At 30.1% G+C, this 72089-nt stretch overlaps 3 protein-coding genes and 1 pseudogene across 3 annotated transcripts; 1 reads left to right on the top strand and 3 right to left on the bottom strand.

Annotated features, from left to right (window-relative positions):
• Positions 1-24971: 24971 nt before the first annotated feature.
• LOC124918912 (classical arabinogalactan protein 4-like) lies at positions 24972-27034 on the bottom strand. The gene is made up of 2 exons (XM_047459019.1): positions 26560-27034; positions 24972-25228 (listed from the first exon to the last, which is right to left on the bottom strand). The coding sequence occupies exons 1-2, from the start codon at positions 26926-26928 to the stop codon at positions 25160-25162; spliced, it is 438 nt and encodes a 145-aa protein (XP_047314975.1). The 5' UTR covers positions 26929-27034; the 3' UTR covers positions 24972-25159.
• Positions 27035-42778: 15744 nt separating this feature from the next.
• LOC124940590 lies at positions 42779-44897 on the bottom strand (annotated as a pseudogene).
• Positions 44898-54857: 9960 nt separating this feature from the next.
• Positions 54858-55815, top strand: LOC124919001 (upstream activation factor subunit spp27-like). Its single transcript, XM_047459137.1, has 2 exons — positions 54858-55286; positions 55506-55815. The coding sequence occupies exons 1-2, from the start codon at positions 54972-54974 to the stop codon at positions 55623-55625; spliced, it is 435 nt and encodes a 144-aa protein (XP_047315093.1). The 5' UTR covers positions 54858-54971; the 3' UTR covers positions 55626-55815.
• Positions 55816-58505: 2690 nt separating this feature from the next.
• On the bottom strand, positions 58506-60249 carry LOC124919076 (probable protein phosphatase 2C 63). The gene is made up of 4 exons (XM_047459255.1): positions 59891-60249; positions 59420-59796; positions 59097-59336; positions 58506-59014 (listed from the first exon to the last, which is right to left on the bottom strand). The coding sequence occupies exons 1-4, from the start codon at positions 60144-60146 to the stop codon at positions 58736-58738; spliced, it is 1152 nt and encodes a 383-aa protein (XP_047315211.1). The 5' UTR covers positions 60147-60249; the 3' UTR covers positions 58506-58735.
• Between the last annotated feature and the right edge of the window lie 11840 nt (positions 60250-72089).

The raw sequence follows: 72089 nt of genomic DNA on the forward strand, positions 1-72089 counted from the left end.
GATTTGTTCCATTTCCAGCGTCATCTTTCTGACCTCTTCTTCACGTGCCGCAATTTCTGATTGTGTTATCAGATTCTGGTAACACGGATGTAGTTTCTCCGGTGTACGCCGAAGTCTCTTCCATGTCGAATCATCCATTTCCTAAATGCATTTCAGATATATGTATATATATATATATTAATCAAACAAAATAACGTAAACTAACATAAATCTAGATCTATAATATATATATAAACTTAAGAAATCTAAATCTTACAATAAACAAAACAAAAAAAACCAAATCAAACAAATTACCTGAAGGGAGGAGAAGAACCGGCGGCTTGGAGGAGGCAGGCGGCGGCGGCGGAAGAGAGAGAAAGGAGGGATGAGCGGAATGAAAAAGAGAAGGGTTAGGGTTTGTATTTATAGAGGTTGAGGCCGAAGGTTTTGATAAAACCCTCGGTTTTGATATTAGTCAAAACCGAGGGTTCATCGAATAACCTTCGGAAAAAACAATTTCAAAATTTAGAATTTTTTTAATTGAGCAAAACCGAAGGTTCTTTGTAAAACTTTCGGAAATGAAATTTTCAAAAAAGGAAAAACCGAAGGTTCTTTAATAACCTACGTAATTAAAAAACCAAGGGATTTCAAAACCGAAGGTTTTTCCAAAAACCTTCGCAAATAACCCACATCCAACACTTAGAATTTTTTTGGGTTTTTTGGGAAGGTAAAAACCGAAAGTTCTTTGTAAAACTTTCGGTAATAATGAAAAAACCCGAAGGTTTTACACCCCTCTCGGAATCTATTTTTAATAGCGAAAGATTTGTTCCTCTCGGGAGTATTTAGGAGAGTTTTATAAAACCTTCGGGAAAAACCGTCGGTAAAGACCCTTTTTTTACCAGTGTCAATTTCTCCCTTTATGATTATTTTATTTAAAATATTCAAAACCATGTGTGAAGTAAGATATAAGCCGGTTTTTCAAAAATACTTTATGTATATAGAAAATATTATAAGGTGAACATATGATAAACTAAGAATAGACATAAAGATAAATAGGTGGAAATTTATTCCATCTTCTTATCATTCTTCTTGTTGTCCCTGTGTATGATTTCCCAGAGATATTCATACATCAATCCTTTTTCTAGATTGCACGGATCGTAGCCCGGTCTTGAAGAGGATGCTCGTGTGCCCGAGTGACCGGTTACCGATGAGGGCCGTGTTGGTGGAGCAGGATGCGCTTGATAAGTCGGAGAGCGGTAAGGAAAGGGGTCTGGAGGAATTGACTGTAGTGGCATTATATTGATTGTAGCAACTCGCGGTCTTTTCTGCAGCGGTCGAACATTTTCCACATTTTCATCGGAATCCGATTGTTCCAAGTTGACTGGTGATACACCTATTGGATCCGCACAATCGTCCAACAACTATTGAGCCTTTTTCGCTACTACCTTTCTCTTTTTCGTATCGGCTCATGTTGTGTGGATAGCCGGAGTAGAGAATGTATTATGTTCCGTTAAGTCTGGATTGACATTTTATTCTTCATTAACCTGTCGGGCCATTTCTGTGTCCGCATGTTCTCTTTCCTTCAAAACCCGCAATCTTTTATTTTCTTCTTCTTGGATTTTTAAGGCTGCCAATTCATTATCTTTGATTCGTGCTTAGTCGGCTGCTATCTTAGCCGCTATCAACTTTTCAAGTTGTGCCGAAAACGCTTTTAATAAGGAGTCGGTTTGAGCATGTCCCTCTTCAAGTGTTGCAATCTTTTGATCTGTCGAGTCAAGCCGCTGGGTCGTAGACTCGATCAACCAGTGAGATGATGTTTGTGCTTGTTCTTCCATCTTCGCCTGTCATGGTGCAATAGTATCTCGGAAGAATTCCTCGAAGCATGCCTTGATCATTTCTCTAGACATGGCAGACTCCATCGGTGGATCGTTGCGTGTAGGCTCATTTTGACCGGATACCAGATCATCTTTCTCGATGTTAATGTGTTGTCGGTCAGAAGACTTACTTGATGAAGTCCTGGCCGGGGACTTTGGTGGAGAGGAAGCGCTGACTTTCTTTCTTGAAGGTTGACCGTCGTCAGACTCTGATCTTTGCGCTCTGTTCTCATCATTAAGTTCTGGCCGAGAGGGCAGGGGAGCGTCATTTTCCTGACCGGTTTCTGATTCCAGCCGCGTTATTGTTTCTTCCAATTCTTGAGCCGATTTCTTTAGTGCCTCCAGCACCATCTGATCAATGATAGTCTTATCATTTGGTGGTTGTTGTTATATGCCGAGGATGGACTCGGTGACTTCTATTAACCTAGCGTGTGTCTCCACAAACGGTCCTCTCTTAAGAGCAACCGCAACTTTCATTGTTTTCACCAGATCAAAAACTGACTTTTTAAGTTCCTAGTGTTTCCCACTTCAGATGGGCAGGGCATTCTAGAATTATATCGGCGAATCCGATTTCCGCTCTCATAGAAGCCCATTCATAAAAGATGTTACTTCGTTCGTGTGCCTTCATAGTGAGTTGCTTTAGGACTTGGGTTATAACAGTATTCCCCATAACCTTTAGTACGTCTTCTGCAGTTTCCGGTTGTTCGTCCGGACCGGTTTCGTTTTCAGCATTCACTGCTTGATGTCCTTCATCGTCATCCACTTGATCAACTAGTTTCTCTTTCCCTTTGTTACTTGCCTTATCAGCATTGTCTGACCGATCTTTCTCGGTTTCATTGTTAGGAGACTTAGGAGAAGTATTTACTTGATGTGCTAAGCCGTCCTTGGAGCGGCTAGAAATGCTGGCCGTGGAGACAACCGGGTTTGGAACATTTGCTTGAACATCCATCGAGTCGGCTGCACGAGGAGCGAATTTCGTCCTTTCGCTTCCGATTTCTTCTGCCACCGGAGCCTTCTTCTTCTTAGGTTAGGTTTTCTTGACTTGAGTCCTCGGCTGTTTAACTACTGAGACTTTCGTCTTGCCGGTTTTCGTAAAGTGGACGGATCTTATTATCATGCTACTTGGAAGGAAAATCCATGGACCAGTTTGGACGTTAAGATGAAGTAGCAGTTTGCCTAGGGGTATGGTGTATCCCTGAGATCGGTTCAAATTAGGATCCACCATCTCGCATAGGTTGGAAAAGATCACCTCGGCCCAGTTGATCTTTTCTCCTTTGACGATTGCGGCCATTATTTCAATCTTTAGACTTGTGAGGTTGTTAAAATTACCTCCCCTTGACTGAATTGACTTTGATATGATGTCAGAGAACAGCCTGTATTCTGATTTCAGGTCTCCTTTCTTACCGGAAACTGCTATCGGTTCGCTAGTGCAGGATATGTCAAAGCAAACCATCAGGGTTTCATCTGCATTTCCATCCTCGGTGAAATCACGACCCTCTGTTGGTAATTGAAAAACCTCAGTAAGTGTATCCTTTGTGACATCAAAGGTATATCCACAGATCGTCATAAAGATGGTTTCATCGTTTAGAGTGACGTTCGTGAAGAATTCCGTCACCGCATCCTGGTAGATGACGAACAGACCGTTTAGGAAGTTCTCCAGACCCGAGGCTGAGATTAATCCTATGACGTGTCAAGCTTCTTCCGAACCATTGCTTCGAATATCTTCGAAGTCGACTTGTACGATGTGGACAAAAAGAGCGGAATCTCAACCCATTTTAGATTTTAGGAAATTGACCGAAAGCTTGGATTTGAGAGTGATTTCAAGAGAGAGAGAGAGGAAAAGGCGTAAAAATGAATTTGTGAAATGCGTTAAGTATTTATAAACCGCGTGGGACGCGTCTTAGAATGCAAACCGGCGCATTGAAAAGATGTGAGCTGTCAAATCAAGGAAAAGGCGCCAAAGTTTCACTTCAAAACTGTTGGCGGTAACTTTGAGCGGTAAATTTTTGATAGGTGAAAGATTTTAATTGGCAAGGATATTTAATTATAATAACGGAAATACACTGATATATTGGAAATAAAACCGATGTTACAGCGGTTGGAAAAGCATGAACGGTAAGATAAAGAAACCGATCTAGAAAGATCCTAATGAAACAACCTATTAACCATCCTAGTCATCTTGTCTTCCACCGATTCTTTGGTTAGAACATTTGTCGAATTTACCGATGATCCCGGTCCAAGATCTAGGGCGGTTGATCGAATGATTCGGCTCAACTGAGGAGCGTAGCCGAGCTTCCTCTTGGTTTTAACTATTGTTTTTAGGTTATCAAAGATAACTGAGGCCCAATTGATAGGAGTTGTACTTACGATGTAAGTCATCATATCGAAAGTCTTTTTGGTATAGTTATGATTCAGAACTTGACATAAAATAGATCGGTTGACGATCTCATTAAGTATTTGAATGTAGGGGGCAAGATCGACTTTAAGGCCGTTGTGTTGAACCGGTGTTTCGGAGATGGATAACAGGTCAGCATATTCGTCAAGCGTGCCGTTCACTCGAGGTGGAAAGTCCGAAAATCCCTCAGTCGGGAGGTTGAAAATTTCAGCGATTGTTTCTTCCGAGATTTGAATGATAGTGTCATCGTTTATGATGGAGACGATGAGATCGTAAAGCATGGAAGCATTGGTAAAGAACTCTAATACCTCAGGAAGAAGAATGAGTTCGGATTCTTCCAGAAATCCTCGAAGATCGGTGTCGATGATTGATTCAAACACGATCTCTTTTGTCTCAATGTCATCGGAAGAAAGTATTGAATCAAAGTTAACACATAGAAAGTTTCTAAGTGTTGGGTGAGATATTTTTCAGAAAGTGTTTAGAGAGAAGGAGGTTGTGTTCTTTGCAAGATGTATTGTGATTTTTGAAAGATAGTGTGAAGCTCCTTAAATAGGATGTAGAGGAGGGAAGGATAGCATAAGGACATTAATTATAGGATTTTGTCATTTATGAGATGTCTTATCAATGCTTTAAGGTAAGAGGAATATTTATGTTTTCAAAACAAGATTCTTGGAAAGTGGTAGATTTTGACTGGTCCGAGGTAGAAAATCTAGTTGGAAACTAAATTTAATGTTTTGTAGTTTCCATGCAATCAGAAATTAATATTCCAAAAGTAGATAAAAATAAAAATAGTTAATATTAAGCCGATGTGGAGTAGTGTCATAGGAAACAAGAGAAGTACAAAAGAAATCAACATCATTAAATATACAACCGGTGCATGCAATAAAATGATCGGTTGTCCGAAAAGATGGTTCCTTAGCGGCTGGAGGAGGAGCTGCCTCTCTGCTTCTTCTTCCAAGATTTCTCGAAGCGGTCGAAGAATGAGTCGGCTGAATCTCCTGTCATGATTTGAAGTGGGCTTAATCCCACGCCCGGACAGAGAGGAACACCGAGATCGAAAAGGAGAGTGCTTATCTAGGGAATGAAGCCGTTGTGGCGAGTGGAGATCATCCGGATTAGGTTGTCAAAGAGCAACCTTGACTAGTTGACCGAAACCTCATTTGTGACTGTGGTCATGATGTCAAAAGACTTGGAGCAGAAGACGTTGGTAACATCCTTTCCAAGGATGTATTTACCAACGATATCGTTGAGCAGCTGATATTCAGCCCTCAACGAGGATCTTGCCCCGTGATCATCAACAAGAAGAGGAGAGCGAGAGAAGTGCTGGAACATTGCAACCTTCTGTTCAGCCGAAGGGGTTAGGTCGGTAAGACCTTCTCTTGGTAGGTCATAGCACCGAGCAAAGTCTTTCTCGGTGAACTCAAAGACAGTGCCTCTCACCTTGGACTGGATGAGAGTGTCGTAGAAAGGAGTACCGCAGAAGATTCTTGCGTTGTGGAAGAATTACGTAATGGTATCAGGAAATATGATGTGTCGGTCGTCAAGGAAATTCCGTAGGCCAGAATTTTCAATCGATTTGAACATTTTGTATATTTCAAAGTGGTTTGTCCCTAGAGCAGAATCAAACTCGATTTGAAGGATGTTTTGGAATGAGATTTGAGACATTTTGCTCTAGTAAGACGAGAGAGATTTCTGAGAGGTGTAGAGTATTTTAGATGTGTGATTATGTGTTGATGTTCATCTATCTTATATATTAAGCAGTTGATGGTATTATATAGTGGATGATGCACGTTGTATTCTATTAACCGTCGGATAAAAGATCTTTCCAAGATTTGGGGCGATAATACCCTATGGATGTAAGTCATAGGCCTATACGGTGAGAGATATCATATATTCACGTCTTTTGAGGCATGACTGCTTTGTTTTGAAAAGGAATCTTTTCAGAACAGATATGTCCAAACACAATCAGTTATTCCCTTTTGTTGGAAAGCCAAATATTCCAAGGTAAAGTATATCCAAACCGGTTGGTTTTCAGTTATTAGTCCCGATGCAGTTATTTGGTAAAGTACTAAATAACCGGTCGATTTACTGCAACTGATAAGCAATGTGGTTTTTCAATAAATTTAGTGATAATTTAATTTTCCAATATTTTATGAAGAACTGCTGGTTTTTGTCTGTCCGAGCCGATGTTTCTTTTTAAAGGAATGACATTTCGGTTTAAGAAATAAGTTGATTTATATCGGCAAGACCAAGGATATTTCTGAAGAAAGAAAACTTAGCTTCCTATAGAGGTTTTGTGAAAATGTCAGCAACTTGTTGGTCAGTTGATACATATTCTAACCGGATGTGTGCTTCTGCTAGACATGTTCTCGGATGAAATGATGCCTTATATCGATATGCTTAGTTCTTGAGTGTAAAACCAGATTGTATGTGATTGCTATAGCACTTGTATTATCGCAGAATATTGGAGATTCTTCGGCGTTGATATCGAAATCTCTCAGTTGCTGTTGAATCCACAGAAGTTGAGCACAACAGCTTCCGGCTGCCAGGTATTCAGCTTCTGCAGTTGACGTAGCAACCGATGTTTGCTTCTTACTGTACCATGAAACGAGCCGATCTCCTAAAAATTGACATGTTCCATTGGTACTTTTTCTATCAACTTTACAACCTGCATAGTCTGCATCAGAGTAGCTAGTTAGATTAAAATTGGAGTCCTTTGGATACCACAGTCCGACTTCAGGGGTTCTCTTTAGATATTTTAGAATTCATTTGGCGACTGTGTAGTGAGATTATTTGGGATTGGCCTGGAATCTTCCACATACTCCGACCGTAAATAATATATCCGGTCGACTTGCTGTCAGGTAGAGAAGTGAACCGATAATTCCACGATAGGCTGTCAGGTCTACTCCATGGCCGTCATCATCTTTATCCAACTTGATTGATGAACTCATTGGAGTGGAAGCAGGAGAACATGTTTTCATCCCAAATTTCTTTAGTAATTACTTCGTGTATTTAAACTGGTTAATGAATGTTCCTCCTTCAATTTGTCGAACCTGAAGACTTAGGAAGAAGCTTAATTCTCCCATCATACTCATTTCAAACTTGTTAGTCATTAATGTTGAAAATTTATCACATAGCTTAGGATCAGTTGAACCGAAAATAATGTCATCCACATATATTTCAACAAGTAAGATATGTTCCTTCTTTTCGAATTTGAATAGGGTTTTATCTACTGAACCTATAGTGAAGTTATGCTTGATCAGGAATTTTGTTAAGGTATAATACCAAGCTCTAGGAACTTGTTTTAAACCGTAAAGAACTTTGTTTAGTCGATACACATGATTAATCAGGTCAGCATTTTTAAAACCAGGTGGTTATTCAACATATACTTCTTCGCGTAATTCACCATTTAAGAATGCACTTTTAACATCCATTTGAAATACCTTAAAATTTTTGAAAGCAATAAATGTAAAAAAATTCTAATGGCTTCAATTCTAGCTATAGGAGCAAATGATTATTCAAAATCAATGCCTTATTCCTGTTTGTATCCTTGTGCCACCAATCTAGGTTTGTTTCTCGTAACTAAACCGTTTTCATTGAGCTTATTTCTGAATACCCATCTTGTTCCGATAATCGGTTGATCTTTCAGTTTAGGGACTAAGTACCAGACCTTATTACTCTCAAACTGGTTTAACTCTTCTTGTATTGCCAAAATCCAATCTGGATCCAACAATGCTTCATCCACCTTTTTCGGCTCAATCTGGGATATGAAAGCGGAATTTTCATACTGTTCCAGTATTTGTTGCCTAGTTCAGTTGGGTAGTGAAGGGCTACCTATAACAAGCTTAGGAGGATGATTTCTGTTCCTTTTGAAATTCGGTTTAGAGATGTCTACCAAATTACCGGTTATTTGATCAAGGCTAGACGTATCAGTAGGCTGAACAATAATGTCAGACCGACCGATTTCCTCAGTTGAAACTGAGGTGTCAACTTCCTGCTGTTTGGCAGCTTGATCCGGTTGGGTTTCAACAATACCTATTTGGTCATGGAAAAACCGTCTAAAGACTAGAATTTCATCTTCACTATTAGAATGAATATTTTGATTTTCCAATTTGTTGTGTAAATCAAAGGATGATGTAGTATTACTTTCAACTGATTCATCAAATACAACATGAAGAGATTCTTCTACGGTTAAAGTTCTAGTATTGTATACTCTATATGCTTTACTAACTGCTGAGTATCCTAGCATTATCCCAACATCAGATTTTACATCAAAAGTATTTAAGTAGGTTTTCCCATTCATGTGAATGTAACATTTACAACCGAAAATCCTAAAGTACCGAATGTTAGGAACTCTATCAAAGTATACTTCGTATGGTGTTTTATTGCGATGTTTGTTAATCATAGACCGGTTTTGTGTATAACATGTAGTACTGATAGCTTCGTCCCAAAAATTTTGAGCGACACCCGAATCGGCTATCATAGACCTCGCGGCTTCTTTGAGATTTCGGTTTCTTCTCTCAGCTAGGCCGTTCTGTTGAGGGGTTCTAGCACTGGACAACTCGTGTCTAATGCCGGATTCCTCAAGAAATGCATTCAAGGTACTATTTGTAAATTCGGTTCCTCTATCACTTCTAATGGTATTTATGCGTGTTAATTTCTCATTGTGTAGACGTTTAAGCAGTGTAATTAAATTAAATACGGTGTCACCTTTGGAGGCCAGAAATATAACACATGTATATCTGAGTAATCATCAATAACAACCAAATTGTGATGCATACCACCTAAGCTTGTGACCCTAATCGGTCCAAATAGATCCATGTGAAGTAGTTCCAAACATCGATTAGATTGAATATTTCCTTTGCTCTTAAAGAATGACTTAGTCTGTTTACCCATTTGACAAGCTGAACATACTTTTTCTTTATTAAATCTTATGTCAGGAATTCCTTCAACTAACTTTTTAGTGCGAATATAGTTTATAGTTTTGAAGTTTAGATGATTTAATCTCTTATGCCACAACCAGGTTTGATCATTTCTAGCTACCATACAAACATGATATCCAATATCATTTTTCCAGTCTACTTTGTAGATATTTCCTAGCCTATTTCCGGTTAGTAATGTGCTGCCCTGAGAAATCTTAACTAAGCATGCATGTTTATGAAATTCTACAATATATCCAGCGTCACACATTTGACTGATACTTAGCAGATTGAAATGTAGATTTTCAACAAGAAGTACCTTGTTAATTGTTAAATTTCCATGGACAATCTTACCCTTTCCCACAGTTTTACCTCTTGAATTATAACCAAAAACAATCATTGAACCAACTTCTATTTGGATGTTAGTCAGAAGATTGCTGTTTCCAGTCATATGTCTGGAGCAACCGCTGTCCAGATACCACTTAGAATTTCCTAGCGGTTTCATTATAACCTGTAAAATACATATATTTACAACTATTTGGTACCCACATTTACTTGGGTCCGTGGTTGATTAGTCCCTTGGGTATCCATACTTTAATTATTCGCATAATTTTCCCAAAGATGGTTTTGATGGTTCTATATGCGCTAGGTTTGGTGTGTTTCTGTCTATTTATCGATACCTTGTGATGTTGAGGTGAGATTTGAACGGTGTAGTGTAGGTACTTGTTGTTTAGTTGAGTAGATTTTCTTCTCTCAGGATGAAACAATTTGCGTGTATCGGTTGGACCTACATAAGTTATCTCCTTAGCTAGTTTTGAATCATGAGATGACTCGGTATTGGTTAAAGAGCTCTTGACGAAGCTTATGAATGGAAGCTTGTCTTTGGTGAGATTAAATCCGTTGGAGGGTTTGTATTGGATGGGTGTTTTACTATCATAATCGAGACCAAACTTACACTTATAGGGTCTTCTATAGCTTGTCATTTTACTAACTGCTTCACTAGATTTCTTCCATGCTGCCATTAAATACTCAGTTCATTCATCTTTTTCTTCGGTCAACTCTTGAACTGATTCCTTGAGTTGTTCATTCTCAGAGGATAGTTCAGGTGTTACCTCGAATTCTATGATCTCATCGAATCGAACGCTGTCGGTTTCAAGGTTAGGCCAAACTGGTATTATGGGATCGGTTTCAAGGTTAAGCCGGGTTGGTACTATAGTTGATAGATGTTTATACTCTACTACCATGGCATTTAGTGTTGTAACTAGGTCATCTTTAGTAAATTCATCACATGAGAAATCAAATACATGTTCTTCATTTTCCATGAGGCAAGAGATTTCATCATCGTTGTCACTGTGAGCCCATAGACTTCCTCCATCATCGACTATCATTGCTTTCTGAATTTCCTTTCCTTCACCGGTTTGTGAGTAGTTTCTTTGGTTTAGATCATCCGGTTTCCGGTCATCCCGTTGTGGCTTTCTGCATTCCCACCTGTAATATCCCAAACCATCACAATTATAACACCTAACGTTAGATTTATCACCGTAGTTATAGTTGTAGTTGATTGTCGGTTGGCTTTTCTTCATGTTTCTGCCAAATTTCTTTGCGAGCATCGCCACTGCATCCTCAGAAAATTGTTCTGCGGATTTGATTGGTACGACAGTCGCTGGTACTATTGATGTAACTAGTGCCTTAGTAGCGGTTGATGTTGATGCTTCATTTTCGATCCTGGATCTCATTTCGAACTCATATGCCTTTAGATCTTCAAATACATCATGTAGCTTCATCTTGTCTAGGCAGTTTGATTCTATCATCACCATCGTCTTTATATCCCATGCACTAGGAAGAGATCTCAGAGCTTTGATGATTGTTTCCTTGTTATCAAATTTCTTTCCAAGAACAGACAGTTCATTTACCACATTTGTTAAACGATCACTAAACTCCTTTATGGTTTCTCCTGGCCTCATTTTGATGTTTTCAAACTTCTGGGTAGCCACCATTATCTTGTTTTCCTTGGTTCTTTCATTTATTTCATGGAGTTGAATCACTGTTTCCCATGCCTCCTTTGTAGTTTGCATTCTCTGACCTTACTAAAAGTGTTTCTGTCCAGAGATTTGAAGATGTGACTTCTGCAGTGATTATCTAGATTGTTTCTCCTTTTATCATCGGTTGTCCATTCCTTTTTGTCTTTCTCAATCTTTATCGGTCCATCAGATATAATGAATGTCATCTCATCATCCATAGTGACTAGGTGCAGATGCATGCATATTTTCTATTTGGCGAAGTCATCTCCTTCTAGCATCGGAGGTTTCTCATCGAAAGTCATGCTTGCTTGCTCCGTATTGCTTGAGTATTGAAATTAACTGCTCTGATACCAATTGTTAGGATCTAGATCGCCGATAGTGGACCGGGGTCCGGCTAAAGGATAATCTCTTACAACACTCAACGGTTAGCGCTAATCCGGTTAAGAATTAACACCGGTTTCAATACTGCACAAGTTGTCACAAACCTTTGAACCGAGTTCAAGTGCAGAAGTGGTTTGTTTTAGATTGAAGCAACACACACATAGAAGGAAATACACACACAGGATGAATAAAAATGAGATTTGGAGGATATCGGTTTAAAGACTAGTGAGGCAGTTAGAATAATAGGAGTCAGTTAGAATATGGAACCAGTAGAAAGTAAAGCACGAGACACAAGTTTTTATGGATGTTCGGAGATAAAACTCCTACGTCACCCCTTCTTCTCAAACCACTAGAAGGATATTCACTAAGGAATACAAACACAATACACGATCGAGTCTTATTTACTTCTCGATAATCACTCTTATAATTCTCACAGTAATTGTAATACACTTCACAAACACACTTAAGATTTGAATCTTAGAGAGATATTGGCTTTTTATCACTTAACTTGTTTTCTATGTATTTCACACTTGTGTCTTCAGCTTCTCCAGCTTCTCCTTTTATAGGTAAAATGTGCCAACGGTCACATTTCTTCAACGGATACCTTCAGGGTAATCCTTGAATCTTATTGGTTGAGCAGATGATCAGCATAGCATTAAATGCGGTTTAAACTTCCAAGACATGGAGCAGACCAGATTTGATTTGTCTTTGCTTGATTATGGCAACTGTCGGTTTGATAGTTTCCTGCACCTGGGAGTTGATCCTTTGACTTGTACCAGAATGGTAACTTTTCTTCAAGCGATCTTCTGCAGCCTGCAGCATATCATCAGACTTGTATGAAAATGGCAATGTTACAGTCTGATCCTTTGATGTCATCTTGTGCATATACTCAAAGTGTCTATTTGCACCAATTTGTAAGTTGTTCTTTATTTGATATCATTGACTTCTTTCTCTAAATAGTCTTTTCGTTGGATTTGTTCTTTGGATTTAGATTGAATACTTCATTCCAACTGATCATGTTAACCGGTTGTTTAGTTCAACCGGACAGCTTCAGGTTTTGGATTTGTCACTTGCTTCTTCTAGCCGGCTTGATTATTTGACCGGTTGTAGTTCTTGACCGTTCCTGCACAATATGTTTGTTTTGTTAAAATCTAATTAACCGGTCAATTTTATCTAACACTTTCACGTAACGAAGAATGTGTTTTACTTCCTATTGGTGTAGAGTGGTAGGCTTCTCCATGTATCGACTCGCTATGTCAACTACATAAGAGGTATCATGTAGAGTGTGCGTTAAGTACCTAAGACACCCGATGATACACCTATACTCCTTCGGATCCGCTAAGCTTCCTTCCACATTCTTTCTGAGCTGCAACTTTGCTTCCATAGGATACTTGCTCGAGTTACAATCCTCCATTGCAAACTGTTTCAACACGTTCTTCGCATAAGCTTCCAACTTTACCTCAATGCTATCTTTCTTCTGGTCCACCTCGATACCAAGAATTAACCAGACTGTGTAATGTTTCTCCACCAGTGCAAAGTTCTCCTCAAAATCATTGCCTTGCTTTTGCACATAGCCTTTTGCTACCAATCTCGCTTTGTGCTTGAGGATGTTACCTTCGTTGTCTCTTTTCAACTTGAAAACCCACTTTAACTCGATGGTCTTGTGACTGGGTGGTAAATCGGTGAGCTCTCATGTCTTATTTTTCCTGATAGACTCGAACTTTTTGTTCATGGCCTCATTCTATGACTCTTCAACTACTGCCTCGTGATATGTTATTGGCTCGTCGGTGGTGAGCAACAATAATTCATCAGGATCCATGCCTCCACATAGACATCTCGTAGGATTCCGAACTCCACGAGATTTTGTACGAGCTTGTTGTTATTGTTGCACCACGCCCACTTCTTCTCCTCCTCGAATATGGAATCTCTTCTCACATAGATTTCCTTGTAAGATGAATTAGGAAACTTGTGCGCCTTGCTTCCGTCTTTGAACATCACATTTCCGGTAATTTTCTCGTCGACCTCATTTAGCTTCTCTCGATGGCCCGTCATATGGTTTCTTTCTCCATTGTCAAGGTACCACACATCGGTGTGATTACACTCATCGCCACTTGCGAGGAGTTTCTCTATGACTTTCTCTTCATTGAACAACACCCCCTCTAGTTCCTACTTGGACGATTCTTGTATGAACTCTTCAAAGTTTGTCTTCTCGTCTCCCTCAGCAAACATTAATACTGGCTCCTTGTCATAGAAGCTAGCGAGGTTTGCATCATTGTCTTTGGGCAAAACTTTCGTCACTACCTTAACAAACACTAATGCTGGCTCCTCGTCATAGAAGCTAGTGAGGTTTGCCTCATCGTCAGACTTATTGTTAGGGCACTTAGATGCGTAGTGCCCATACTTTTGACAAGCGTAACATTTCACTGTGCTCTTGTCTTTGCGGGGCTTGATATCTTCTTGTCGAGGTGAGCTTTCTGCACAACCTCGCCCTTGACCTTGCCCTTTTCCACGAACTCGGTTATCTCCACTGTTTCTACTGTGACTCGACGATCCAGAAGAAAAATTGGCTTCTCCATTTTTCTTCATTCGTGACATCCATTCATCACGCGTGAGCTATAGGTGCTCCTCCTCTTGGTCTTCATAGCCGCGAACTCTCTCCTCGTGGACTTTGAGACGACCAACAATCTCCTCGACGATCATATTCTTGAGGTCACCAAATTGCTCGATCGCTGTAACGATCTGCATGTATGTTTGTGGTAAGGCTCTAAGGAACTTCTTGACGACGAAGATCTCCTCCACCTTCTCTCCTAACGAGCGGATACCAGTCACGATGGATGTCAATTTCATGGCAAAATCATCCACCGATTCCCCATTCTTCATACGAATCGCCTCGAATTGTGTCTTCAAGGTTTGCACTTTTACCTCCTTGACTCTCTCCACTCCAACATGCATTGTCTTTAGCGTCTCCCATGCTAGCTTGGCGGAATCCTTCTCAGCCACCATGAGAAGGACGTCCTCAAGGAGTTCTTGATAGATGGCGGCGAGAGCCATTCTATCCATCCGTTCGTCGACATCTTCAAGCATCACAGATTTCCACACTCCTTGTGCTTGTAAGTTTATTCACATCTTCAATGCCAAAACCGAGTAGTTACTCTTCGTGAGTAACGGATAGGAGAGCATCATGTTCCCTTCTCTTCCAATCTTCATTGCCGCCGCATCTCTAGTTGATCTTGTCGACGACATGTTCTTCAATCTAGCTCTGATACCAAATGTTGGCTTTGACTATTGCATCTTTCTAAGAACAGCTATGAAGATATGAAACTCTGGAAAATAGATATTTGCTAAAGAGAAAAATATCTTAAGAATCTTAAGTGTTGTATATTCAACTTTTACAAATCACCCTTATATAAGAGTAATTAGCCTAGAAACCCTAAATTACTTATACATACATGTCCAAGACCATTAATAATTAAATAAACCTTAATTGTATAAAAGACAATAAAGGCCTACAATTTTCAATTTTTTGACAATCAATGCTTAAACATGTGGCCCCATGTCTGCGTTATGAAAGTGAGGAAATGAAGGCGGGTTGCTCGAGTATGGCATGCCATTCTGTGGGAAATTAGATGGTAGAGGCTGAAATTCCATGTTGGGATCAAAGTATGGCATGTTATTTTTCAAGAAATCAAATGGAATGCAAAGGTTAAAATTCCATGTTTACAGGCTGAAATTCCAAGTTGGGAGGTTGGAAATTCATATAATTGGTCTCAAATCCAATGTTAGGAAGTTCAAACCCCATGATAGGAGGCGTAAACTCCATGACCTGAGGAGAACATTTTATGATGGGCGCCATGTAAGAGCCAAATTCCCCATGAGTCGGAGGCATAAAATCATTTTGGCTTAAAATTAGTTGTTGGCTACAACCAACTTCACTCCCTTTGAAATCAATTTGGAGAGGAGGAGGGTTGAAAGAGGAGGAGTCCATCATGCTCTTAACCTCCATCAAGTTCTCACCGATAATTCTAGCTAGCTCCTTGAAATCTTTCATATTCAGGCTTAACATAACTTTTTGTGGATTTATCATGGATTGAAACATGATATGCCTCATCTCGTTACGATGGTTCTATCTGTCTTGTTTTCTTAATTTCTCTAGTATCTTTTGGAGCCTTTGCCTCGTAATAGTTTCTTGGTTGACCTTTCGTTTTCCTTGACCAGCCTTTGAAAAACCCTAATACTTCGTGATGAGTATCCGTACTTCATCCCTGGATGACCAAACAAAATGTTGGGAATCAATGGTACTATAGATGATGGTACACACTTCAATGTCGCACAAAGTGGTGAGTTCATCTAGTTGCTTCACAACACTAAGTTTTCTTTTATTGAATGTATTTTTTGTCACGATGATTCTCCAAAGAATTGAGATTTGTTCATGACTAAAACTCTCCTTATATAGATTTTTATAAAAAAAAAAAAATTGATAAAAATAGTTTGAAAGACTCCGTCCAGCTAGATACATTGTAATCAATATTTTCAACCAAAACATTAACAAATATTTTTTTAGATTTTGTATTAATGGTGGTAAAATTTATTACCATATAAATTAGTTTCCTATCTTATAAATAGTTGTAGATTAAATAAGTAATTATGTTATAAAAAGTTTTTTATTTAAAATATTTATTCTTTTGAACTATAATAGTAATAATCCACAAATACAATATTTTTATTTTAAAATATTTAAATGAAATATATTTATATGGATTCCTCACCACACCCAAACATAATTATAGAAAAACATAATTTGTCAATGTCATTTAGAATTTAAAAGGAAATCTGTGTTTGATATTTGATTTATATATATATATATATATATATATATATATATATATATATATATAAATGCATTAAAATTTTAAATAGATGTACTTTGAATGAATATTATGTCAAAAATGATTTATTTTTAATTTGAATTTAAATTTATTTATAAGATCGAAAAAGTATAGTATCACTTTATAACCATTGTATTGGTTATCCATGCACCTCAAGTCCCCCTAAATGATGAATGTGGTAGATCTTATGTGGTAGCCAAAGACTATCTAATAAAAAAAATTCCATTATAGTCAAGCCAATTGACCAAATATCTCTCTTTTGTAATTGTGTCCAATTGCTTTTTTTTTTTTTGGTAGCCATGATGAAAAAAAAAAACTTTTTAAATAAATTAACCCCTTATTAGTCAAAGACCCTATGTGATCAAAAATCTGTTTTTGTAACATATTTATCAAATAACTCTAAATTAAAGTCGTATTAAATCTCCTTCTAGTCTACCGACAATAAAAGGTGGATAATAACCCTAAGTTTCTGGGTTCGAGTCCGTCAGACGACAAATATTGCGCCTAATTAAATGTTTAAATGTGTTTGCGGCTACGTACTTAATCTATTGTTCTATTTTTTTTTAAAAAAATTGTATCAATTATTTCTTTCGTAACCATGTATACAAGAAGAGCCTTTCTAACCCATAAACATGTACTCAACTAACATTTCTCAATTAACATAACACTTCTATATTCGAACACCCTTGTAATAGAAAATAAATTAGACTAAAATTAAAAATAAATTCAGTCAAAATTAATTAACAAAAAAAGACTCATCTGAATTAATCAACATACTGATTTCAAAGAAATAAGTGTTATGGGTTCTTTCACCCTGAACACCAAATTGAATCAACCATCACCACATAAACATAAATATAAATATAAATATATATATATATATATATATATATATATATATATATATATAAATATATAAATAGAGGTCGGTCATTACGATATACCTTAATTTTGATCTATATTTTATATCTTACCAAAAATTTTGGTATAGAAAAATTCATACTGCAAACACTAAAAATCTACATACCAATTTATAAAATTAAAATAATTATTTTGATTAATTTTTGAATAAATAAAATAAAATTAATTAACCCATGACCAAAACCCAATTAAAACAATTAATTAGACTAATTATTATAATAATTAAAGCCTAATTAATTAAAGAAAATTATCAAAATAATAAAAATAAAATTATTTAAGATAAATTCTGTATTCATTTATCCTAAAATAATTTTGGAAAAAATCAAAGTATTAAAATAAATAATTTATAATGAAATGAGTTACCCATTTCATTCCCCAAAATTATTTATTTAACCATAAAATATGCAAAAGAAATAAAATAAATTGATAAAATATTTGTCATGTTTATTTTAATATTTTGTGTATTTAAAAAAAATAAAAATTAAAGTCAACATACTGATTTCAAAGAAACAAGTGTTATGTGTTCTTTCACCCTGAACACCAAATTGAATCAACCATCACCACATAAATATAAATATATATATATATATATATATATATATATATATATATATATATATATATATATATATATATATATATATATATATATATATATATATAAATAGAGGTCGGTCATCAAAATATATCTTAATTTTGATCTATACTTTATATCTTACCAAAAATTTTGGTATAGAAAAATTCATACTGCAAACACTAAAAATCTACATACCAATTTATAAAATTAAAATAATTATTTTGATTTATTTTTGAATAAATAAAATAAAATTAATTAACTCATGACCAAAACCCAATTAAAACAATTAATTAGACTAATTATTATAATAATTAAAGCCTAATTAATTAAAGAAAATTGTCAAAATAGTAAAAATAAAATTATTTAAGATAAATTCTGTATTCATTTATCCTAAAATAATTTTGGAAAAAATCAAAGTATTAAAATAAATAATTTATAATGAAATGAGTTACCCATTTCATTCCCCAAAATTATTTATTTAACCCTAAAATATGCAAAAGAAATAAAATAAATTGGTAAAATATTTGTCATGTTTATTTTAATATTTTGTGTATTTAAAAAAACAAAAATTAAAGTCAAAAGGGTGAAAGAAAAATCAATTTAAAACAAACCCTTAAAGTTTTTAAAATAAAAAAAAAAATTTGCAATCCAATGTGGCCAAAACTAAGAATATCGGCTGCAGTAAGTACCGTGTCCATCGAATGAGCACTGAATTTTCATCCAATACTCTAGACACACCCACATAGCCGGTTGTAACCGAGGAAGCGCGTGCGCACATTGCACTAGATCAGCTAACCGAGCGTCAACTATGTTAGCTAGGACGCTGGTGGAACGACAGATCGCCAACGGACCGCTCACAGAATGCCAAAACGCGCATGAAACGACATTGTTTTATGCGTCAACTTCCTCTTCATCGCTATCGCCAGAGGGATAAACATCAAAGACTCGTCTTTGATTTTTCAAACTTGGAAAAGTCCACCTTTTCAGCTGACCTTTTGATTTGCATTTAGAGAAAGGGACCGGACTAGAAGAAAGAACAACAACAACTCTGAAATGATCACCCTTCTTCGGTGATCATTTTTGCTATTTCCATAGGGGTGATTCATCCCTATTCCGGCCAAGTTGAGGAAGAACAACCAAAACACCACAAATGGATTTTGATATATTCAATCCACTTCAAGCCTCTACTGACTCATGGATGCTATAAATACACTCCTTGAGTCATTCTAAAGCCAAGGAATCCACTCCTCATCTTCAAATCAAAGTTGTTTACGGTGTTTTATGGCTGAAAATCGATCATAGGATAACTTACAAACTTTTTGGATAGGTTAGAAGAATCAATCAACCTAAAACAGAAAAAACTAAATTTGTATTTTAAAAATCAAACAAACGGGTTTACTGTTCTTAAGCTATTTCTCTTGAGTCACAGTCCAAAAATCATTCCAACATGATTGTAATCATGTTAGGAAACTATTTGAATCATGTTTGATCTATCCCGATCATGTTTAAACAAAAAATTTAAAATAATTAAAAATTTTGAGTTCTTGATTTTGTCAAAACGAACAGTTAGTATTCTTATTTTGGTACCAATCAAGTATATCTAATTCATCTTCCCCACTCTCACTAACAACATTTACATTCTGACGTTCATTTCTCCTTCCCCCGTAAAATATCAAAAACCATAATTTTGTCTTTTTCCGAATACAATTAGATGAGTTCTAACGACAGTCTTATTATTATATACTCGATTTGCACACTTTACACAAGGACATGCAATCGAAGATCTATCCGTAGACTTTCAGCAAATTCTATGAAATCGTCAACCCCCTCGATATATTTTGGATCAGTCCGACATAAAGTCATCCATGTTTTGTCAAAAACTTCCATTGGGCTAGAAAAAATATTAATATGTCAAATAAAGTATATCCTTTCTAAATCATTCATATAGTTAGTCCAATGATCTAACATATAATCCAAAAATTTACAATCAACATATCTAATTTATCCAATAATCTAACATATCTAAAATGCAAATAACATACAATCCAATAATCTATCATAATCTAATTAACATACAATCCAATAATCTAACCGACAATCTAATAATCTAACATACAAATAATCTAATATTGAAATAATCTAACATATCTAACCTACAATCAAATAATCTAACATATCTAACCTATAATCCAATAATCTAACATATTTAACCTAAACAGATCACAATCTAACAAATTCAAATAATCCAATAATCTACCTATTTTAATATCAAGGAAACAATAACTGATAAAGAGCTTCATCGAATAACCAAATTTGTATATAGATTAGTTTCCGAAATATATAATATATATAGATCTTGTTCTAACATAACCTAACATAGAAAGAAAGAAGCATAGCGAAATGAATAATTAACATAATGAACGATGGCGTTGGACGGAAGCGGCAAGGCGACAGCGGAGCAGGAACGGCAGCGGAGAAGAAGAAAGAAGAAAAGAAAAGGGCGCTCAGGTTAATTAGACGAGTATTAGTAACGGTTCTATTGTGAGCCGTTATAGATGCTCATTTCATGCGTATCAGCAAAGACATTGACATAAAGTCGTTTAAAGAAACGTCTTTACTATTTGTAACGACACTCTCAAAAGCCATTACAAATACTCAAGTTAGAAAATGAACCGAAAGACGTCGTATCTGTAACGGCTTTTTAAAGTGTCATTACATATAGTAAAGAAGGTTATGTAACGCATCACTTAGTGTCGTTACTGATACCTTGTGTCGTAAAACGTACAGAAAACTATGGTATTCGTAACGACCGTATAACATCATTACAGATACTACATACGACTTTATAAGGCCCGTTACTATAGACTACCCTTTTCTAATTAGTACAATACGATCTCCATAACCTATCACCAATTATTATTAATTAGATTAACAATCATATACAAAATAAAATTTATAATTAATAAATATATAGTTTGTATAAGAGATAAAAAAATATATATATATAATTTCAACATATAAAAGATAAAGAGAGGGATGCAATATTTTTAAAGGTATTATTGAATTTAATCTCTATTTAGGATCGTTCATAAAATAACACAACATATACATCATCATATGGTCAATTATATAGTAATACTACTTAAAAAAAATATTTATTTTAATATTTGAACTCATTAACTACACCACAAATTTAACATCTTTATGCATATAACCTATTAAACTAAAATAATATTTGTAGTATGTTTTTGGAAAATAAATTCAACTTTTAGATAGCCCATTTTGAAGTTTATTATAACTAATTTATCCTTCTAACTTGTTTGAAAATTTAAAAAAATAAATTTATTTTAATTAATTATTAAGAACTGATATATGTATTGGATGATCTGAAATTAAAATATTGTGGTATTGTTTTTTTTAATTTAATTAATTAGATTTTTTAAAACAGGGTGAATAATATAGATATCAAATTAATAAAAAAAAAAGAATTACAAAGAAAATAAAGAATAATAAGATTATAAGAAATAAATAGTTATATATATATATATATATAAATATATAGAGAGAGAAAACAATAAAAAAATGTTTAATTTTAAATGTATTAATGTTTTAAGTATTTATGTATAATTTAAAATATATTAATAGTTATATTTAAAAATAATAAAGAAAATAAATATAAAAACTAATTTTGTAAACATTGTTTGACGGATTATAATAACACTCTATAACATTACCTCTTCAATTATATATACAAAATCAATAAACATGGATATTATACAATACAACACAAATGATCTATAAATTGTGTTGATGTGTCTAATAATAAAGCACAACTTTGAAAAAATATCTACTTTATATATATTATTTAATTTATAATAATTGAAAAAATAAAGTTATATGAAACAAGATATTAATTTCAAATAAAAATAAAATATGTAAGATTTAGTGATTGTATATTAAAATTAAAAGTGTAAGATTTAGTGATTGTATATTGAATTTTATAAAATGTGTAATATTTAGTAATGGTATATATTTTAAATTTTGTATTTAGAAAAAAAATATATATAATTTTACAAAAATATTAATAATATTCCGTCGTCATCTCATTTATATTCTCTAAACTTAATTTCTTAACCGTATATCTCACATATATATTCTCTAAACATAATTCTTCAGCCGTCAACCTCATCTATATTGATATATCTTAATTTTTTCTTTGTTAAAACTTTTAAGTCTTGATCTACCTCCGTCGTTCAACATATATCTCGAATTCAAAATTTATCGCACTATTAACATTTATCTCCGTCTTTTAACATCTTATTTCAAATTTTGTTTTAAATTAGAATAATTTAAATTCAATATTTGTAATAAAAAAAATTAATTCAGTTCGAATTCGAATTATTTGAAATTCTAACCGAATATCTAATTTGGTTCAGTTTTATTAGAATTTATTTAAATTCGGTTCGGTTTTCAAATTAACTAAAAAATAATAATTTAAAAAAATCGAACAACATAATTCGAATAACCCGAAAATCAAACTTTAAGTGAAAGAATTCAATATTCTAAAATAAATCTCTATTCAGGATCGGTCATAAAATAATGATTTAAAAAAATAAAAAAATATATTTATTTTAATATTTGAATTCATTTACTGCAGTCACTACCACAAAACTTCTTATATGCATATAATCAATTAAACTAAATTTTTCTTTTTTGTTTTTCTTTTTTGACAGAATAAATTCCACATTTAGATAGCCCATTTTGAAGTTTTCTTATAGATAATTTCTCTTTCTAACTTGTTTGAAAATATGTTAAAAATAAATCAATTTTAACTAATTATTAAGAACGATATATGTATTGGTTAAAATATTGTGGTATTGTTTTATAAAATTTAATTTTTCTAAATAGGGTATATTAACAAATTAATAAAAGAGAATTACTAATTAATAAAGAATAATAGGATAATAAAAAGTAAAGAGTTATACTTATTTTGAAAAATAAATTATATATATATTTATAAAAATCAAAAACATATTTTAAAAAATGTTTAATTATAAATGTATTAGTTTTTTAAGTATTTAAGTATAATTTGAAATATATTAGTAGTTATATTTATGAAAAAAACAAAAATTAAAGAAAACAATTTGGTATAACATTATTTGGCTATTTGGCTATAGTGACACTACCTCTAACATTACCGTTTCATTCATATATACAAAAAAAAAATTATAAATATGAATATTACACAACACAAATGATTAGATAATGTATTAATTTGTGTTGTGTAATTGTGTAATATATATGATGTATAATTTGTGTTGAAATTTACACAACACATATTAACTTTGAATTATTTTAAAATTTACAAAATAATATATATATTAAAATGTTTAAAAATAAGAGATTGGTGATAATATTTGAATTGGTATTATTGAAATTAATCTCAGTTTAGGATCTGTTCTAAAATAATAAAACATACGAGCATCATGGTCAATTACATCATAATCATACTTAAAAAAATATATATTTATTTTAATAATTGAACTCATTCACTACACCACAAAACTTCGTTATACATTAAATTAAATTCCACATTTAAAAGGCCCACTTCAAAATTTATTTAAATAAATAATTGTCAGCCCACCCGGAATCATAAAAATAAAATACCATTATAGCCCGAATAGATTGTCCAAATTTTTGGTTTATTCATCCTATATATTCTTAACATCAAGTCTACTTATTATCATGATCCCCAACTTTTATTTAATTAAAAAAAGTTAATATTTTTTTTTTTTACAATTTGAATAATATACTTGACAATTATTTAAAATTTTATTTTGATTAGAATTCAGTAAATCTTAAGCATTATTAGAAAGATTAATCTTGATGATTAGAAAAGGAATATTTTTATTTTGTAGCAAATTGGAAAAAAAAATCAAACTATTATCTTTATGATGATTTATGATATAATTTAGATCATATTTTTCCACTCAACCAAAAATTAAACTTTGACTATGGAACGGATTATGTTAAAATTATAACAAATCTTTTTTCTGAAAAAGCTATATTTTGTTGTTTTATTTTTGCACTTAAATAGAATTAAGTTAGGTAACCTATTTTATTTCTAGAATCTCAATCTAAATACAATTTTAAATTTCTACCTATAAATATTTTATTTTGTGTTGGATAAAATTATTATTTTGAACAAAAAAATGAAATCTAACATCAAAAGAGTTTAGATATATATATATATATATATATATATATATATATATATATATATATAGCTTTGTGTTATTTATACGAGTTTAAAGAGTTATATTAAAAGATTAATTAACTAAGTAATTTATTATCTCCTAAAATAAAATTAATTGAAAAACTTATGCAAAATCAATAAAATTTACCAGGGTTTAAAAAGTCACAAATCCTCTTAAAAATCATATGGTAAAATGATCTCTGTTACAAATAACATGGCTCAATCCGGAGTATCAATATGAGCACAAATGGTAAGAGTTGTGAGTTGTAAATCAATTTATTTTATATTTTTTTTATTGAAAAAAATGACTTATTATGCTTTAATTCAAAATGTTATAAAGTATGTAGATATGATCGTTATTATGGGACAAAACAAATATTTGTCTCAACATTTTTAAAAATTTCATACGAAATTAAGCAATTAATCGGAATCTTAAAAAAATGATGAAACAAATATAACTATCACGTTTAAACGTGTATTAAAAGATAAATTATATATATTATTAGTGTTTAGTCGAAATATAAAATGATTATTAATTTTATAATTGATGATTTGTTGATTATATAAAAATGTAGTCTAAAAAAATAAGATTTTATTTTTATTCTTTATGATTATTTTTAGATTTGTTGATTATTTTTAGTCTAAATATATATATTCAATTTAAAACATTTTTAATTTCAATTATTTTTCACTTATATATATCTTTTTAAATTAGTCTTATTATGTGATATAAACACATAATTAAACAAATACAAACATGGGTAAAGAAAAATTCAAAGTTCACATAATAAACAACTAATAATCAACTCGGTACAAAGATCTGTTCATGTAAATAAAGAAGAAGACAAAAAATTCTCAAAAAAAGAATTCATCAAAATCTCAAAGTCCAATGATAATAAAATAATAATGACGATAATTAACTTAAAAGTGGAAATTCTTCTTTTTCTCTTCTAGAGCAGTAAACATGGTAACAAAATGAACCCCATCATCAAGCTTCTACCAATCTTCTCAGCCCCATTCTACATCATTTATAATACAATTAATAATTTTTGTAAATGATCAATGAAAACACAATTTTATGACTTGTGGAGATAAATGAATTATTCAGCTCTATCATTAAATTATGAGTCTCAATTCATAATTTTGAACCTTAATTGAATTTATTTTATCAAATTTATTGATAGTTGTACTATTTATTTTTATTTTTTTTTTTATCAATTTGGTAATAAAATATAGTTAGATTAACAAATACATATTTAACTTGCTTTGATCATCAAAATGTCTTCTTCTTTTTAATACAAAGTGTTATTAATAACATATCATAAAGAAGAAGAAAAAACAATGCTAGTCATTGTGAATCATGTCATAAGAATGAAAATTTCACTTCTCATATTATGTAAAATTGTTTGTACAAGATATATGAAGATTTTTCTTGATCATGCTATTTGAATAGAAATATAGACTTTTTATATGTGAAATATATTTTCAAATAACTTTTTATTCAATAAACTATTCATTTAAACTAATTAAAATGTCATAATACTTTCTATTAAAACAAAAAAAAAAAAATCAGAATTTTGAAAACTTGAATGTCTTTTTAACACTGCGGTTAGTTTGATTTAGTTTAAACATTTCAAATACTTATATAATATTTAACTTATTCAAATGATTTATTAGGTAATTAAATCAAATTAGTATTAACTTAATTATTTATAATATAAAATAAAATTATTTCAATAAAATTATATAATTATTTAAATAGACCAAAATCAAACAAAGCCTAGAGATATAAATATATATATAATTTAAAACCACTCATATCAAACAATATTAGTAAGACTTCATTATATAAATAACTAAATTCACCCAAATATTATTTTATTTCACTTCCAAAATTAAATCATTTAATTTATTACTTAAAATATTAAAATTTCTTTTATTTTAAATTATTATTTATAATTTTAATATTATATATCAAATATCTTTAAATAATTTTATCAAAAATATTCTCATATACTAATTATGACCCATCATTATTTATTTTTACTCATTTAGGTAATTATGATAAATTAATCCTGAAGAATTACTTATAAATTATATATTTTTGTCTGATTAAGAAAAAAACAGAAATCAGAACCCTCTCTAGGAAGCTACTTACAAATGTCATTACTACTAGCAGTTTAAGACTATGTAAGCACAAGGATGTAAATTGTAATGACAATTACACCCTTTAAATTCTAAACAAAATAAAATTCTCATGCTTTTTAATGTTTGTAAAACAATAACGAAAACTAACTTTAATAAATTATTCAGATCTGATATATATAGAGTATATGGATCTGAAGATTACCTGATCAGAAGCAGCCAAAATAGGTGACGGTGCTACATTAGGTCCTGGAGCTCCTACAGGAGTAGAAAGTAGAGGTGATGGCGCCGGTGATGTTTCCTCCTGACTTGGTGCCAGTGTTGGAACCTCAGCCGGTGGAGATGCAAGTGGTGCCGGAGGAGAAACGGATGGTGGCGGGGAAGCAACCGGAGGAGGAGTGATTGGTGGTGGTGTAGCCACAGGTGGAGGAATGGCTGGTGGTGGAGTAGCAATAGGCGGTGGAGTTGCGGTCGGAGTCACAGCGGAAGTAGGAGCAGATGCCGGAGACTGGCCGCCTACAGTAGCAACAATAATGCAGATGAATGCAATGGAGAATGTAGAGTTTCTATCCATCTTTTTAAGATTAATGGTCGCTGAACTGAATTGGTTTGTAGAAAGAGAATAGAAGGTGAGGACTGGTTAGGGAAAGAAGGAGGAAGAATTCATAAATAAAGAACAAGACAGGTTTTTTTTTAATTTTTGTTTAGATGCTGGTAAAAAACTGAAAATAGGGTGGGTCTCACAACACAACCATACAATTTTGTAACGTCTCCTTTACAGGCTGGAGGCTGGCTGGTGGAAGGTGGTCCCTATTGGAAAACATTCATAAAACGACATAAGTACAGCCCATTAATTTTTTTTAAGAACGTTTTCAAAATAAAAAGTAATGCTAGTAATAAAAAAAAGAAGGAAAATTAATTTTAATAACATTAATTATATTTGAAATGATCAATATAAAAATCAAAATCAAAATCAATTTTTTTTATATTTAATATAAAAAATGTGAATGAATCAAATAAAAATTTGTTTGATATGAATATTTTTATTATTTTATTTTTCATATATTTATTATTTATTTTTGAGTGATGGTATTTTGGATTTTATTATTATTATTATTTGGATTTTAGACTTGGAACATTTTCTCAACATTCAAAATTTTAGTATGATTAAGAATTTTGGTTAGATTGCAATTATTATTTTTTAGTTTTATTTGCATTAGGACAAAATTCAGTATAAAAAAATCTCAATAAGTGGATCCTATACATTAATGATGTTAAAGATATTTTTTTATTATTTAAAAACAATGTGTGTAAAGATTTTTGACTCATTCCTATCAGTTTTACATAAAGAACATCATCTCATGTGAAAATGATACAATATACGAAAATTTTGTGAATTCTCTCCAACTTTATTATCTAACTAAAAATAATAAGGATATAATCTCATTGTTTGAGACTAGCAAATTTAGCGACCTCAATCCACATTTTCCAACACGCATAAATGGTTCTCAACTCAATCTATTAGTTTCACGTATAGAATCTCGTATCATGTGAAAATGATAGTATTGTGAAAGATTCATAATATACAATTGAAATTGTTAAAATTTTTACGATTTCTCTTGAACCAAATTATCCAACTAAAAATAATAGGGATATAGTCTCATTGTTTGAGACCCGCAAATTTAGCGACCTCAATCAACATTTCTCAACACGCACCAATGATTCTCTACATAACCTAATGGATACTAGTAAATGCTCTAAAGAATACTTCAAATGTCAACAACATCCTTATAATGCAAAATTATATGATGGACCTTCTCCATTTCCTTGAAGAGACAATTAATATGACCAAGATAAATTCTTTACGCATCGATTTATCATCAATTAGAATTTTTGTATATCGCACTTCATACGAAAATATATATCTTAGTGAGAACTAATTTAGACTTTCATAATTTCTCACACATAAAATATAGTTGAAACTAACTTTATAAAAAGAAAAATGGGAAAAAGAATAACATTGTCTTGCATTAAAACTTATACTAATAAATTTTTTATTTGTTAAAGCTGTTATATCCCTACAAAAGTTAAAGCAAATGAGATTCGGGCTGGATTGGGTCCTGCTAATCAAATACTTTTTGTTTGATTGTTAATACTTTATTATAAAGGAACCCATTTTCTTAATTCATAATTCTATAATTGATGTTCACCAAAGCAAAATGCACATAATTATCCCCACCCATCCCCCCACCCCAAAAAAAAAACAAAAAAAAAAAACAAAAACAAAAAAAACACATCAAATATGAAGGTTATCTTAAAGACACACAAAAAGAAACTAAAATTCTCTAGACAAGCAATTAGACAACTTCGAAAAGTTGGTTCAAATACAAATTAATCAACTATATTACAATTGTTGACGTGATTAAGACTTAAACAAAAAAACATTTTGACATATCAATAGAGAAAATCTCTAAGTAATGAGAATTGTAATATATCAAATCAAATAGTTCAAATAGAAAAAAAAAAGTATTCTCTAAAAGATCGTATACATTTATCTCATTTTCAATATTTGGATAATTAATTTTTTTTTCTTTATTATTATTAAATTTAGAAAGTTAGCACAATCTTCACAATTGATCATACCTTCAAATTTAAGTTAAGTCATCTTATTGATAATTGAAATTGTGATATTTGATCTCTTAAATAAAACTTTTGTGACTTGATCAATTAATCATGTAAATGTAAGATCTTTACAATGTGTATCATCCTACCCACTCAAAAAAAAAACTTTGATTGCAAAATTAAATTTTAAGAAATGTTTAAATAAAGAAAATAATTTAAATTAAAGAAAAAAAATCATCAATATTAATCACATAAACCTTTCATTTAATTAAGATCATCAGAAGAAGTGCTTGACTTTTAGAAACAAGGAATGAATTTTGAAACTCACTTCAAACTTACAATGCAATTGTTTTAGTTAGAAGTTAGAACAATTCCTGAACAAAAACAAGTTTTTTTTTTCAAATATACACATTAATATGAATAATAAGTGTGGGTTAAAATTTTATTCTAAGTAAAAATAATTAGGATTCATGATTGATTGAGAAAATCAAGGGACTTGCTTTCATAACAATCCAAAGTCTCCCACTCTCTCTTCATAAGTTTAAATGAACATCATGAGATCACGCAAACCCATTATTAGTTCCAACTAACTTGATCAATTAGTTAAAGGAAACCATGAATTCTTTAAAAAAAACTATTATTTCTAAGATTTTTCATATGAATGTTTATTATATTAAACTAATTTAGATACAAAATTTAGGGATACTTTCTCGTTTAGATCAGAATTTGAATCAAGATTCAGAAGTACAAGTACTTCCAAATTTGAATTGTTCATTGCATGTTATAGCCTAATATGGAATTTTTCTTCCTTGTTAGTCACAAGGAAATGCTTACATTTGAGATTTCTTATGTTATTATTGGACGTCGGTTAGGTTATTTGTTAGGTTATTTGTTTGGGCTCCCAAGTTTAAGAAGCCAGAAGTTTAGAATCTCAGAAGTCTAGAAGTTTAGAAACTCAAGAGTCCTTTTTATTAATTAGGGACATGATTGTCTTATTGGAAAAAGACTCTAAGTTGTCCTAATTCTATTAAAAGGTGGAGTAAATGGCCTTATCAAAACACATCTGAAAGTCATTTAGCATACACTTGTTGTAGAGAGATAGTGAGATCTCTTATTTGTTTAGCTCTTATTTTCATTTGTTTCGTGTTTAATATTTGATTATAGTGAAACTTCTTTTGGACAAAAGACCCGTGGTTTTTACTCATTGATTTGAAGATTTTTTTCACGTTAAATTCTTGTTGTTCTTGTTTCATTTATATTTCCTTTTATATTTTTTTTTGTTTCTCGCTCCTAAAGATCCAATCAGGTGGAGAATAGTTTATTATCACAAGTGTGGTGATTATTCCGCTTTATTCACAACATATTGGTATCAGAGTTTGGTTATAGGCATTTTTATTTTTGATTAGTTTATGGAGATTAACACAAACATAATGATTTTATTGAATGGTTCAAACTATCATATCTGGAAGGGTAAAATGAAAAATCTTCTATTTGTGAAGTCTTTGCATTTACCTATTTTTGGTAGTGAGAAACCCATCTCCAAATCTGATGAGGAATGAGTTTTTAAGCATGAACAAGTATGTGGTTTCATTCATCAATTTGTTGAAGAGAATGTTTATAACCACATACAACATGAGACAAATGCACCTACTTTGTGAAGTAAACTTAAGAATTTGTATGCTTCAAAGACAGGAAGTAACAAATTATTTTTGCTTCAAAAGATTATTTATTTGAGATATAATGATAATGCTTCTATGGCTGATCACTTGAATGAGTTTCATAGTGTTCTTGATCAGATGTCAGGAATTGGTATAAACTTTGAAGATGATGTTCAAGGGCTTTGGTTATTGACTACTCTGCCTGATTAATGGGAGAATTTTAAAGTTTCTCTTTTTAACTCTGTTTTTAATGGTGCGGTGACATTGGACATGGCCAAAAGTGGTGTCTTAAATGAAAAATTGAGACAAAAATTTCAAGGCTTTTCATCACAATCAAATGTGTTTGTTGCTGAAAACCGGGGAAAACAAGATAGTAGAGGTGAGAAAGATAAGAAGAGACGTAAGAGTCGGATCAAGTCTGAGTCAAAATACAAGCCAACTGAATGTTACCATTGTGGTAAAAGTGGAAACATGAATAAGAACTTTTACAAGCTCAAAAATAAATTGAACGGATCTAAGTAAAAGAAAGATGATTGTGAAGATCGCGCCTTAGAAACTACTTATGATCTCTTCACTCTTCACGATGAGAATGCAATTAACCTTATATGCGATGAGTCAACTTGAGTGTTTGACATAGAAGATGTCATACATGTTACGCCAAAGAAAGTTTACTTTAAATCTTATACTTTTGGTAATTTTGGAGTATTGAAGATGGATAATAATGTCGTAAGTAATGTTATTGGTATTGGCGATGTTTGCCTAGAATCTAGAAATGGGTATAAGTTGTTGCTTAAAGATGTTTGACGTGCTCCAGAAATGAGGTTGAATTTGATTTCAACTGGAAAGTTTGATGATGATGGTTTCTTAAGCTCTTTTAGTTCTAAAAAATGGAAACTTTCGAAAAGTAACATCGTTGTAGCTTGAGGAGATAAGTTTTCAAATTTGTATTTAATGAAATCTTTAATAAGTAAATATAATGTGAATGTTGTACGAAATAAAGAAGCTTCGAAGTTATGGCACAGAAGACTTGGTCATATTAGTATAAAGGGGTTGAATTTTCTAGTTAAGCAAAATACTATTTCGGGTTTGAGTGAGACATATTTGGAGAATTATTCTCATTGTCTTGTGGGAAAGTAAACTCGAGTATCGTTCAAGCATAATCCTCCCTAAAAAAATGTCAGATCTCTTAGAGCTGGTGCATTCAAATGTTTGTGGACCTTTAAAGGTACAAACTAATAGTGGTGCTCTTTACTTTGTAACATTTATTGATGATCATTCCAATAAACTTTAGGCCTATGTTTTGAAAACTAAAGATGAAGTTGTAAACAAGTTCAAGGAATTTCATGTTCTTGTTGAAAGAGAGACTAAAAAGAAGATCAAGTGCATTCGTAGTGATAATGGTGGTGAGTATTTTGGCCATTTGATACATAATGTAAACAATATGGTATTAGACACCATAAGACACCTTCAAAGACTCTTGAGTTGAATGGCCTTGCAGAAAGGATGAACATGACAATTGTTGATAGAACTAGATGCTTTCTTTCATAAACAAAGTTGCCCCTAACGTTTTGGGGTGAAGCATTACACACGGTGGTACATGTTATTAATTTGAGTCCTACAGTTGGACGGTGAAGTTTCAAATAAGGTGTGGACAAGTAAACATGTTTGTTATGATCACCTACGATTATTTGGATGAATGTTCTTTGTTCACATTCCAAAGGATGAAAGATCAAAGTTGGATGTGAAAAACCGTGAGTGCATCTTCTTAAGATATGACCAAGATGAGTTCGGCTATAGAATATATGATCTAGTTGCAAAGAAGCTTGTCAGGAGTTATTATGTTATCTTATTTGAAGATGAGACTACTGATGGAAGTGATCAAGCTAAAGATGATGAGTTAAAGGGAAAAGGTGAGTCAATAAATTTAGATAAAGTTCAATTATCTGATTCACCTATTTCAACAGAAAATCAGGTGCAAGGGGATGATGTTGAGGGTGAACATGATGTTCACATGGAGAATGATAGTAGCGAGCAAGGTGAATTACCTACAACTCTACTTAGACGATCTACGAGAGATAAACAACTTTCAACTAGATATTCTCCTAATGAATATACGTTGGTGACAGATGGGGGGTAGCAAGAGTCATATGAAGAGGCTAAAGATAACGAAGAATGGGTTTATGCTATGAAATATGAGATGAAATCTTTACATGACAATCATACATTTGAGTTGGTAGAATTACTGAAAAGAAAGAAAGCTTTGAAAAATAGGTGAGTGTATAGACTAAAGCAAGATGAGCATACTTCAGCTCCATGACAAAAAGCTCGTTTGATTGTCAAAGGGTTTAGTCAAAGAAAGGGTATTGATTTTGATGAAATATTTTCTCATTTTTATTAAAAATGACTTCAATTAGAGTTGTCTTGAGTTTGGCAGCTAGTCTTGATTTGAAAGTTGAACAAATGGACGTGAAGACAACTTTTCTTCATGGTGAATTAGAAGAAGAGATTTACATGAATCAATCTAATGGATTTAAGGTCAAGGGTAAAGAGAATTATGTTTCCAGATTGAAGAAAAACTTGTATGGCTTGAAATAAGCTCCACGACAATGGTACGAGAAGTTTGAGTTGGTCATGAAGGAACATGACTATAAGAAGACTAACCATTGTGTGTTTGTGCAAAAATTCTCTCTTAATGACTTTATTATTCTCTTACTTTATGTTGATGACATGCTTATTGTTGGTCAAAGTGCTGTGAGAATTAATAGGTTGAAACAAGACTTAGGGAGTCCTTTGCGATGAAGGATCTTGGACTAGTGAATTTGATTCTTAGAATTAGTATCAGTCGTGATAGAAAGATAAAGAAATTATGGTTATCTCAAGATCGGTATATTGAAAAAGTGTTGCAGAGATTCAATATGGAGAATGCCAATAGTGTTTCCACACATTTTGTAGCACATTTTAAATTGAGGTCTAAACTTTGTTCTTCAAACGATGATGAGAAAGAAGATATGGAGAATATTCCTTATGGTTCTACTGTTGGAAGTCTTATGTATGTCATGGTTAGCACAAGACTGAATATCGCTCATTCCATTGACAATATAAGTATGTTTCTTTCCAATCCAGTAAAAGAACATTAGGAAGTTGTCAAATGGATATTGAGATATCTTTGAGGTACATAAAGTTTGAAACTTTGTCTTGGAAATGAGAGTCCGGATTTAGTTGGTTATATCGACTCTGATATGGCAGGTAATGTTGATTCGAGAAAATTTACTTCTATTCATTTGATTAATTTTGTAGGGGTAGTTGTTTCTTTGCAATCTAGACTTCAAAAATGTGTGGCATTGTCAATCGCTGAAGCTAAACTTATTGCAGCAACTGAAGCTTGTACAGAAATAATTTGGGTTAAAATATTAATATCCGAACTTGGTTTTGTGCAGGATATATACGTGCTTTTTTGTGATAATCAAAGTGTGATTTACCTTGCGAAAAACTCAACATTTCACTCTAGATCGAAGCACATTAATGTGATATATCATTGTATATGTGATGTTATAGATACAAAGTTGTTAATTTTAGAGAAAGTTCATATAGATGATAAGGGCGCTGATATATTTACCAAAGCACTACCAAAAGGCAAGTTTGAGTTTTGTTGTTCAACTGTTGGTTTGACAACAACCCTTCCATATTTGTGATGGGGGGAGTTTGTTGGGTTATTTGTTTGGGCTCCCAACTATGTAATAAAAAGTCCAACATATTTAAGAAGTCCAGATGCACAAGAGTCCTTTTGTGTTAAATAAGGGCTTGATTGTATTATTGGAAAAAAACTCTTGAGATGTCCTCATTCTTCTATAAAAGGTGGAGGAAGTGGTCTTATCAAAACACATATGAAAGTCATCTAACATACACTTGTTGTAGAGAGATAGTTAGATCTCTTCTTCGTTTAGCTCTTATCTTCATTTGTTTCTTGTTTAACATTTGATTATAGTGAAGCTTCTTTTGGACAAAAGTCCCATAGTTTTACTCCTTGATTTGAGGAGGTTTTACACGTTAAATTCTTGGTGTTCTTGTTTCATTTATATTTCCTTTTATGTTTGTTTTTTCTTGCTCCTAAAGATCCAATTAAGTGGGAACAGTTTATTATCACACCTGTGGTGATTATTCCGCTTTATTCCCAATAGTTTAATCTTATGAAGTAGAAATTTGTGAAGATTATTTTTAAAAATAGAAGCCTAGGATAGTTGGATTGTATGGTATCTCCAAATTTAATAAACACACTTGGAGAGAGATAAAAAGATTATTGGTGATAATTTTGGAGAGACAATGATATTTTTTTTTGATAAAAACACTTAATGAGTATTTATATATAAATAAAATAAAATAAAATAAAATAATTTAAAATAATGAGTATTTTAGTGAATGAATTGAGTGATTTGATTGGATAGGAGAGCCTAGCGGCAACAAGAGGTGAAATCATCAGCCTCCTTGTGAGGTCTTGGGTTGGAGCCCGTTAGACGGCTAGTTCCACATCTACTTAAATGGTTAAGTGTGTTTACGGACTATATATTTAACCCATTGTGGCCATATTTTTGTGCTTGCGGGCTATGTGTTTAACCTCCTTGTGGCCACATTTTTCCTAGCGGCAACAAGAGGTGAATATTCCTAGCCTCCCTAAAGTCCTGGGTTTGAGCCCGTTAGGCGGCAAGTTATGCGTATAGTTAAATAGTTAAGTGTGTTTATGGGTTATGTGCTTAACCCTCTGTCCCATTTTTAATCCACTGTTCTAACTTAACAACAACAAGAGTTGGATATCCTTAGCCTCCTTGAGAGGTCCCAGGTTTGAGCCCGTTAGACAACATATTATGCGCTTGGTTAAATGATAAAGTATGTTTGCAGATTATGCGCCCCTTGTGGCCACATTTTTTTTAAAATTATCAAAAAAAAAAGTGTTATTAATAACATACCATAAAGAAAAAACAAACAGAAGAAGATGCCTATGAATTCTATTTAGCATACGCTTAAATAATTGGATTTGGTATAAGTCGTAGTTCAAAACATGATGATAAATCATGTTTATTACTAGATATGATTTTTTGTTGTAGTGCATGGGGTGAAAGGGAAAAAGACAAAAGTGATGTTTATGTCAAATGCAGTTGCTCTGAAATAAGGTTCAGTTGTGATGCAAAATTGAGGATAAAAGGGAAGACAATGGAAAGTATAAAGTAGTGGATTTTCTTAGTGACCATAATCATCCTCTTGCAAGTCCCAAAAAATCTCACCATTATAGATTCCATGGGAATATTTATGCATCTACAAACATTCAAATTGAGATGGCATCTAATGTGGGAATCCCTCTAAAGGCATCACATGCTCTTATGTCAAAACAATTAGATAGTAGGGACAATTTAGGTTTTCTTCATGATGATTACAAAAACTACTTACGATCGAAAAGAACCGTAGAATATAAGAGTGGGGATACAAGGGGTGCATTATATTTGCAGAAAAAAACAATTTGATGATTCTGATTTTTATCATGTTATTCAACTTGATGCATACGATTTAATAATAAATACTTTTGGTTTGATGCTAAGATGCGATCTAATTATTTATATTTCGGAGACGTTGTTTGTTTCGACACAACCTACATGAAGAATGAGGAAGGATGTCCAATTGCGTTGTTTGTAGGTGTTAATCATCGCAAACAATCTTTTATTTTTGGTGTCGCTCTATTATACGATGAAACTACTTTAACTTTTGAATGGTTGTTTGAGACTTTCACCACAACTATGTATGACAAAAAACCAAAAACAAATCTTACAGAAAAAGACGTGGCCATAGCTAAGACCTTAATATCTAAATGGCCTAAAACTAATCATCGCCTATGTATTTGGCACATTTTCAAAGGATGAAAATGTGTTTAGAGAGTTTTCAAATGATTTTTCTTCATGTATATATGATTTTGATGAAGAGGGAGACTTTTTTGAGACCTGGAATCAAATGTTAACAAAGTACGTGGTTGAAGACAATGATTGGTTGAAGCGTATGTTTTGCATTAGAAAAAGTGGATTTTAGAATATGGACAATATATATTTTGTGCTGATATGACTACAACACAAAAAAGTGAGAGCATAAATAGTCTGTTGAAAAGGTATGTCTCCAACAAACACAAGTTCTTGGAATTTTTTTAAATACTTCAACAAACTCATCGATGAACGTAAATATGATGAGTTAAAAGCTATTTTCAAATCAATTACTAGTGTACCAAGTTTGTCCTATCCCATCGAGATCTTAAAGGATGCAAGTAGTGTTTACACTCCTAAGGTATTTAGGTGTTTTGAACAGCAATGGTTTATGTCTTATAATTTTAGTATAGAAATGTTTGAGGATGTTGATACACACAAAATATAAAATAACTCCTCACAAGAGGAGATACCATCATACAGTTATAGTTGATAAAAATGGTGATAACATTAAGTGTAGTTGTCGTAAATTTGATTTTTGTAGGATTTTATGTGTCATATTATGAAGATATTCACGATGAGAAATGTGTTGAAGATTCATGCGGACATGATATTAAGGAGGTGGACTAGAACTGTAAAAGAATAATATTTTGGAGTAAAAGATTCAATGATGAACAACAATAATGTTGATCCGAGAGAACTTCAAAATATTCTATACACAGATTTGTGTTGCTTTTCTATGTATTTATTTACAAATGCAATTGAAAGAGATGACACATATAAGAATTTGAAAGAAATTTTGTTGAGCCAATGTAAGTTGGTGAATAATAAGTTACAATAGGATATTAAGACTCAACCACTAGTTGGATTAGCTTCTGGTGAAGGTACCTCTATTCGAGTCATAGGAATTAATCTAAGGAGAAAATATACTCTAGTAAGAGAATGAAAGGTGTCTTAGAGAAGAATTCAAAAAAAAAGAAAATCAACAAGAAAAACAAGCCAAGAAACAATTAATTTCGTATATCATTTCTTAACTCCAGATAACAATAATTCTGAAGTTATTATTTATTAACAACTCTTAAATTATTTTACCGTTCCAACCTTCAAATTCAATGCCAACAAATGTTGCATTATCAACTCCACAACCACAACTCTGGGACGAAAGTTTGAGAATGGTCGTTGATACTCCATTTACTGATCTTTTGTCATCTCAACTTTCAAATACGAATTACATGTAAAAGTTGAAATATATGCATGTAAATTTTATGTAAAATAATTAACACGGTAATGTAAAAAGCATTTATACCTTCATGTATAAGCATTTACGCCTTCATGTAAACCTAACTAGAGAATAAAAAAGATGAAACAAGCGCTAACGAGTGAATCTTGCTTCACTAGGTATTTACATCGCTAATAAGAGTGAAACAAGCACTATCTAGTGAAATATATGCATGTAAATTTTATGTAAAATCATTAACACAGTAATGTAAAAGCATTTATACCTTCATGTAAAATCATTTACACCTTTATATAAATCCAACTATAGAATAAAAAAAGATAAAACAAGTACTAACGAGTGAAGCTTCCTTCATTAGGTATTTACAACGTTAATAGGAGTGAAACAAGCGCTAATAGGAGTGAAATAAACGCTACCTAGTGAAATATATGCATGTAAATTTTATGTAAAACCATTAACATAGTAATGTAAAAGAATTTATACCTTCATGTAAAAGCATTTACACCTTCATGTAAACCCAACTAGAGAATAAAAAAAGATGAAACAAGCATTAACGAGTGAAATTTGCTTCACTTCTATTTACATGATAACTTATTCTACTTAAGTTGAACAGAGTTTGTTCTGTGTATTTGATTCTAAGAAACGTATAGTGAATCCTTTTGGTGGTTGGAAGAAGGGGTGACGTAGAAGAGTTTGCTCCGAACATCCATAAATAAACTGATGTGTCATTTACATTCTGTCATTCATTCTCTCGTTGATTCTTAGCTTCAAACCTGAGCAAACATTTCCGCACTTGAATCGTTCAAGAGTTTGCAAGGATTTGTGAAAAATAGAAAGTGATTTAAATCCCTTACAGGATTTCTATCAAATCGTTTATCCGAAGCCATCATCAATAGCTAGACCCCCATCTCTATCGATTATGCCGATCCTATCAATCTTCTAGCTAAGTTTTAACATCATCAAAAAGAGGAAAATTATTGAGTCAATTAAAAATGAACTTAGAAAATAAGTTTATTTAAATCAACATTGTTCTAATTATGAGTTGATATTATTTTGATGATGTGCGAATTAATTAAAATAAAACTTAGTTATGCAAAGTTGAATAGCTTAATTTAATGCTGCAAACAAATAAGACTAAAATGTGAAATTGTCTTTGTGTAGGCACATCTCAAAGAAACGTAGGCAGACGTTTTGGTCGGTAGACAACGTCTAACCTCTTCTGACGTGGTTTGAAGCAGGCGCCTTCAGACGTCTTGTTACTTTAGACAAAGTCTAAAGCACACAGTTAGACGTGGTCTAACTCTTTTAGACGTGGTATAAAGGGAAGCGCAGTTAGACACGGTTTAACTCATTTAGACGTGGTCTAAAGGGAAGCACAGTTAGACACAATCTATCTCCTTTAGACGTAGTCTAAAGGGAAGCGTAATTAGACGCGGTCTAACTCATTTAAATGTGGTCTAAAGGGAAGTGCAGTTAGACGCAGTCTAACTCCTTTAGACGTGGTATAAAAGGAAGCACAGTTAGACGCGTTCTAACTTCTTTAGATGTGGTCTAAAGGGAAGCGCAGTTAGACGTGCTCTAACTCCTTTAGACGTGGTCTAAAGGGAAGCGCAGTTAAATGCGGTCTAACTCCATTAGAAGTGGTCTAAAGGAAAGCGTAGTTAGACGTCGTCTAACTCCTTAGACGCGGTCTAAAGAAGGAGCGCAAGTAGACATTGTCTAAATTGATCAGACGTCCGAAGGAGCGTCTAACTACGTAACTCGGCTCATCTATAGTTACCGTTTTTAACAGTATGACAACTCAACTACAACAACGAATGAACAACTGCCACGTACTCCAATATTAAAATTGCCCACGTTATATTCGGTGCACTACCTGTCTGGTATGACCACGATCCTAATGCTCAGTCTAATGTACCTTTGTACTATTGGAGGCCGTCCAACAAAGGGAGGACATGTGTCCTCAAAGAAGTTTCGACCGTTGGTGCACTTCAAGTATAAATAGAAGCTCAAGGACAATGGACAAAGTAGTGACTCTAACTCCAAGAAACTGGTCTTACAGGTTGCTTAAGCTCTCTCTTGATTATCCAATCTCTCAAGCTCAAGCACAAATTACTCACTATGTGATTACTCTGTAATTAGTATATTGTTTTTTTTTGTGAAATCTCAGTGTTGTAAGTTGAATAGAGGGTATTATGTTCAACAGAGAGTTAGTTAAAAGTTCAGAAGCAGGCAGTTGTGAAGTCCTTTGGTTTTTAACTGGGTTTGTGTAGTGTGTTCTATATAAATCAAAGTCTTTTACTTAATATCCTTCTTATTGAGGAAGAAGGGGTGACGTAGAAGTTTTATCTCCGAACATCCATAAAACTTCATGTGTTCTTTACTTTCTGTTATTGACATTTATTCATCTGAAGCTTCAAATCCAACAAACGGTTCCGCATTTGAACTTGTTTAAGTGTTTATAAAGATTTATGAAGAATAAAAATAGATATTGAATTTTAACATAGTTAAAATTGAATTGAAGTTGGTAAGTTGTTCACAATAGTCTACTCAATCTCTATTGTCAACACCGATCCTAACATATCATATATAATAAATTAATTCAGGTGACTAGCATAAGCACTCATGTGAGTCACATCCCTCATCATCCATTCATATATATAGTTTTTCATACGTGGTACAAATTATAGGGTATAAATTGTATACAAATATAAATTGTAATGTTGTATAAATTATATAGAGTATTAATGTTTGGTATAAATTATATAAATTGTAAATTGCATATGGTTTATAATTTTTGTTTGATATATAATATAAAGATGTGGTATATTGTATAAATATGAATTTAAAATTATTATATATATTATTATTATTTATATTTATTTATATTAGAAATAATATTGTTTATTATTATAAATTATTATACTGTTATTATTTAATAATTAATGAAAATTTAATTAAATTATAAAAATTTAATTATAATATAAACTATAAATTATATTTATTTAATTTGAATATTATTAATAATTGTAATAAAATAAACTTAAAATAATAATTAATAAAATTATTGTTATAAAAATAAATAAATATTTTTTAATTAAAATTTTGAACTATTTAAAAATATATATTAAAATTAATTATATATAATAATAATAATATTAAAACTAAATAAAATATATTTAATATATTATATAATAATAAGTTATATATAATATTAATAAAAAATATAATGATAAATTAAAAATTGAATAATATAAAAAAGTGTTCTACCTAGTGGGATTAGTTACAATTTTATATCAAATATGAGGTATAAATTATATAAAAGTATAAATTTATACTAATTGTAAAATCCTAACAAACACTATAAAAATACTATGGGTATAGTTATATGAACTAATAAAAGTTTATTTAAACGTATATATTATTAAAAATTGACTCATCTAGCCTCTATTAGTAACTATGGTTAATTATTTTTAAATTTTCAATATTTATTAATTAAATATTCATTTTATCTCTCCTTTTTTTATTAATTAATTAATCTATTTATCTCTTTATACTATTTTTTCTATTCTTTTTTATTAATTAATTAATTTATTTATCTCTTTTTACTATTCCTTATTTTCTTTTGTTATTTAATTATTGTTTTTATTATTTTGTTTTTTTTATATCAACATAAATTATTTTAAAATTAGTTGATCTTTTATTAGGGACTAATACTTGAATATTGTAATGTATAAAGCAATTCAATGTTTTGATATTATAATATTTTCATATTTTGCTTAAGTATATTTTAATAAATAATTACTTGTATAATCTTTTTTCAAAGAATTTTATTTGCTGTGCAAATTATTCTTTCACAAGTTGAACACAAATTCTATACTAGTCATATTTATACAAATTTGAGTAAAAATTACAAGAAGAACAAATAAATATATTGTTATATAAACTATCTAATCAAATATTATAATAAATATTGAACTATTTTTATGCATTACAAGATTCAAGTATTAGTCCCTAAAAAGACTAAATAATTTTAATTCTCTAAAAAGACTAAATAATTTTAAATTAATCTATGTGAGATAGTAAGAAGTAAAATAATAAAAAAAATAAAAATAAAATAATCAAATAACAAAAGAAAAAATAGTAAAAGAAGATAAATGACTTAATTAATTAATAGAAAAAGAATAAACAAAAAGAAAAATTAGTAAAAGGAAATAAATGAATTAATTAATTAATAAAAAAATGAGAAAAAATAAATATTAAATTGTTTTAAAAAAATTAACCATAATTACTAATAGAGGCTAGATCTAGATGAACTAGTTTTTAATAGTACGTACGTTTAAATAAACTTTTATTAGTTCGTACGTTTAACTGAATTACTTGTACAATTACATACGTTTAAATGAGTTTTTTTCCTAGTTTATACTATATTAATAGTGTTATACCCTTTAGTACTTACAATCAAATGGGCCCATAATATACGTATAACATGAAATTAATTTGATAGTGTAAATATTATATTTTAGACACTTCGAATTTGAAAGTTTAAGAATCTCGACCATATTTTAAAATGAATTTTGAAATTCATAAATGGACTTGTTGCATGAGATTTAATAAAATAGTTAGTTCAAAAATTGGTGTTGTATTGGATCTCGATTTAATTAAATGACTAGCGGCCTGTCCGAAATAGGCTTACAGTAGAAACTCGATAAATTAATACTCGATTATTTAATAAACTCTCTAAGATAATATTTTTGGCTGGTCTCGACTCGGGAATAGGGTGCTAAATTAATAATTCGCTAAAATTATAAGATAATACATTTTTGATAATTTCTTTAGACCCCATATAAAATATAAATTAATAATTCCTTATATATAGCATATTACATGAATGATTTATGAAGGTTTTTTGAAAAATGACTCAATTGTCTTTTGTATTTTTGTTGAAATCAATTTCCCTTGAATTTCGTCTCTAATTTTCCTTAGCATGGTAAGAACTTCTGGTGTTGTTTTCTCATATCTCAACAAGAAATTGTTCAATGTGATTGTCACTTTAATAGCTTCGTTTCGCGAAGGGGGCTCCATTGTAAAACTACATTTTCTTCTAGGTAAGTCAGAAAATCTTTGACATCCATTGCATTGCGATAATCCAACTCTTTGATCAAATTCTGGAGTTCTTGAGTGCTTTCACCACCTTCATCTGAGTTCTCAAAAGTCGCGTTATCTGTTGATCGAAGTTTACAATGACGAAAGCAGTTCGCAATTGTATTTGCACGAACATCCATAGTCCATGCTGAAATTGCACGATTTATTGCATCTAACACATTTATTTTTGCTAGATTTGGAACCCCTAATTCATAACCCTCCAAAAGACTTCTATAAAATTGACGACGATAATGTATCTTAAAAGCTCATATGATTCCCGCATCACAAGGTTGAATTTTTGAAGTTGTGTTTGGTGGCAAAAATAAAAATTCAACATTTCGTAATCCTTCAATAATTTTTGGATGAGCAGGGCAATTATCCACAATCAAGAGAATTTTTCTTCCAACTATTTTTTTCTTAAAAGCTCGTAAAATCCTCGCGTCACAAGGTTCAGACTGTTCAAGTTTACATTCTTCAAGCACCTTGGTTTAGCATATTTCCCAATAATCCATAAAGGAAGTTTTTCTGAACCGTCCTCATTACAGCAAATAGCAACAGTTATGAACTCATTATTGCAATTGCTTTTGAGTGAGACTTGGATTATCCTTGTTGTGCTTGCATAATGTTCTTCGAATCTCGTCTATCATTGTTGTTTTTTTCACACCTTTAAGATGGTAAGCCATGTTGTGTGTATGATTTGTTTGTGTTAACCTACAGTATTTTGATCTTGTTTATATAGAAAATATTTTTAATGTCCATAAAGTAATACATTGAATACAAGAAGCATAATAAGGTGGGAAATTGAAGGTTTCTTTTAAATTGGGTCATTTATTTGATATACATTACATGCATTGTATACAATAATTAAGTGAAAGCTTAAAGGTGTTTGTAAACTAAGTATTTTACTATAAATTAATAAAATATTAATTAATATTTAAATTAATAATTATTAATTTATCGATTAATTAATAACTCTTTTAATTAATAAATTTTGGTCGTCCCAGGTGTATTATTTTATAGAGTTTCTAATGTATTTGATTTATTTTGGCTAAAGTGTCCAAAAACCCTATATGAAATATGAATAAGTTTAGTTGGGTATAATGGGTTTTGGGACATTTAAGTCTCCATTGTTGTTAAAAATTAGGAACGTATCACTGGGTAATAGGATTTATTAATTTAAAATTTAGAAAAAATGATAGGGGTAAAATGATATTTTAAATAGAGTAATGAAATGAATGAAATGATTGAAGTGATAGAGAGAAGGAGAGAGAAAAATCAAATTTAATCTTAAATAAACCAAATAGGACAGGTCTTAGGATTGATATGAGAGAGAAATTGATGAAGGAAAGTTATTGATTGAAAAAATGAAAAATATAAGAGAGAATATAGAGAAATTTTATCAACGTCATTCTCTCTTCTAAATTCTCTATCCCAAACATTTCTTTTAAATGACGGTCTCAAAATAAATAAATAGATCCCAAAATAAATAAATAACTATGAATGAACAAATAATTGAATAAAAATATTTTTTTTATTGATTTGATGCTTGATTTCTCGTGAAAAAAAAAAGTTAGATAAAGGCTATGATAGTGTGACTGAATGTACGGGGGAGAGCCAATCTAATGAGCCGAATCAAAGGGAATCATGTATAATTGAAAGTATAAGTGAAATCTCAATAGCCATCAGATTAGACGATCACACATATATGATACTCAACCCTTTCATCCAACGTTCAATGGAGCGCCTCGAGAATCCAATGGATAGAAGCGCGCCAATATACTCCAATAAGGGAAGGATTAACACCTTCACTTGGACGGAATCACTAATAGACCTCCAAGATGCTGACGAAATGCCAAAGATAGACGTAACCGCGATCTCCTTTAGAGTCGTCTTCCACCCAACGACGTGCAATAGGCAAGAACATCCCGTTTCAAAAAATCTCAACTTTTTTACGAGTAATTGTTTAATGTAAGGAAATTCCCAACGTGTGCTTGAAAAGTAGGAGATCACGACGGGACTGGACCATCTAGAAAGAACGGGGAATGTCCAAGGAGGCAAGGAGCGTCAATTCTTTAAATTCAAAAACATGCAAAATAGAGTTAGTTTATTCTAATTTACTCCATATTATTGTTGGAATTTTAAACTAATTCATAAATTCCATTAATGAATGGAAATGAGAATTTGGGTAAATAAAATCAGATGAAATTCAAACGAAGTTCACATGAAATTCAAATGTGAATTAAAGTGAAATTTGATCCAAATAATTAAATTATTATAATTAATTTGTTAATGATGTAATTAACATTTAATGGCTTGAAGAACAATTATCAAATTAAATATGTTTAATTTTGTTAATTGTCATTGTAACATTAATGATATTATTGCTATCAATTTATTGCTATCAATTTATTAGCAAGAAAATCATTTTCTATCGAAGAGAAAATACAAAGGGCAATGAAGAGGCAATCAAGGTCAGTTGTTGGATCAAAGATTAATGGTTGATTTTATTTTTATGAAACTTTAACTTTTCAACAATATAAAACTCCTCATCTCTAATCTCAAACACTACATTATTTTATATTTTTTCTCACACTAAAATTCCAAAAGTCTTCTTCTTGTTTTGTTAGTGTTCTTCGAGTTCTTTGTTCGATATTTTCGTTGAAACCCGGTGATAGTTCAGGTATGCTGATCAAGTTCGACGAGTAGTGATTTCAATGCAAAATCACTACAGGATTCGTTGTACCCTGGGAGACAGCAATCTGCGATAAGCTCCAGCACAAACGGGAGACGATAGAACTGTTTTAAGGGAAATGTGCTAAGCACATGCCTCGAATCAACAATTTATTCGGTGATATTGTTCTTCATATATTTTATTTATTTCATTTATTTGTAACATCATTTTATATATATTTCTGTAATTTATTTCAAGACATTATTTCTAACAATCTTAAAACAGTTTCTTTGTGTTAAGCTATTTAAGAGCTTGCGCCATCGAATATTTTTTTTTGTTTTTAATGTTTCAGAAATACGAGTCGCGGTGTTGCGAAAGAGATGATGTTCATTTCGAAAAAATGAAAAAGATTCATCTTAAGGAATCAACAAATAAAGATAAGTCTTTATTGCATATAAATATGTTTGATTATTAACACATATGTTCTTATGTTGTTAAAGCTTAGTTTTATAAGCTAATATATTTTGATATGAAAATTTTCTCAAGAAACATTAATTTGTATATTCATTATACAAATGTTATATAGAAAATAAATTAGAACACAATAATTTAATTTGTTCTAGTCTTATTTAAAGATTTGCTTGGTTATTAAAATTATTAATAATAATGAATGAAAATAAGAAAGTAACTAATATGTTAGCTTTCAATTTTTATTAAATTCATGGTGTTAAAATTAATTATAATTGAGAAATATGGTTTCAGTTTTAAATAATTAATTATAATAGAGAGATGATATATTTATTTATACATTGTTTTATATATTACATTTTACTCCGGTAATAAGTTATCGTTTTAAATGTGTATATATTTATTTTTTGACAAAGTCCAGTCATATATGAAGTATAAGTTATTTCCGGAAAGAAGACAAAAGTTCATAAAAGCGGTTTAACAATGTAATGGCGCATTGGCGTAGTGGTTCGAAGTTCATTTGCAATGGTGCCTTGAGGAAGGGAGGTCTCTTGTTTGAATCAATAATTTATTTTAACCATTCCAATTTCTTGTGTAGAAATTATGAGATGAATGGAATCTTTAATAATTTCTTTGTAGAAATCAGACTAGTTAATATAACTTTAGTCATTGATGTTGGAACCATTCTAATTTCTTGTATAGAAATTATGAGTTGAATGGATAATCAATAATTTCTTGATAAAAACTAGAATAATTAAAAAAATGACTTTAGTCATTATTGATGTTGGAGATGAATGGGGTAGTCAATGATTTTTTTATAGATATTAGACTTCTTAAAATTACTACCCATTAATGTTGGAGATGCATGAGGTAGTCATTGATGTGAAAATCATTTTAATTTCTTGTGTTGAGATGAATAAGATGGTTAATGATTTGTTTGTAGAAATCAAACATGTTAAAATGACTCTAGTCATTGTCCAATTTCTTGTGTAAAAGAATATGAGAGATGAATGAGGTCCGTTAAATGATTTTAATCATTGATGTTGGAATCATTCTAATTTCTTGTGCAGAAATTATGAAATAAATTGGGACACTTAATAGTTTCTTATATAGAAATTTAGTTTGTCAAAATGATGTTGTCATTAATATTTTGAAGCATTTTAATTTCTTTCTATAGAAATTATGTGATGAATCATGATAGACATGAAGTACATTTGTAGTTATATATTGTGTTGTTAAGTGATTGATTTTATATATATATAACATGCATATTAACTAATAATATGATAACTTATTAATTCATAATAGGTATGATTAACTTGTTATTTATATACATACATGAATAAAGATTATTGTATGTCTATTTTATTTTATTAGAAAATTCTACATTTTTCATAAAATTATTGTGTCTTTTGGTATACAATAACTCCGGTAGAAAGTTAAAAGTCGTCATTAATTAAGAAATTGATGACATTAATAATTATTTATAATAATTAGTTATTTTATATTTGATTAAAAATTAATTTTCAAAATTATTGATGTATTTTAAAAGGTATTTGCTTAATGGTATATGAGGTAATTATAATATATATGACATATCATTTGATTATGTTATTCAATTATATATTTGATATACACAGTTCGATTTCGTCATAAAGACTTGTTTAATTTGATGTTTTTGAAATCTAATAATTACATGAAAATTTGTGTTTGATTTGAGAATAATGTGGCAAACGAGCCGATATTATGGGATGCAAACGTGCAACCGAAAATAAATGTTTAAGCGACTTCGGTCAAGTATGCTTGAAACATTATGAATTATTTTGTAGAAATCATGTGATACGGTGAATATTTATTTGATTAAATATTCTAATTTTTTTATAGAAATGAAGTGTTAAAATAAATATTTTAATTGATTAAATATTTTAAATTTCTTATGTAGAGATTATGTGAAGAATGATTTTTAAATGAATAAACATTCTAATCTCTTATATAGAAATTATGTTTTATTTTAATTAAATATTTATAATATAGTTATCTTATTCAATGTATGATAAGTATAACAAAAGAAATTTGTAAAAGAATTGTGTGACAATTTCTTGATTAGAAAATCATTGATTTAAATCATATAAATGTGTGTGATTTAAAAAGGATATCAACACGAATGTGGGGGCAAATATTTTTATTGATTATAACACAATTGTGTATATTATGATAAATAAAAAGATAATTTATTGTTAGAGAAATATGTTCACTATAAAAGATAAAGTTGCACAACTTTACAAAAAGAAAGAAAATAACAAGAAAATGTCTTGTTTATATTTGCTGAGTTGGTGCTCAAATCGATATTTAAAATTTGAGGATTTTGAAATCAAGAAACGTATCATGTTTTGACATTACTTTCATAAAAATTTTGAAGAATCAATGTCTTCAAAAATATTTATGAAATAAATGAAAAGGAAAGTTTATAAAGTCTTGATATGACTTATAATAAATTTTATAATAATGATGTGAAAATTTGATCATACTTTTATTAAAAAGTGGATGTGACAATTATATATATCATGAAGACAATGAAAATTATTTCATTACATGTCTTTTGTACGATATTTTTATCGTTGAAAATTACGATAAAGATGATTAAATCCATAAAGGATATGAATTGTACTAAATGAATTATCATGTTGTTATCAAATGATATATTGATATTATTAAATGAAAGACTTTACGTCTTAAAGTGAATATGTTTACACTTAGAAGTGCAATCTACGTATGGAAATCTTCTAAGAAACTTATGATGGATAGATTAAACGTTATAATCTATATTTTTGACTTATGTCGAAAAATAAAATATTTTTATGTAAAATATATAATCGTTTACACAAAGACATAATAGTTCAAAGACATTTTGTCTACTAGTTAGCCAAGTAAACAATATTTTCATAAAAAAATTAAATGATAAGCATGTACGAATGACTATGCTTCTTATTAGAAGATGTTCCAAGGTTAACTAAGAATGTATCAACATAAATTTCTAATTATTGTGATAGTAATTAGAAATTGGACAAGTTTAGAGTCAGTGACAAGTCTACACATACACGTCTTAGACATAATGTCATTAGACTATACTCGCTAATGGAATTATCAAATTTGACTATGTAAGTCAAAGATAACATTGTAGATCCACTAATAAGATTATTGAATAGAGAGATAGTTTGAAGTCTTTTGAGAAATTAGCCTACTATAAGTTGGTATGAAGGAAAATCCAACCTATGTAGACTGCATATCCCAAGAACTAGGTTCAATGGGACAACCTAATTGTACTGACTTGGAAAGTTATTGTTGAGGATTAATCCTATAACGAAACAATATATATTTTGACGAGGATAAGTATATCGCTTTTAATGATTCTTTGTGAGCAAAGAGATCACCTATGTGAGGGAGAAGTGGGGCCGCTTCGAAAGAATTGCACGGCTCAATTCTAGACCCTCTCACAGAACCAGGCGCGTGTTACATGGCCAAAATGGACACAACCATGAGAGCTTGACATGTATCAGGGAGAATTTTATGTGAAAGTGTGTAATCGTTTATACAAATGGCAGAATAGTTCAAGGACATCGAGTCTACTAATCGGCTAGTAAAGTTATATACTTTCATAAGGGAAGGTTCAAAGGGTTACACATACCTATCATATGTAGAATTCAACTGTTGAACCTTTCACCGGGTTAATCTTTCAATTTCCATTAATGTGGGGGATTGTTGGAATTTTAAACTAATTCATAAATTCCATTAATGAATGGAAATGAGAATTTGGGTAAATAAAATCAGATGAAATTCAAACAAAATTCACATGAAATTCAAACGTGAATTAAAGTGAAATTTGATCCAAATAATTAAATTATTATAATTAATTTGTTAATTATGTAATTAACATTTAATGGCTTGAAGAACAATTATCAAATTAAATATGTTTAATTTTGTTAATTGTCATTGTAACCTTCATGATATTATTGTTATCAATTTATTGCTATCAATTTATTAGCAAGAAAATCATGTAACGTGTATTTTCTATCGAAGAGAAAATACAAAGGGCAATGAAGAAGCAATCAAGGTCAGTCGTTGGATCAAAGATTAATGGTTGATTTTATTTTTATGAAAGTTTAACTTTTTAACAGTATAAAACATCTCATCTCTAATCTCAAACACTACATTATCTTATACTTTTTCTCACACTAGAATTCCAAAAGTCTTCTTCTTGTTTTGTGAGTGTTCTTCAAGTTCTTTGTTCGATATTTTCGTTGAAACCCGGTGATAGTTCAGGTACGCTGATCAAGTTCGACGAGTAGTGATTTCAGTGCAGAATCACTACAGGATTCGTTGTACCCTGGGAGACAGCCATCTGCGATAAGCTCCAGCACAAACTGGAGACGATATAACTATTTTAAGGGAAATGTGCTAAGCACATGCCTCGAATCAACAATTTATTCGGTGATATTGTTCTTCATATATTTTATTTATTTCATTTATTTGTAACATCATTTTATATATATTTCTGTAATTTATTTCAAGACATTATTTCTAACAATCTTAAAACAGTTTCTTTGTGCTAAGCTATTTAAGAGCTTGCGCCATCGAATATTTTTTCTGTCTTTAATGTTTCAGAAATACGAGTCGCGGTGTTGCGAAAGAGATGATGTTCATTTAGAAAAAATGAAAAAGATTCATCTTAAGGAATCAACAAATAAAGATAAGTCTTTATTGCATATAAATATGTTTGATTATTAACACATATGTTTTTATGCTGTTAAAACTTTGTTTTATAAGCTAATAAATTTTGATATGAAAATTTTCTCAAGAAACATTAATTTGTATATTCATTATACAAATGTTATATATTTCTGTAATTTATTTCAAGACATTATTTCTAACCATTCAAATTTAAATCCAATGTTATTATTATCATCCTCAACTCTTGTCCGTGGGTGATGATCTAGACAAGTTTAATATATGCATTAGAATAGTCTAGGTATATATATATATATATAATTGATATCATCAATTTTCAAGAAATAAGTAAATTTTAACAATAAATGAAAATTTAAAAAATAATAGGGTCTAAACCAATTTTCAAACTAATCTTATTTTCCGTTAAACTTATACTTATTTTGTTCATCCATTTACAAACTAACTTATTTTACTATTTAAACTCAATTTTTTTATTTACATTTAAACTCATTATTAAATATATATCTATATATAAATTTTATTTTTATTAAAATATTTAAATTATTATTTTTATAAATTTGATTATTTATATTTTAATATAAATATATATATATATATATATTCATTTCAATTATTATTTTATGTAATTTTTTTATTTTTTTTAAGTTTCATCCCATATTATATAAATGAGAATTATTTAAATAAAATGACAAAAACATTACAAAAATACGATCGTTAAAAGTGTTACCAAACAAAGTCAAAACATAACGAGATTAAGCATTTGAGAAACAATAATAAAAACATAAGCCACAAATGCTTATCAACGAACAAACCTAATATAAAATTTAGTATTAACAATTTCAGAGATGTTCAAAAAAATTGAGAAAGAATAAAAACCAATGAGGTCTAAGTCAACGTATTCAAACTAAGATGGATAACTCACGAAAATTCATAATTTTTGGGAGGTGCGATCAAGAAGGTTATACGAGACGTAGCCAATGAGGTATAAGTCAGCGTATTCAAACTAAGATGAATAACTCACAAAAAATTATAAGTTATGGAAAATGTGATCATGAAGGTCATATATTATGAGACGTAGCCAATGAAGTCTAAGCTAGCGTATTCAAACTGAGATGGATAACTCATAAAAAAATATATTTTGTGGGAGGTGTGATCAAGAAGGTCATACGAAACGTAGTGAACGATGTCTTAAACAAAATCGTCAATAATCTAGAAAATAATAATTGTAATCATTTTTATGAATTATTAAATTATTATATTATTATAGTTAAGATATTTTAAATTTATTAGTATTTATCAATTATTATAAGAATAATAGAGTAAATATTTATTATATTTTTTTTTAAAACGGTTAAAACCATTTCATTAAATTCTCAAAAGTGGGAGGGTCAGAAATCAAAGCTAGACAAACTCTAACTATGATTAAGGATGACAATCAAAAGACTCTTAAAAACTAATTAGTAGCATTCATACCTTATAAAAAAAAGAGAGATTGCAAACAAAAAAAGACTACATTCAAACCTAACTATCTCAACTTGGGATTTTCGCATGCCATCTATCTTCATTGAGACGCCTTCTTCTCCTTCCTCTTCCTCTAACGATAAAAGGAAATTGTATTGAAGAGGATGATGAGTATTGTTGTTTCTCATTTTGAATTCTCTCTTTGTACGAGCCCGTTTTGATTTGATAGAAAGAAATTTTTCTGAAAATTTCAGGACTTTTACCTTTGTTATCTTTAACTTGAATTTCTGTATTCTTGTCTTCCTTATCTTCAGCTCCAGCTTCAGAATCTACATCGGATTTGGAATCTTCTTTATTGGATTTAGAATTCTCTGTTTCAGCTTTGAAATTCTAGGTGTTTTCATCTTGAGTTTCTTCAATAACAATTTGAGGTTCATCTTCCATTTTAGGCCTAATCCTTTGCATTACATAAAATTTTATTTTCCTCTTCACCTTAATTTCCTTTACTTTCTTTATTTTACTGCTTTCCTTTTTCTCAGAATCCTTCTTGCTTTCTTCTATAAATGTTTGATCTTTGAGTTTAGCCTCCCTATTTTCTTCTTTTTCTTTTTTGTTTCTTGACTTTTCTGCTCTTCTTCTTTAGTTTTATACAGAAAACACACCTTTTTGGTTCTCATTCATAAGAGATCTTCATGACATTGCGTTTTTCTTTTCTGTCAACAACTGCCATTTTCATTGGAAGAATGACACTCCTAGGATGCAATTCAATGCTAATTATAGTAAAAAACAAGTGCTCTCCTCCTTCTATTATTGGGTCCATATATAATGGTTTCCCAATTGTACCTGCAAAGTGACTAATCGCTTCAGCATTGTACATGTGGGCTAGAATGTTCTAGAGCTTGAACCAAATTTGGGCAGTTTCCTTTGGTCTGCTCTGTAGATTCATCTCTTTTGACCATTTTTCTAGCTTCATGCAATTTGATCTTATGTAAGTATGCTTATTCTTCAAGATTTCTTTTAGATTTGAGCTCTTTTTGAACTGTAGGAAGTAGAGGTCGTGTATGTTTGCAAAAACTTTTTCAAGCCATTTTCTCCCATGTTTAATTAGAGGCTCTTTGGTAGTTAGGAATATAACTATGTTTTTCCCAATGAAGTTTCCAACCACCACAAATTCTCAATCTTCAATACATTTCTCCTCTACTTTAGAAGACAGTTTAAATTCAAAAGAACAGTTGAGTACCTCTTTGTTTGGATATCCCCCAAGTAGATTTTTCTTTGTAGGCATGATTTTCATATTTCTTTTTTACTTTATTCTTTCATACCTCATTGACTTTCCATGTTGAATTACTCCTGATAGTGTAGGTCTTGGTTTTGGGAGCCTTCATCAACTCCTTCATTGCATCAACGGACCATTTAACTATCTCCTCATATTCTATTTTCTTTAGTAAATTTCAGTCCTAGAGATAATGAATATTGAGTTGGACTGTTATTTGTTGAACTTTCTCTTTACTGATTGTGATTTCTCCTTCTTAGCATGCATTAGGAGTTTGGTAATCTAGTATTAAGACCAAACAAGTTGACTCTTTTATTATAACGAACATTCCAAATTCCTTCTTTCTTCCCTGTTTTTCTACAGCATTTTCTTCAGAAATTTTAATAGCAATTGGTTCCTTACCTTTGCTACATTCCTATTTTTCTTGAATTATTTCTTCAGCAATCCTATTAATTTTCTTTTCAGACAGCTACCTCTCTTAAACATTCCATCATAAATTCTTTGACTTCCTTATACTTATTGATTTTATTTCTTCCCGTTTTAATGAAAAACAGAACAAAGCAACAAAGCAACAAAGAAGAGCAATTACAGAATAGGCTACACTAGAAATCCTAGTTATACAAATCAGGGTAAACCCTAAACCTACTAACCAAGCTTTGTAGATGAATGACCGGCCTAGCAATTAGAGTTGATCGTGTTGTTCGTGCCGATTGTGTCGATTGTGTCAATCGTGCCGATCGTGCGCACGTTTGATAAGCAACACTAAACAACTAACCAGTAACAACGTGAACACAATAAGCTAATCGCGACAAAATATTTATTATATTATATTATATAAATAATGATTGAATTGTAAATATACATATTAAAATATAAATAATTAAATTTGTAAAAATGATAATTTAAAATATATATTTGATATAAATAATTTTGTAAATATTGTAATTTAAATATATTTTAAATTCATATCTTTAATAATGAGTTTAAATATAAATAAAATAATTTAAAAAAATAAAATAATTAATTAAAAAACTGAGTTAAACATTAAAATAGGTTAGTTTAGAGAGTTGAATAGGTTATTTAAATAATTGATTGATAAGAAATGATAAATTAAAAATACTTGAGTTTAGACCAATTAAGTGTAGGGTAGGCTTAAAGTAATATTTAATAAAAATATATAATAAAATGAATACAATTTTCAGTTTAGAAATTACAATTTTCATTCTTAGAGTTCAAAATAAGTTAACCAAACAAATCCTAGGGCTTACAAACAAAAACCCCTCTTCTCCCTTTGTCTGGAAATTTCAGTCTGGTCTCTTATCTTCTTCCCATTTTTCTTCTTGTGAAACATCATCTTAAGAAGAAATAGCCGTTTATTAATGGCGATTCCTCTCGCAATGTGCTCAAGCTTCTTGATATGCGGTGACACGACTTCGTCCTCTCTTCGCGTTTCCGTCGCCACTCCGCCGCTTACGCCTTGTCGCTTTCCCCTGCTGTCGTCAACTCGTCGTTCTTCATCCATTGCTGCAGCGGCTAAGCCTGCAACGACGAAGGCGAAGCGAGAGCCTACAGGCATCATGAAGCCTCGACGAGTTTCCCCAGAAATGCAAGCTTTCCTTGGCGGCGTCCCTGAAATCGCTCGAACTGAAACCCTCAAAAAGATTTGGGATTACATCAAACAGCAAAACCTTCAGGTACTTTTCGGATTGTTTAAGTAGAAACCCTAATATGGTCTTTGCTTGTTTAATGTTAACTGAAATTTGAAAAATCTCAAACAGTAGATTAGCTAGCTAAGATGATTGAACTAAGAAGCATAATCATTGAATTCTCAAGTGTGTTCAAGTAGTATTGAAATGTATCTGAATTATCATTCTATTAAAGTTAAATTTGATGTTGATTTGCATTATTATCAGGATCCTGAGAACAAGAAGATCATAATCTGTGATGATAACCTTAAGAAGATATTCAATGATAAAGATCGAGTTGGGTTCCTTGAGATTGCAAAGCTCATCACTCCCCACTTTCTTAAGTAACTCAAATCCACTCTTTTGTAGTTGTAGTAGTAGTAGATTTGGTCAATTTACATGTGTTATCTAGGTTTTGTATTAGGGATTTGCTGCATACTATGTAACAAGTAGGGGACCAAGCTTAAATCGAATTGGATGTTACTTGACATGGATTGGTATTGGATGTTACTTGACATGGATTTGGTTTATTTGGATATATGCTCGGTTAGTCGGTTATTAGATAATTTTACAATTGTTTATGACATCTCTGCTACTAAAACATTGAAGATTAGCGTTAAAAAATACTTAAGTTTGCTACAAGTGAGGACAAAATCAAAGGAAGTCTCAATTAAAGTCTTCAAAGATATTGAAAATCAATACATCAAATTGAAAATTTAGAGCTACTAAATTGAAACATTGCTAAGGTTAAAAGTGTGAATTTTGCTATTTTAACAAGGAAATTGATTTTTCAAAGATACAAACTATATAACCATGTCTTAAGGATATTGTTTGCAAATGTTTAAAGTCATATATATTTAGGACAATGTCTAGTTGTGTAACTAAAAATGCTATATTACCCAATTATTTATAATGCATCACTTAAAAATCTTTTTGGCTAACTTTTGTTAGAAAATATGATTTTGTTTTATTTTTGGTTTAAATGGTGGTCTTATAACAAAAATGGAAAGTAAGACAAAAAAAAAATTAAAGCTAGTTCATCGCATTAACCAAATATTTTTTGAAAGAAATGTAAACTTTCATAAATAATTGACACACTACACAATTAAAGCCTCAAATAAAAATATAATGTTGAAATTGTAACCTTGCCTAAAAGTACAGGAAGCTCCACAATTGATAAATTCTTGTTAGTTTTTTTTTAATTATTAGTAGAGTAAAAGTTAATTCTCGTTAAATTAAATATGAAATTATAAATAAAATATTAATTTTTAAATATTAAAAATAATATTAAGTTAAATAATACAGATTTGTAAATATTAAAATTCTAATGAAAATAATCACGCAATTTCTTTAAATTGACTATAAAGACAAACAGATGGAGTTTCATAACAATGAGCAAACTAAATTTTATTTTTATCCGGGTATTATTAAGTATAGGTGAGTGTGGATTTTTTTTATTAATAAAAATTATTAGTGATTACCTATAAAAAAAAAAAAACATCTATTTTAAAGATGAATTTTAAAAAATTATTTATTAGAAATAAAAAGAATTAAAGATATGATAGGTAGGGTTGAGCATTGAATATTGGGTGGTTTAATCCGAAATTCAATTCAATCTGAATCCTAAATACTAATTCGGATTGGATATTTCGGATTGGACTGAGATCGGATCGGATTGAATTAAATCGGATTGAATTAGGATTATCCAAATTATACAAACTATCTAAATAAAAATATATTTTTTTAATTAATTTTTTCTTTAAATTAAATTTATCTCAATATAATATATATATTTTACTTATCATCACTTACAACGATATTTATTTTATTTTATTTATTATTATTTTTATTATTATTTTATTTTATTTATTATTATTATTTTATTTTATTTATTATTATTATTTTTATTATTTTTTTCATATTCAAATTTAATAATAATTAAAAATTCGAATTTGAAAAAAAAATTTAATTTTTTTTTTTAAATTGTTGACTAATTTCAAACTGATATATATAAATATTTTTTAGTTTGAATTATCCAAACCATTTTCAATCCAATTCGTATCTGATCCGTATTAATTAGTAAAATGGTTTGGATTACGGATAGGATAAACTTAGTTTGAATTTAATACGGATCGGACAAAACGGATTGGTTTTACCCATTTGCTCACCCTAATGATAGGATTATATTCTTTACTGCAAAGAAGGAGATGGACACGGACTTAAAAAAATATCAACAACACAATTGGAGAGTATAAACAACATGAGTCGCATTAAAATTGAAAATATTATTCGAATTTAAAAAAATTCGAGACAACAAATCTGATCCGGCTAATTTTACTCGTATTTCTTATTTTCAAATAACTTTTAAAATCAAAATGACCATCTGATTAGCCTAATAAGTTTTTCCAACTATACAAATTACATTAACCAATTTCATAAAAAAAATTATGATCACACAAAATCTCATTTTCATAGATAGTGTTTGCAAAAAATAATGTGTTTTAAAACTTATCAGTTTTTTAAATTTTCATTACAAAATTTATTTACATTATTCAATCTTAAATGATTTGATCATAGCATATATATAGTTTGTTTCTTTGATGAGATAGTCTGTTCAATCGAGATAAAAGGTACTAGAATTACTAAAATATGATAATTTATTTATAAATGTCTAAAAATATAGATATAATGTTCATCGATTTGCCGGTTCAGTTGTTATCAATTTGATGGCTTTTATAAGTTTACTTTCCACTCGAATTTTTTTAGTCTTACTTTGATCCGAACGTATTTTTTTTTTTTTTTTTTTGTAAGGATGAAAAATAAAATTAACCACATTACAAATTTGATTAATAAGAGACAATACGAATTAAAATATATATATATATATATATATATATATATTTTTTTTTTGTAGAACTACAAACGGTCAGAGTCATCAGGTGAGAATGATCGCCCTCTTTGGTTCCCAGCAAACAACCACAGTCATCGAGGGACAGGATAAAAAGAGAAATGCATCAAGTAGAAGATAACATTCTGTCTGATCATACCAAATTTTGACCGGGTTAAAATGTAACCATAACGAAGTTAAAAACCGGATCGTTCAACGAACCAGTTCACGGTCGTGTCGGACAGCGTATTATAAAACTATACATTCCACCCATAATTCAATTTAATTGCAATGCAAATTTATAACAAAACATTATAGCCAAAAGAATAACAGAAAATAAATGATGGATAAACAAGGAACTGTCAGTTCAATTAGTTTTAATTGTCTAATCTTGATTTACAACCATCAACTATAGTTTAAGGGGGGTGACTTCTATAAGAGAACACACACAAACAAAAACAAAAACAAAAACAAAACCTCACCCCAAAAAGAAACTAAAGAATGTAATTTTGCATTTTTTGTTGTTTTAGACCAAGTTTTAGACCAATTTCTCAATTCCAAACTATTTCTATTACTGTAATCTGTTACCCGACAGAAGAGAACGATGAGCTTCTTCTTCTTCAACAACTACTACTTCATTCGCATAGGAGAAAATGTCCATGGGAGGACTGATACAACCAACGTCAGCAGATAGTTTCTGATGATGATCAAGATACATAACAATCACAGTAATATCATCATGAAAATGGCGTCTTACTCCCTTCTCTATTTTCCTTATGTCTTTATATCTCATTTCTCTCTTCTTTGCTGCTTTTTCAATTGCCGCTCCAACTAGTCTTTTTGCTACACCCTGCAACAGCAACAAAATCATTATACAAAATTTCAAAAGGGATCAATTTCCAGAGAAAGAAATAAAGAGATAACTAACTTACTGCTCTTGGACTAGTGAATACAATTTCAACAGCTTCTTCATCAGACAAATGCTCCCAAAGCCCATCTGATGCAAATATAATGAATAAATCATCTTTCCTCAGCTCTCTAATGTGGATTGAAGGTTCTGCTGATAGTGCCGGTCTTCTTAATGAAATTGGATTACCAAATTGAGGGTAAACAGGTCCTCCTCTTTGGAACTCGGGTTTCTTCAAATACACATCTCCTATCGATCTTGATACCTGAAACACAAGCACAAACACGGTTATAGTTTATCTTCTGCACAATTTCTAAGATCTATAAACCAACCAATCAATAAATATACCTGAATTATGCCTTTGATTCTCCAAACACCACGGCAATAGACAACAATTGCTGAATCATCAGGATTGAGTGCCTTCACCTCCTTCCTTACCTCTTCATACGCTACATTATGGTCCCTAGACAGACGTTCAGCAACAACCTTCTTATTAGGGTAACCAACAGGAGCTCTTCGGCCAAGAACAGCTCTAGAATCACCTAAGTTTGCTACATATAACACATTATTTGATATAGCACCAACTAAACAGCATGATCCAACTGAAGCAATCTGTGGTCGAACCGGAAATGATCGCTTCACTAGACTTAGAAAATCCTCTTCTGTAGCATGAAACGCCTTCTTAATTACATCAGCTGATAATCCTCCTTGCTCATTCGAGAATTCTTCATTAAAAAACAAATATAACGCAATCAATAATCAACATAACAACATTGAACAGTTAGTAAAAAGAGAGAAATCAGATATATATATATATACTTTGAAGATAAGGAAACATATGCCTATTGACGAAACGAGAAGCTTCAGGACCACCGTGACCGTCGTAAACTCCAACGTAAGTAGCCGACGGTGAAGTGAAAACCTGACTCTGATCTTCAAGGCTGGAATTGGCTTGAACGACGGCGATTGAGAAGTCGCCTGATGCATGAGGCTTCAAATCCATTTGCCACATGAGACCGTCGCCTCCTCGCCGGCCGAAACATCGCTCCAGTGGTCTACACATCAATCGGATCATACTTTCTGTTTTCCGCTCACAAACAGGATCTGATTCCTTTGATTGAACACGACGAATAACGTTGTTGTTGTTCGGTAAGAAGATTCGAGCAAATTTGGTGTGTTTATGTCTGTAAGTATAGAGAGAGAGTATAGAGAGAGAGAATGAGAAGAAAATGAAAAAAAACCCTACTTTGTTCTTTTTATATTAGAAGGTTTGGAGGGTTTATTATAAAAAAATTTACTAATGACTTAAAATGTTCTTATTTGATTTTTTTACATCGTATAAAATTAAATGCATTAATGACACTTTTATATTTATTTATTTTTTTGATAAAATTGTCCCTGTCGCGAGACGTAATTGTCGGTCGCGAGACGCAACCAAATACCATATGAAAAGTCAAAAATGTCTTGTGAAAAGTTTACAATCGCGAGACGCAAATTTTTATTTTAAAAAATTAAAAAAAAAATTGCGTTTCAAAAATGCAGATTGCATCTCGCGAATGCCGCAACCGGGATTGCGTCTCGCGATTATAGATTTTTCTCAACAAGACATTTTCGTCAAAAAAAAAAAAAAAAATGTCACCGGCGCATTTAATTTTATGTGGGAAAAAAATCAAATAAATGCATTGAAGAGTAATTTGGTCAAATTTCCCTATTATATTATATAGACGCGCTTTATTGGATACAGTTAAATAAAATACGCGTAAACTGGAGCACACGCGATTATTGCTTTCCTTTATAATTTGGACAGAACAGTTTTTATATTTTCAATTTAATAGATTAACTAGATGTGTTTTATCTTGTAAAATTATATATATAAAAAAAAAATAGTCTAAGTAGCCAATTAGTTCAACAGTATTTATCAATCTTACATAAAAGAAAGAAAGAAAATAATTATGATTATATTTCTTGAATCAGTTTAGATTTTAAATATTACCAAAAAAAATCATTCACTATTATATTTACTTAACAAGTTTAGATTTTAAATATTACTTAAAAATGCAATTATAGTAATTATATTACTTAATTATTTATAGATTTCAAATTCTATGAATATTATGTTTTTCATTTATATGAGATGGTTTGATGATGTTGATTTTTTTATTATCAAAATTAATATTATATATTTTATTTCTTTTTAATTATTTAATCATTCTATTAATGGATTAATATATATTTACTTTATTTTTTTATAAATTACATATATAATATTAATTCGACTAATTAAAAATTCAAATAACTTACTTTTTTATTTATTATTATTATTATTATATATATTTCCTAAATATTCTAAATAACTTTTTATTATTATTATTATATATTTTTTCTAAAAATTCTAAATAACTTTTTATTATTATTATTATTATATTTTTTCTTTCTAAAAATCCTAAATAACCCACTTCTCATTTTAATTATATCTATATTCTTTATTTTTCTTTTAACTTATAGCTTTAATTGTATATCTTACAATGAATTTTTATATAATTGTAGTGTTAGTGTAACATGGTCTACTGATCTGCTCTAATATTAAGTTTAACATAATATATACTTAACAAATTTTATTTGATTACTTTTTATTAATAATAAATTAATAATATAAAGTTATTATATTTATTCAACCTTACATATAATATACCTAATATAATAAAATAAAAGTAAAAATAAAATACACCTCTGAATCATATATAAGAATGTTTCTATTTCATTTTTATTTTATTTTTTCAATTTAAGGTCTAACAATAATTGGATAATATATACGATTAATTAAATAAAATTAAAAAAAATATATATAATATAATTAATATAAACAAATAACAAAATCATCTTTCATTAAACCAAGTTCATAAATGACAATTATAAAGTAGTAAAATATAAAATAATTAACATAACATATGTTCTGTAACTCAACACATAATAGTGAGTTAGACATATTTCATAATCAAAGTACAGGATAATTTACATTTGACAACAATAAATTCTTTTTTTTTTGTACTTAATAAAAAAGATTTTAATAAATTGAAAACTGATTTCTTTATTAGATGCATTTTTTTAGTATAAGATTATATTTTGTTTTATTAAGCATTTATAGTTGAGTTTGTATTATGTTTTTTACAATTTTAATAATTGTCTATATTTTAAAATGACGTGATTACAACTAAATACATAAATATGAAAACCATCTAATTTTTTTGTTAATTAGATCAACAAATAAAGTTTGAATTTACATCAATTTATCAAAATTTTAAACCACAGTCTTATAGTTGTAACCCATATTTAACGAATTAATTGAACAGTTGAATTAATTTACTCGGTGTTATATCTTTTCATAAACACCACAAACTATCACATATTTTTATCATTGTCATTACAATTAAGAAACTGGCATTTAAGTCATAATTTTCATATCATAAAATATATATTGCAAGAATATTAAACTTCAATAAATAAAATATTATATAACTTAAACCCATCAAAATACTGAAGGGTGTATATACAAATCAAATTGGGTTTTTTCTAAATTACTACTTACTATTATAAAGCAAGGCATTTGTCAATGGTATTAAAAAGTGCACCTAAATTATCAGGCCAAGTTGGTATGAATTGCCAATGAATGCGGCATTAATTTTTTTGACATATTATTTCACTTTTGGTATACAAAATAAACATTAATTTTTCTTATAATATTTTTGTAGAAAATTATTTCTTATAAGCAAAGCAACTAGGTCATCTTTTTTTTTTCAAAATTCCTAAATTCAAATATTTTAATAATAAGTTGGTTAGGGTGACAAACAAACTTAACTATTTTAAAATATATTAAATTAAGTAAAAATAACTTTATTAATATTAAAAACAAATAATTAATTGAAAAGAAGATCACAATCAAAAGAAGACTTTAAAATGTTGATTTGAGTGGGATGGCTCCAACACCTGTCCCCAAAACTTCCATCTGGATACAACAATTGGCAGGTTGTCATACAATATGCTTATTTATTTCATATTTAATTCAATTTCATTTCATTTAAAATTCTAAATTAAAATAGTTAATTCTTAGCCATTGACTTGAAATATATTTAATTTTTCATTTGAAAGATCATTTAAAAAAAATACATTTTATATTTATAAAAAACAATATCACAATCATCTACATCATCATCTAATAAAACAATCTTTTTATTAAATAAAAAAACACTTTAATTGAGATTATGATTCAAATAAATAATATCAAATAAAATTAAAAATCATACTAAAATTGAGATGATAGTAGATAAATAAATCAAAACAAAATAAAAAAAATCACCCAAATTTACTTTGATCATTTTCTATTATTATTGTAATTTTATTATATTAAAATTAAGTTATTATAATATATAAAAGAATAATACTCCTTCTGTTTTCAAATCCCTAGGCAAGCCAAATAATATAATAATAACTTATTATATTAGATGAAATGAGACCCACTTACTTTAAAAGAAGATGTGAGATTATTTTATATATATTTTTAGGTCTGTAATCAGTTGTTAAGATTTTGTGCTAATAAATTAATTGCATTATTTTTTTTTTCATTATTATAAAATAATATATAAGGCACATAGAAATTAAGTAGTGTCCCGGTTTCATTTTTGTTGAAACGGTTCATCTAGAAATTTTCTCTACTTATACAGTTTTTATTCTAGAAGATAACAATAATATACTAAGAATAATTTATTCAAAATGAGTTTTTCATAATAATGTATTTTTGTGTCCAAATAGAAAATTAAAATGAGCTATTTTCTTATGCACGAGACACCACTATAATTATAGATCACAAAATACTATTTTTTTTTTATCTATATGAAATACTATTAATTAAAATAATCTATATTATATTTAGTCTAATAAACTAAATATTTATTTTAATTCATAATATATTTATTTTAACATATAAAAAAATTATACATTGTAAATTTAAATTTAAATGTTTGTTATGATTCTAATGTTGGGTTCCATCCCCTGTCAAACAAAGAAAATATCCACCAAATTAGGATAATTTGGATGGAATAAAATACCATGTATATAAATTAATTTAATTAGACAACATGAAGTATTTAACAGGACAATATCTCTATGTTTGTTTGATAATAAAAAAGATAAATTATTTGGGCGGCCCTCGAATTACTTCGATCGCTCACTTTTGGCGCTCACATTAATTTTTGAAACAAATCGTCCCTTTAACTTTTAAAAAGGTCACCAATAACCAATAACCCTTTAGTCAACTTTTTGGTTAACATAACGGTTTAAGTTTAAAATATATTTTCTTATATATTATCTTTAATTTTATTTTTTATTTTATATATATAATTATTAAATCACTTATATATAATATTATATATATATATATATATCTTTTATTATTAATTTTTATATTTATATAATTATTAAATCTCTTATATATATATATATAAAATAAAATTTAAAAATAAATTATATGTATTATCTCTAATCATTATATATATATATATATATATATATATATATATATATATATATATATATATAAATTTATATAATTTATAAAATATATATTTTAAAAATAATTTGAAAAGTTAAAAGTAATAATAACCTTCTAATTACTTAATTATTTTTAGCACTAGAATTATTTTTTAAAATATATATTATATAAATTAATTAAAGATAATATATATATTATATATATATATATTATATAACTTATTTTAAACTTTATTTTATATAAATATAGATAAAAATAAATAATATATATATATATTATTTATATATTATATAAAAGATTTAATAATTATATAAATATAAAATTTAATAATATATATAATATTATATATAAACGATTTAATAATTATATATATAAATATAAAATATAAGATTAAAGATAATATATAAAAAAATAATATTTTAAGCTTAAACCCTTAGGTTTAACTAAAAAGTTGACGAAGGGATTAATGACTTTTATAAAAATTGAAGGGACGATTTGTTTCAAAAATTAATTTGAGGGCCAAAAGTGAGCGATCGAGGTAATTCGAGGGCGCCCAAATAATTTGCCTTAATAAAAATAAATTGAAATGTACAGTTTCTTTTTTTATTAAATAAAAAATTAGGTAGGCTTTCTGAACATTTTAGATGGTTTCCCACTAAGTGCCCCCACGGAATTGTGTTTGATTAATTCGGCTTCACACTTAAATTATTTTTATTTTTTTATGTTAAATTAGAAATCTCATTCTTAACTCAATTTAAAAATAGCCCACAGAATTTAAAAATAGCCCATACACGTTGACATCATATTTCACTGTATAAGTGTTACTTTTGAATTTTTTTTTTCTAATTATTAAAATATGTTTAATAATATACAATTTATTAGTTAATTACATTGTTGGTAAAAAAATAAAATAAAAGACATGAAAACATTTTATTAACTTTTTAAAATCAGTTTATTGGTTTATTTTTTTTTAAATGTAAGAAACTAACATGATAATAAAATTAGGACAATACATTTCAATTTAAAATAATTTTAGTAGAAATAAATTCGAGAACTTTGATCGATTAAACAAAACTCTTGCCATATTTTAATAAATTATATCAAACCCATATAAATATAAAAAGATATTTTACATATTTTAACAACAATTGAGTATCAATTTTTCTTATAAGAAATTAATTCTTATTTGATTTTAAAAAAAATAAGAAGTAACATATAAAGTATTAATTTTTTAAATAATAAAAAAATAACGTCTAAAAATTCAAATAAATAAAATAAAGTTTTAGACGTTACCTAACACAAATTTATAAATATTTAAAAAAAATAGTCATTTTATGAAGTTAAATTATGATTGTATATATATATATTATTTTAATCCATTTGTGACCTTAAATTAACTCCATTGCTTATTACATTATTAAATTGAAATATGAGCACAATAATTGTGAGATTTTATTAAATTTCTATAATATAAAAAAAAAAACATACTTTTCTATATGATTGAATATGCAAGATTCCTCTTATATAATTAACCATATTCTTCTATGAAGTGTATCATGAATATATATATATTTATATAAGATTCAATATCAAAAGTTTAATTTTGTATTAATCAAATTATTTTTTCAACTCTACAAATCACCAAGAGAACACCAAAAAAGACCAACCTATATAATAAAAAAATTGAGATTGAATAAAATATTATAATCAAACACTTGTCACAATTTTTAGAAGCAAAGAAAAATTTGTCACACCAACAAACCATTTCCACCAGGGCAATCCAATAAGAGCATAATATGTAAGTTTGTATGTGTATTTTTCTTAGTGCATAAAAGAAATCAAATTCTTGGTGGCTTAACTCAATAGTTGGGGAATTGTGCACTTATGTTAAAATATTATTTTAATGTTTATATTTAAATTACATAATATAGGAATACCTATATTTATTATATCTTTACAAATCACAATAATGATCTACTATGTACCAAATAAAATATGTAATACTATATCACTATTCAAGGAGAAACTGTATTTGCTACCAAATTTATCCACGAAATATCTAACGAATATAAAATTTGCAGACGTATTTTCATCTAAATAAACCTAAGGTGGGGCTGAAGTAATGGAAGAGTGAAGAGTTTCCAAGCGATACTCGTGAGTAAGAAGCATACCTGTTAGATCATCTAGACTAATTGTATCAGAACGTGTGGTAACCGAGACAATGAATGCTTCATATTCGGGGCCAAGACCACCAAGTATGTAGAGAACTAAGTCGGTGTCGGACACTCGTTGAGCAGCCGCAGCTAGATTGTCAGCAATCGACTTCATTCGTTGAAGATACTCTGTTATTGTGGATGAGCCTTTTTTGGTGGTTTGAAGTTGTAGACGCAGTTGCATAATTCTTCTTCTATTAAAACTCTTACAAAGAAAGCGAGTACGTGTCATAGTTGTTGGAATTTAGACTATGTAGATGGTTTCCATTATATGAATGAAAATGAGAATTCAAAAATAAAATTGAATGGGTGAATCCCAAAAATAAAATCGAGTTAGTGAATTTGTCCACAATGAAAAAATAACAAAATGTATAATTTTCCATTAATCAAAGTGGGGTTTAATTTATTTGCAAAATGCATTTTATTGCATAAAAATAAATTAATATATGTGGATTAAATATTAATTGAATGAGTCAGTTAAATGGGTATTAATATAAATATGTAAATGAGAAATTTTAATTGAAATGCAATGATAAATGCATACGTTGAAACCTTTCAAATACAATTGATGTAAATGCAATTGATTGCATTAAATGATTTTATTCATACGTTAAAGAAATTAGTCATTATGTTGAATGACTAATTTATCTTTATATAATATCTCAATTGATCAAAGTTGTCGAAGAAACAATAACAATTGCAGAATTACATAGCTTTTTATCCTTCAATCATCCTAAATGAACTTTATTAGTTTTTATTTTCAACATCACAAGAAGCTAACTACTTCTTAGTTTTTCAGAAAAACCTTCCATTGATCATTTTAATTGTGGTTTCACACAATTCTGCTTTGATCCCGGTGATAGTTTAGGTACGTTGGTCAAGTTCGTTGTGTAGTGATTCTGGTGCTGAATCACTACTAGATTCGTTGTATCTTGAGAGACAGCCATCTACGATAAGCTCCAGCACAAACGGGAGACGGTGGAACTGTTTTAAGGAAAATGTGTCAAACACATGCCTCGAATCAACATCTCAATCGGTGATTTCGTTCTTTGTATATCATATTTTATTTTTATTTATTTGTAACGCCATTTTATATATATATTCTGTTATTTCAAGACAATAATACTAACATAGTTTGTTAGATTAAGTTAAATAAAGAAAAAAGAAATTAATTAAAAGAGAAATAATTAATTAAGGAAAAATGTCTTAATAAACGTAGGTGAATAAGTTTACATCAATACAACATAGTTTTAATGATGTGGTCTGAACAAAACTAAGTTGTGTAAATTGTCTTTGCGTAGGTATGTCTGAAGACGTCTTCCTTCTTTCAGACGTGTTGTCTGAGCAAGCGCGAGCAGACGTCTAACTTCATCAGACGTGAAGTCTGAAGAAGTGCGCGAGCAGACGTCTAACTTCATTAGACGTGAAGTTTGATGTAGTGCTCGAGTGGACGTCAGACGTGAAGTCTGAAAAAGTGCGCGAGCAGATGTCTAACTTCATCAGGAGTGAAGTCTAAAGAAGTGCGCGAGTGGAGGTCTAACTTCATCAGATGCGAAGTCTGAAGAAGTGCGCGAGTAGACATCTAACTTCATCAGATGTGAAGTCTGAAAAAGTGCGCGAGCAGACGTCTAACTTCATTAGACGTGTAGTCTGAAGAAGTGCGCGAGCAAACGTCTAGCTTCTACAGACGTGCAATCTGAAGAAGTGTGAGCAGATTCCTTGCTTCAACAGTCGTCTAAAGAAGCATCCGCTTATCTACTCAGCTCATCAACTTAGCAATCAACAGTGTTTGATTTCAGTCATCTGTCAAGACAACTTATTACGCTATAACAACTTATCTACCACGTACTCAAATATTTCGCCAGCCCACATCTTGTATTGTACTGTACACCATGTTCTAGTGAATATTCTCTAGTACAATCTGGTACACCACGATCCAACAAATATATTCTCATGTACGTTCTCATACACTTGGCGTGCGTCCAACGGAAAATTGACACGTATCCAAGAGAAAGATTCAAATGTTGTCAATCTCCCTATAAATAGAAAGTAGAGTACAATGGGGAACCCCCGATCTCCGATTTCACGAACTCTCGATCATTCTGCAATTATGAATTAAGAATTCCTAAGCGTTGTATTTACTCTTGCTTTAAAATAATTCTGTAATTCATCTACTGTCCTTTTTGTGTAAAATTTCAGTATTATAAGTTGAATAAAGATTGTATGTTCAATAGAGTGTTAGCTAGAAGTTCAGAAGTAGGCAATTGTTAAGTCTTGTGTGTCTGACCGAGTTTGTGTATTGTTCTATACGAATCAAATCATTCTAGTGAAAAACCTTCTAGAAACAGAAGAATGTGTGACGTAAGAGTTTTATCTCCGAACATCCATAAATCTCAATGTGTTATTTCTTTTCTGCATTTAATGTATGTATTTACCGCTTCAAATCGAGCAAACATTTTCGCACTTAAATTCGTTCAAGAGCTTGCGAAGATTTCTGAAGAATAGAAACATATTTTATTCTCTAACATGAATAAAATCGAATCGAAAGTCAAGTTGAGCACAACAATTATTCCCCCCTTACTATTGTTTGTGCCGATCCTAACATAGCTTGACTCGACCATTTTTCACAAATATGCGTAGCTAATACTCGGACGGATAAATATTTAGTTGTAAAGTTTTTGCGACGCTTTTTATTCCTACGGTATTTCCGGTTAAATTTGCGACATTTTGTCCATTTAATGTTGTTTAGTCGATGAATATTGACGACAGAGTTTGCACCACTCTTTATTACGAAAATTTCGATGAAATTTCTTACAAAATTATTAATTTATTTTTAACTATTTGCGACATTCATTCCTAATTTTCAATTTATTAATGAGAATATTCGTCTAAATAACTTACATTAAAACTAAATATAAAATAAAATAACATAATAAATCATCTATTATCACAAAATACATACATAAAACAAAATAACATCATCAATCATCCATAATCACAAAATACATTCAAATTAAATTTTAAACTAATTATATTAGTAAGACAATCCATTAAACGTAATGGTTTTCTTAAAATTAATTATAAAGACTTTTATATTATCGAAATTTAATTAGTAAAATTGAAATATATACTTTATCATTGTCATGCATTTCCACTTTTCAATGTTGTCATTATTTCATTCATTTGGCCCGTATAATTTTGTCATTTTAGAAGATCTACATTTACAACATCAGATTGAATATTTTATTTCTCTTTTTTCTTTCTTCAGTTCTTGTATTATATCCTCTTATCCAGTATTTTTTTTAAAATTTGTAAAGACGAAGATTCTTGATTCGTCGAATAGAAGTTTGTCCCTATGCTCATGTCAAATATTCTTCCTTTTTTAGGGTCACCCACAACTATGACCCACAATTCTTCGTTTGTCATTTTCTTAGATTCGTCACAAACTAGGCCTGTAAGCAAACTGACCGAACCACTAGAACCGGACCGAATCGAAGCTAACTGGAGACCTCATACAAGTTAGATTAGTCAAACTAAGAAAACCGATGGTCCAAAATAGTTTGAACGAACCCATCTGGTTCGGTGTGTCGATTTTTTAGTTGCAGAACCGTGCCATCGACCGATCGAATCGCCGTTTGTATTTCAACTTAAATGGATCTCCCAATTCTTTGATTCTTTCCTTCACTCTTGCTCAAGCTTCTTCAACTTCGACGCAACTGATCGGGAGATCAACCTATTGAATGAAGAGGCTCTTCGTCTTCCTTCATCAATCACTCCATTAACAATTGCTCTATTCCCAAGACTCTTAGTTAGTTTACCGATTAAATGTAGTTGTTCGACCGAATTCAACATAATATTTCAATTTCAGCTTTCAATTTAACTTATTATTGACGCAAGGTAATATCTTAATTCTTTTTCTTATTTGAGCTATAGAGATATAAATGAAATTATGAAGATGGTTTAATGGATGAATGAGGTCAAAGGGAGGTTTCCTTAATATACAAAGCAAATCATTTTTTTCTCTATATCCTATTGAGTTTTCTGTACAAAACTTTCATTTTATGATATAGGCTGAAACATTAATAAATGATATGTTAATAAAATTTCTTTGTTTATTATTGGTGTATAAATATTGAGATAACTATTTGTTTGTTAGTTAGAGTAGAAATTGCAAAACAGGGAGTTTAAAGTTAAAGAGGAAGTAATATATATATTATAGAGAGTTTAGAATAATCTTCAAGCTTTAATATGATCACATTTGAGGGGATAGGATCCTCTACTCCCAAATTCCCTATACTCCCCATGTTCCCTCTCACAAGGTGGGGTAAGGTAAAACAGTCATTTTACACAAAGAAAAATTAAAAAATAATTACACTTTTGTTCCTCCTTGTGAGAGGGAACAAAAGAGATTTGGGAGCAGGCAACCCTGAGTGCATCTTTTGTAATTTTTTTTATACTATACTTTAATGTTCATGTCATTTGTTGTTGATTCTCTCAATTTTTTAGAGTACTAAATTATATTCATATTTGATGTCTCTAGATCAAATTAAGAAATAACTTTAGCTGTTTTTGAAAGAAGATTTTTAAAACCGATCAAACTGAATAAATTGATCAAACTGATTGTCAAACCCATCAAACTAAACCGACTAATAAATCAAAATCAATGATTTGTGATTTAGACGAACCGATGCCAACGATCTGATTGTACATTTCAGTTTATAAACTGATCAAACCGAACCACTTACATGCATAATCACAACTATCATTAACTTTGTTAAGCTCCAATTTTTTTTTCTTCCTAAAATGACATACACATACAAATAATATTGTTCAAAACAAATGTGATAACTTTTTTAAAAAACAATTTTCAACTGAATTGAATATAAAAGTAATTCATGTCGTTGTTTTAGTAGCTCGTGGTCCACTCCAGTTGTCATTCTTTTTCTAATATGTAAGCATGAAAGACTTCATTACCGTGAGTGGTTTTCCTAACTCCAAGTCCTAGATAAGAGAATATAATAACATAATACAAATTTATAAATATATAAATATATTAGTTAATTCAAAAAAATATTACTAATTAAAATATTAACAAACTCACAAGATGTCTTTTATGTGCTTAAATACTTATGAGTCTCCGCAATATATGGAGTCCATATATTCTTTAGAATTTGTTTTTTACTTGTTTTTATTTTTTTACTTTTTAGACTCAAATTTGAGAGTCACGAAAGTGCTTTGCATTTTTGCCCAACTATGGTCG

This window comes from Impatiens glandulifera, chromosome 1, assembly GCF_907164915.1.
Source record: "Impatiens glandulifera chromosome 1, dImpGla2.1, whole genome shotgun sequence".
NCBI classification, from domain to species: Eukaryota; Viridiplantae; Streptophyta; class Magnoliopsida; order Ericales; family Balsaminaceae; genus Impatiens; species Impatiens glandulifera.

Coding starts and splice junctions, on each gene's coding strand:
- LOC124918912 (XM_047459019.1), bottom strand. CDS start 26,928: ATGGATAGAAACTCTACATTCTCCATTGCATTCATCTGCATTATTGTT. Junction 25,229..26,559: donor TTTTGGCTGCTTCTGATCAG/GTAATCTTCAGA, acceptor TAAATGATGTAG/AATGGGGCTGAGAAGATTGG.
- LOC124919001 (XM_047459137.1), top strand. CDS start 54,972: ATGGCGATTCCTCTCGCAATGTGCTCAAGCTTCTTGATATGCGGTGAC. Junction 55,287..55,505: donor TCAAACAGCAAAACCTTCAG/GTACTTTTCGGA, acceptor CATTATTATCAG/GATCCTGAGAACAAGAAGAT.
- LOC124919076 (XM_047459255.1), bottom strand. CDS start 60,146: ATGATCCGATTGATGTGTAGACCACTGGAGCGATGTTTCGGCCGGCGA. Junction 59,337..59,419: donor GAATCAAAGGCATAATTCAG/GTATATTTATTG, acceptor CTTGTGTTTCAG/GTATCAAGATCGATAGGAGA. Junction 59,015..59,096: donor TATTCACTAGTCCAAGAGCA/GTAAGTTAGTTA, acceptor TTGCTGTTGCAG/GGTGTAGCAAAAAGACTAGT.